The sequence below is a fragment of the Physcomitrium patens genome, chromosome 2, assembly GCF_059467195.1.
Source record: "Physcomitrium patens ecotype Gransden chromosome 2, ASM5946719v1, whole genome shotgun sequence".
Lineage (NCBI taxonomy): Eukaryota > Viridiplantae > Streptophyta > Bryopsida > Funariales > Funariaceae > Physcomitrium > Physcomitrium patens.
Genome location: NC_143411.1, coordinates 7338023 through 7408269, shown reverse-complemented (window position 1 = coordinate 7408269; position 70247 = coordinate 7338023). Strand labels below are relative to the sequence as shown.

Below are 70247 nucleotides of genomic sequence, written 5' to 3'. Positions count from 1 at the left end.
AGTATGCAACCATTTGATCAAACCGGAGTACCTGCTTCGATAGTCTCCTGCTTTACCGTCGTCGATTGCAAATGGACACTCCTCAGGGTCCTCATGATTGTGGATAGAAACCTTGCTGGAGGTTCTAAAGCCACCTTGTAAGAACTCTGAAGGACGGTACACAAAGCGCTTAATGCCTGACTGAGATAGCTCAGCAACCTGTTTTTCTAAGAAGATCTGGAACCCGAACATGAAATGCCTTATCAGTTCTTCGTCCATGAGGACACAGTGCTGAACTGAAAAGAGGTAAGATTCTTGGGAAAAACCTTATGCAGAGAAGATGAAGGGGGATGGGTGTGGTGAAAAAGAAGGGAAAGGCAGAGAGTGTGTATAGGAATAAATTGCGAGTCGTAGGGAAGATAATGAGATGAAGATAGATGCATAAATCCCTTTGTGACGAAGAGTTTCAAAGTGAGAACTTAGAGCACGTGTGTCGGATGAGGAGGAAGAGTAGTGGAAGAAATGAGGGGGTTCTGGGTGAGGAGTTTTAAAAACCAAGTAAATAACTAGAAGGGAAAGAGAAACATCATACATAGGAAGGCAAAAATAGTAAATGGTGCAGGCGGTGACTGCACCTTGCGTATGCCCCCACTCCAACTGTAGAGTCGTCCAAGTACCGAGGTTGGAGAATTTGGCGCTGAACCTGAAATGAATTACACCTTATATAAGCACAAAAATGAACTCCAAAATCCCTCATAATTGTTTTTGTACCAACCGAAAATGAGACTCAGAGACAAGGTAGTTCTAAACAATCGTTAGAACCAGACTAGCGACAGAGTTGAACTTTACATAATGGGTTAATTCATGAAAAACACCGACCTGACACCCATTATCAGCATGCATAGTAGGCAACAAGACACTAAATGAGATTCCTCTCCGAAGTAATCTGGAAACACAAAAGTAGCACACATTGTGCTAGCTCTGTCAGATTGTGACAGCACTTGAAGGGGGTATGAAAGGTTGAGAGGTATTCAGCAAGTAGTTGAATCTTGTTGCCTACCATAACTAACGCATCTATATATACACAACGCGCTCGATTTGATTCGGCAATATGAAAGATCATAGGCGGGAATACCTGAAGACGTATTCCAAGTCTCAGAAGACCCCAAAATAGCCGAAGGAAAACAAGATGGGAGAGACCAACTGCTTAATGTTTCATAAATCGTCAAGAGAGGTCAAGAGTATTGCGTTCACCTGATGAAGGAGCAACACATGTCCCCCGTCCATCAGAACGTCCCCTAGATTCTGGAAACGATCCTACTCTGTCAATTCTTCGCAAGGGTTGAGTTGTCGGGCTGTCGAGATAATTGGGGATTATCTCCGGTACAAATTGAGGGGTAACTTGCAGGGCTGAAACAGCAATTACATTCTTGTACATGGCGGCGATGCACAATCTGCCCCACTGCGTCTCAATTGGGGTTAAATTGCAATTTGTCATCCCGCTTCTATCCTGTTCCGAGAGCGCTGGAGGTGCATGAGAGACCATGTATGAGAGGGAGAACCGCGGGCTGTGTGACACAGAATTTGGGGGATTGAACAGCCTGAAGGCGGGCAAAGTGCGCGCCAAACAATATAAAGAGCGTAACATAATCACTACCCTCTTATACACAACAGGGAACTCCAGAACATTATGCGCCGGAGCAGCAGAGGGTGATAATCCTCGTTTTTGACCTAAGCTTGAAAAATCCTCATCCACGGGAGAATCCCCTTCAGCAAACGGCTGCTTCGTCTGATCATAGCTCACAACCCACCTTTCAAGCAAGGTCAGCGACACCTCCCTCGCGGGCGAAAAGATGGCGCCATCACTACCATCACTCCACGATTCCCCCCTCAAATTAGGCACCCGCTGCGGCGATTCACTCCACTCATCAGACCTGCGCCGTCGGTTTGAACTCTCGTTACCACAAGATGACGACGACGGCACCTCCATAGCCTCCGTCGGCTCGTGAAAAAAGATGTCCACCACCATGGGCTCGTGACACACACCCCGAATGCACGCATCCACACTCTTCTGCACATGGTCGGAGCTCTCTACCTCCAAGTTGAACAGCTTAGCGGTCTCCTTCCGTGTGCTTCCTCCACCCCATCCCTCTCCGACCATGTACATACAGTCATACCCATCTCTGCCGGTTCCGCGCCTCACGCCCTGTTTCTGCCGATGAGGTATCCTCGCCCCGAGAATTACACGCAACGCCTTGGCACAACATTCCGACACCATGGAATCCATCTCTGCCTTCTCCGTCTGCGAGGAACCGAGCGAAGCCATTGCGAAGGCTCCACCAAACACTGATCCCCACCAATCCTCTCTACAACCAACCCATTCCCGTGACCTTCCTCCTACAATTCCACCGCAAGCACCGCCTTCGAATTCCGCCTGTCGATCACTCGCAGCAGCACCACCAGTCCCACCACCACCACCTTGTGGGCAAGCGACAAGGAGACTGTGGCCTGATCCGGCGCGTGAAGAAGCAACAAGAGTGCCCGTGAAATTGGGTTGCATGCTCATGGGCATGATTCAATACTGCTCCTGGCTATCATCTGGACCCACGCTCAACACGAGCTCAGCGGAGTGTAATCGGCAAGCGCCGCAACTCCAATTCACGCAGCAAAACTGCGCTTCCTCGCTTCCTCGCTCCCTCGCTCTCTCTCGCTCTGTGTCTGTCTTCAAACGTCGACGAGTTGTGCTCTCTAAGCCCCGCTTCGTCTCACGGGCGGCGTCCTTCAGACGGAGAGACGCCCCCCAGAAAGCCCCAAGTGGGAATTATCCCTTCTTGAGTTGTGTGGGACCCCAAAGCATTACTTCGTTTCAACTCTATTTAACATAACACACAATCGAAGAGTTACCTTGATTCATATATATATATATATATATATATATATATACATAGAACCATTTATGTTTATCTTCAATTTTATTGGCAAAGAAAATTCTTGTTTACTTCAATAGCTTAATAGATAATAATCAAAGAAATGCATTGTAAAAAAAACATTAGATAATGATAAATGGTAACAAATGTGAAAAGATAAAAATAAATTTTTACATTGTGAGAGGGTATATTTTTTTAGTGATTCTGACATAATTTTTATTTATTTTATCAAACAAAAATTCTATTCTATTATAAAAAAAAACCTCAAATCCATAAGTTTATTATGTATGTATGTATGTGTGCATATATGAAAAAAAAATATATAATCTATAAGTTTACCATATATCTATCTATAAATATATATATATTTAAATATATATATATATATATATATATATTTAAATATATATATATATATATTTAAATATATATATATATATATTCTAAAAATAATAGTATATACGTAAAACACTAAAAGCCATTCATTTTTATGTTTGTCCATGTATTTACAAACTTATTAAAAATAAAGATTAAAATTTATAGCTAATTTTTGTCTTATTTATGGGTCTCATTAAACTAAATAAATAAAAAGAGACCCAACATTTAAATCTAATATCAAGAGTAAGAAACAATGAACTATACCTATATTTTATGTTATCCACTTTGCAAAAAGCAAATGATTTTTATTTTTATTTTTATTCATATTTGTGTAGTAATATTTTTGAAAACAAATCATTTAACTTCTTTAATTCCACATTTCCAAGAATATTCAAAATCCTATTACTCAACATGTTACCTTTTAACTTTATTAATGTTGATCTCAATTATTATTTTTTGTTATTTTTTCTTTTCTTTTCTCTTATTTTTTGTGCAATTTTTTTGCAATTTAAGAAAAATGATGTACAAGCTGAGGTTTTTAGTTAAAATTCTACATTTTAAAAAAAATTACTTTAATTTTACACTTAACATTTTGATTGAAACAATTTTATAATGGGTTTTGATTGACTGCCATGTATTCATGGAAATTTGCATTGCATGGATGTAGAAATAATGAATTAGCAAAGGTATAAATTTATAGATGAATGAATTTTTCAAAATAAATCTCTACTAAAGTGCACATGAATGTATTAAAGTTGAAGTTTTCAATCTGAAATTGTTAAACATATTACAAAGATGCAAGCATTTCATACTGTTTATTGAATGTTATTTATTCAATTAGTTTTTACAACCCATTATAATGTTGTGAAAAAATTTAATCAGCTTAAAGCTATTGAAATTATATTTTTTAAACACATTGAATTGTAAAACTGAATAACAAATTACAGTGTCAGAAACCGCATCAACATAAGTGTATCACAATAATAATATCAGTGTAATGAATATTAGATAATCTATAAAATCAGGATTCACAATATAATCTAATATTAAATTGCAACACTTGATAATCAAGAACTAGAATAGAAAGTAATCAAACCATTTAAGTTAATAATTTGGATTTATTTTATTTTATTTTGAATGTTACAATTAAAATTTATACATTTACATTTCATAGGGAATAGATTCCTTATACACTTCCAGTGATTACCATCAAACGGTACAGTGGTGTCTGCAAATTTCGGTTTAAATACAAGTCAACATGTGGCATAGTTTACAAGTCTAAATAATCAAAATTTAAAATTTTGAATCTTAAACTGTACTTTTAATTTTAAAATATCATTGAAGTATAATTGAGAAATTTTTTTAACGTGTTTAATTTATTTTTTGTAATAAGATTGTACTTAATACTAAACAAAAACCCATTTACAATAAATATTAAAAACATGCCATAATATAAGTTAACTATCAACTTGAAATGTGTAAAAATTATTGCTCCAAGTGTGACCTCAATGAAACACTTGTATAGTATAATAGTAAGTAGTGGATGAAAATGAGCACCAAGCATTATGTTAACAAGCTTTTTTATTCAATAGATGTCATGGAATGTGATCCAAAGAGATACTTTGATGAAGGAAAATAAAGAAATGTAAATATATTCTATAAGATTCTTGTTAAAAATGACTTCTATCTTGTTGAAAGATGAGACATAATTTGGTCAAAGGACTCTGATAAAAATAGAAATATCAATAAATTGTGACCAAATCTTATTAGATATTTATTTAACAATCTTATCTTAATGAGAGACGGGATAAGACTTGAGATAAGATTACTTTGATGATAAAAGGGTTTGTTGGGACCAAATCTTATCAAGTTTTTAAAAAATTATTGTTAAGCTTACTATAGTTAATGAAATAATATTTTATTAGAGAAGAGCTTCAAAAAAAATAAAAAATAAAAATTGATGACAAATTCTTCATGATATTCTTATGATTGAAAACTAAACTTTGCTCAAAAGATGTAACAAAATTTAACAATTGTTTGGATAATTGCTAAAAATATTCCCAAAAATTGACAAACAAACAAGGAGTGATGGTGTGGAATGTCTTTTAAAATGTAAATGAAGTTTATTTAGAAAATATCGTGGTGATATTTACATCACAATGAAAAAAAAAAGTTACTTTTGTTTTGAATAAAATTACTTTTTTAAAATTATTACCATTTGGCTTTTTTCTTTTTTCTTTTACAATGTGCACATTTATGTTTTGACATTATCAACACATGATTAGAAGTCAAATTAATAAACATAATATGAAATGAATCTTCCTAAAATAATTTTAACGCAATGTTAAGTTTATATTGAGGTAGCAAATTACACCCAAAAATTTACAAAGTTGTTACAAATTATTATGTTTTAATCTTATTTTGATTTAAAAAAAAAAATGAAAGATAGTATTATAATTTCAACTCAATTACTTAGAACATTATTAGAACATTTGATAATGAAAAATGATTTTTAATGTGGATCTAAAATACTTGTCAAAATGAAAGATGAACAAATTGAAAAAAAGAAAGAAAGATTAACAAGATCATTCAATACCAACCACAATAGGGTTAAGTGATCAAGATGTTAAATGAAATTGTGAAAGAGAGTAATAGCTGTTCAAGAGCATGTCTAACAGATTTGTTAAATTATCAAGAAATAAAATGTTGTCTTAAGGCATACCTTGCAAATTAATTATCTAGAAAGAAAGAAAAAATCTTCTCTTCACAAGCTTATATATATATATATATATATATGCATGTTTATAACAGACTTTCTTATATCTTAATTTAAATTTTTATGTTCTCATATATATATATATATATATATATATATATATAGGTATTTTTTAATGTTTCTAGTACCATTTCTTAATATCAAGTCATAAAAAGACTTATTCTTATTATTAACATTTACAAAGATTGTGGATGGCAAGTGGTAAATGGTGAGTTGTGGTGATAATAGCAAAAATTGTGGTGACATTAGCAATACCTTAAAACCATATATGTTTTAACTATCTTCAACTTATATTATTTAAAGAATACCTTATTAAATTAGCAATATGAGCATTTTGAAATTATATATGAAAATTTTGGTTTTTAATTGTGTATAATATTAATTTTTAATTAACTATTTTTATCTTTATATATCAGTTGATTATATATATATATATATATATATATAGATTATACCTCTGTATATCTTAATTAAAAATAAAAAAGAGACTTCACAATCATTTGGAAAAAAAACATTTATGTAGTCAAGGTTAGTTTATCAAGACAAATGCCTTTGGTTGCTATGTAAGATTCTCGTTGTAACATAAAAAATTGATACGAATTCTTTTTAAATTTATTGTATATAGATACTGCTGTTCTTATTAAAAGATATGGAGCATCATGCCGAATTAACAATCCAGCTAACCATTTAATGAAAAATTGATTCTACAGTTTAAAACCTGCTTACTACAACAAGTTTGACAGCCGTCATCCATTGTTCTTCTTTTCCTTTGTTTTTCGTGTAATACATCATTTCGTGGTTCCTATGTTTTAAAATTTAAACTAATGGTCGCACTCATTATAAAATCGAAACGGAAAAACATGTAAAACGCTTGTAACATTGCTGAGATTGTTGGACTCATGTGAGCATCTTACAACTTGTACAACTGTTGAAGCTACACTGATCATCAACAGAAGACATTTTATTGAATTCCGATTATGATAAAATAACTAATTGAACACTTGAATCGCTTGCCAGACATCGTCGTCGGAGGAAAAAAGGTTTTGAAGAAACCAATAGCATTCGAGCGATTTTAAGTCTGCAAAACATTTCATAAGCGGATAATGGCCCATGGAATATAGAGCAAAGAAAAGTCTCCCACACTAACATTTTGTTAAGGTTGACAAAATCTTCATGTAAATTCCTGAATTCACAGGATCGTGTACCTTGAACAGGTTACTAAGAAAACCATTCTTTAGGCCCATTCGGCACCAATCCATACTACTCAAAATGCAGCATTGGATCAAAACACTCGGTTCTAAGCATAGAATCTTTGTGAAAAACAAAGGAAAAGAAGAACAATGGATGACGGCTGTCTCTCAAGGCACAGGCCTTTCCTCAGTGCCATTCTAAATTACAAAACATTCGTGATCGTATATCTCTGCAAGCTGATATAAAAAAAGGAAATCCTAAATCGAGACAAATTCATTTCGATGACAGAATTTCCAGCTGTGATAGTCCCTAAATTCCAGCACAAAGGTATGGAATTTGACTAAGGAGGTTCGATGACCCACTGAAACATATGCTTCTAATTTCTTTGACAACAACTCATAAAGACGTGTTTCATTGTTTGCATCAAGAGCACTACTTGCTTCATCCAAAAATGCAACCTTCGGGGAGTGCAAAAACAACCTTGCAAATGCTAACCGTTGCTGTTCCCCAGCGCTGAGAGTGTCAGACCAATCTTTCACTGCTCCTAGTCCTCCAACTCGTGCCGGTAATTCCTGCAGTTTCACCTCTTCCAGTGCCTCGTACAGATCACCGTCGCTATGCATGCTGGATGCATTTGAGTTACTTGATAGTACTGGGAAGAGAAGCTGGTCACGTAGAGTTCCCAACGGCATGTATGGTTTTTGAGGCAAAAAGAATGTTTCAGACCTGAGGGGACTCTGCAAAATACCACTTCCTCGACTCCACAAACCTGCAATTGCTCGAAGCAATGAGGATTTTCCGCATCCAGAGGGACCCATAACAAGAAGTGACTCTCCAGGGGCTAGCTGAAAATTTAGATCTGTAAAAAGAACAGTCTTTAAATTGGGAGTTAAAATTGAGACGTCCTTCAGAACCAGGCCTGGACCGACTTCCCTTGATATGTACCCTGCGCCACAAACAGAGAGCACATTGCGACAGCGATCGCCACCAAAAACTCATCAAAATTATCCCAATGATTAGGGACAATGAAGACGTGTAAAGGCATGCTCTAAGGGTAGACTCTAGTTAACAGCATATCAACTCCCTGCATCTAATAGATCCATCCGAGTAAATGGAAAAATAAAAATAAAAATAGCATAAATTAATGAGGATAGCTTAAAAAAGCAGAAAAGCCTTCTTTTCCACAGTTTCAAATGTGAAGGGACGGACCAGAAGGTACAGCTTCAGGGACGATATTCACAACATTGGTTTCACGTTTCATGGTGTGAGAGGACAGACCAGACGAAATATGTTCTGGTCTCATGTTCAACAAAGGCGTGTCATCGCCATCATTGTCAATGTTCAGACCAATAGCAGATGAAGTCTTCCCCAAATGGCGTTTCATTAAACGCACGTCTCCACTGTGATCGTCAAGAGCTGAAAGAAGGCTTTCCAGTCTTTCGGTCTGAGCTGCGAGTCCACTGAGAACCATTTTTTCGATCAGTACTTTGATGCTAACATTTCCAAACCAACATGGCTAGCACTACTGATTATCTAATTAAGGTTTTACAATATTCTTATTGACCTTCTGTATGGTATATCATAAAAACTCTGGAAGCAACAGGCTATCCAAAAAGTAGGAGGATGGCGTTTTAATTGCAACACGGAGATATAATAAATTGTGACACAATACTGATACATCATACGCAGGGGATAGAAAATTATGCAATGGTAATTCAAAAAGTACCAAGATGAATTCGCAGAACAGACCTAAGACTGTCAAACTTGAACACGATGATAGAAAGAGCGTTCAAAATTCTGTGAAATGCAAAACCGGTTTGCGAAATCACACCAAATTGTACCTGTTATGACATTGCCAACTCATCAGCTGTTTACATACTTCACAGGGAAGCATTGTCGCTCCACAATCTATGACTGACTATCGGCAATGATGTAGGAAATAATTGGTATCTCTACCCACGATTAATTTACAGTTTGTCCTGGTTAAATCTTTCAACACTAGAATGACATTCCAACGTCTACATGCTTGCTCTCAGAAAAGTACACTTAGTAGAGCTGCTACTGGTATATGACGTACCTCCCCAGAGAAATATCGAGGAGCAATTACAATGGATGGAACAATGATCATGGCATATTCGTATACATTGTTGAAGAGAGAAAAGTGCCGGTTCCACAGAATAATTTCTCTAAAATTTGCCACCATAGATGCTAAAAATTTCTGGAAATAGAGCAATGAAAAGAAAATTAATATGCTGATGAAGCAGCACCATTCGATACACTTAAAGTCTCCTAATACCGACCTGAACAGCTTGATAATCTAAAACGCAGTTTGAAAAATCTTATCATATTTTCCCGAGTTAAATATAGTGTATAAGAGTGTGAACAACCTTAATCGTGGCAGCTTCGTGATTTTCACCACCGTAAAAAGCTATGGACTCGACGTTGTCACGCACTCGTACAAGAGAATACCTGAAATCAGCCTCTCTTTGAAGAGCCTGTATATACAAGTTAAATTCATCACCAGTCTAATCAACCCTGCTTATTCAAGCAATTAGAATTTTAAATCCATCATAGACATGTTGCAGTTCATACAAGCAGTACATTGCTGTATCAATAAAGAAATACCTGAAACTTCAGTCTCATCAGTCGACTTCCGAACCCTTTGACAGTAACAACAGTCCCTAATACCGAGTACCCAATCAAGATGTAAACCAACTCTGGAGCTATGGACCTGCAATATCCAGCAAGAAATGAGGCTTGTCAAAAGAGAGAAACTTGTCTATGTCTTGACCTCATGTCGTCATGTTTTCATGATATCCAATGCATAAACAAAAGAATTTTCATGGTAAATTGCTAAAATACTCTGGACTAAAAGAAGTTGGAACGCAATAAGAACCTGTTCAGTAAGTTGTCTGCGTATTGCAGTTAAAAATATTATCAAACGAGATGAACGATAACCACGACAACCAAGGATGATACCAGAAAAGAAGCCCTCATAGATTATAGCAAGGTCTTACCAAAGAACTCCGGTGAAGCCGATGATGTTCAGAAACTGGCTTGAAATCAAGATTATAATATCCAGAGTGTTCCGGACAAAGCTGGATACATCCTCACAGATTCGTTGATCTGGATTGTCAAGCTTTCCATCCATTTTTAAATCAAAATATGCCCTGTTGGCTTGAAGTACAACCATCCCCCAAGATCCAGAAATTAGTTCCACGCAATCTAGTCCTATACACCGACCATGCAGAGCAATGTAAGTCTCCAAGTTTTACGCTATCGCCTAAACCAACAAATTTACACGCAGAATGCATATACTATTTGATAATCTCGGTTCATCATTGACAATAACGTAGAAAGATCTTATCTAAGAAATGGACAATAAACAGATGAATAGCTGAAAATATGACCATCACAATCTTGAATAACACATAAGAATCACAAGGCTTGGAAAAAACTGTTATACAGAAATAACTGGAGAGAAGGTATTCAGTTAGCCACACCCGCCACTCAAGACTAAGCAGATCCTGTCACCAAATACCAGTACAATACCGTGTTAGAGATGCACAAATGGAGTTGATTGAACATCTCAAAAAATCAAGATAGTGAGTTGCATAATATTATTTCCAACAAGATCTGAGTAAAGTATAATCAAACCATGTAAGAAATTGAAAATCAGCAATGAGAGCATGAAGATATAGATCACCTGCATGTAGTGGTAATATGCGTACAACGGAGCTGCGATCACAATAATCCCCACAAATTTCCAAATGGCTCTATAAAATCCGGGAATATCCTTGCCGGAAAGGGCGGATGAAAAGTCCCTCTGTACATATGACATCACTACAAACAAGCCTGTCCAAACCACAGTAATTGTTGTGTTCACACACATGACATCGACAGCAGGCACAATGTGAGGCTATATTCAGACAATAATCGACGATGAGATCGTGCCTTTCAAAAATAAGTCGTTGTAAAATTCTATACGATGAAAACCATGAAGCCCTAAAAGCATTGCAGGAGACGACAGGATATTTTAATGTTGGTCCAAATGCAACTCATTTATGTCTAATCTACGCGTTCAAGACCAGTGATATTCCGTGTAGTCATGAGGAAATAAACCGGCAGCAGTTTGGTTACTGGAAGTCGATTTCTTGTTCAGGGCACCAAGGTCCAATTGATCTAAAACCATTCAAATCCGTAGATATAGGCGTACTGCCATTCTAAACTCTTCGTGTTTGAGCCACACAATTAACGAAAAAAAGGCTGGCAAGATGTTTGAGACAGGATATCCTCATAGACATACACAATGGCCCTCTCAAAACACCCTGAAACTTGGATTTTGTTACGATATAAGCTGCATAACCGATGTCAGTAGGGATTCATTAGTCGTGATTAGGATTGGCGCCTGCTCAAATTCAGCTCACTTTTGTTGATACGTAAACTATCAGATTCCTTAAAGCAAGAATCGATCCCGATTGACCTAGCGTAGATTGAAGCTCATCACATTGTTATCGTGCACGAGGGCAAAAGTAAGGAAAAACTCGGGGAGGAGGGAAACCTGCGCAGACGGCGCACAAAATAAGAACGATGACGAGAAGGAATCTGGCTTTCGACTTGCGGTCACCATAGAAGTACATTCTGCTGATTCTCCATAGCTTCCTCATCAGACTAAATGATGGCTCCAAGTAATGCTGTTGCCTCGTTCCATCTTCCGACGCCATGGTCATCCTCAACTAGGTCACCGAGTGACCCCTTGATAAGCTACGCAATTACCTACAATAGTAGTCTTTCTGCAAACTTGTGCTCCAAGATGTTCTGTAGCCCGATGACATCTACAGTATGACTTCTACAATCAATTCAACTCTACCAGTCAAAGCAACCCACTCTTCTCAAAACTCATCCTGGCTGCAACTTACCCATCTCCCTGAAACCAAACCCCGCTACAAATCAAAATGCCGCCCCTTCTCCTTCCAATCGCCTAGCCCCAAAAAACCTCCCACTCTTCTTCCTCACTCCCCTAGATGTGAGACCAATCACCTACAGTATTTCAAACCAGAGAAGCAATCAAACTAATGGCAGTGACGAAACAAGTTCTGCAACTACTACACCACACCTTGATCACAGTGTGCAACCTCCTCCCTGCCACTGCGATGTGAATCGCAATAGCAAGAACACGTTCAGTCCCACACACCACATCTTACTTAGCACCCGGTGGCCTCGCCCTAGTACAGAGAAAAAAGCTTACAAGACGTGGCCATCGCTGGCGGCACGTTCATAACACTCGTCCTATGTTTTCACGACTGCAAATACTTCCACGCCTTCTACAAAATTCACCTACTCTCCTCTGAATGTTACTATTTCCACCACGTAACGACAAATCGCCCGTGGCACCTGCGAAGTAGCTCCGAAATAGGAACTAAAATGGTTTCTGTGAGGTGAGAGGGAGGGGAAAGCTGCTAGGCAGTTGCACAGCGGCAGAGCAGCATGATGGTTTATGATGTAATGGTTATTTGTTGAGGCTCGAAATGCACGTTCAAGCATTCTACAAAATAGGAAGTCCTAGAATCTAGTGAGCTACCATTCACTTTGAATTGTCTTCTAGAGTTGATCCTGCTGCATGCGACAGGTTATGTTGCGAACAGTCATTGGCTCATAAATATTGGTGAGAAATGCTTCATTAGCGCTCAAGCGTGCATGGTGTGTGCTGCGCCACTACCTAAGCTTCGAAGTATCAGTATTCTTGTATCCTTTGCAATTGCTGGTCGCTGTCTAAAGCAATTAATACGCTAATTCAACTAAAATAAGGATAAGAAGATTACGAGAAAGAGTAGAAGCAGAATCACGGAGATTCCCCAATTGGTACATTCAGATGGTGAACTGTTTGATGGGTCCTGATTAGGAAAATATCTCCTTCGAATTGGAATTGTGATGACTTGTGCGTAACAATATGGTATCCTCGTGACATGATTGCACTCACCCTGCTTTTATTTCTGCAATGCTACATCTCCTTTAGTACACTTTCGAAGGGGTGGCACAAAATCAGATCTTTCCGCCAAAAATTGGCAGCCTCGAGACTCGCTAAAATTCCAACTCTGCTCTAAATTGGTGAAAGGGAAAGCCGAGCAAGGCTACTCCATCTTCTTCTAAACGCAGTAATTTGGCTTCACCGCTTACCTGGTATCAATTTGAGTCTTTGTTTCACCTAAACCTCATGTTTACACATACACTCTAAACACCTCGGATGCCTGTAAACGCTTCGAGAAATGGGGCGAGCAGCAATCCTTTTAGTCTCCGCCACCATTTTACGAATTCTATTCTCAAAATGGCTCCATTCAATGGTGGCGTTGTGCTCGAATATAGCAGCAAGTCGTTTCTTGTTAGGGCGTATTGTGGGGCGATGGCCTGAACCGTGGTAAATTCGGTGGCCAGAAACTAGAGAGGATAGCTGGCTCCCCGAATCAGTCATAGCAAATGCGTCTGCCATTGCACAACCCAAGTAGTCCAGCACTGCCAACTGCGAATTACACAAAATGTTAATCATTACAACGCAAGCTAAGCTCGATCGAAAATCAGCAGGCACGTAAACTACTCAAGAGATTGGCCAAAAGAAGAATTGTAAGACATGGAGTACCTACCTGGGATGAGTGGTTGCGAAGGGGCTCAAGCTCCTCCGGGGTTAGGAGTTCCTCTTTGGTGACTATATTGGGGTACAGATTCTTAAGAATGGTCATCTTCTTTTCCCCACCATACATGTGTGCTCCTGCGAGTAAAATTCGTGTTCCTCTTCTGAAGCCCAGTGCAGCTAACATCAGAAAGCTCTCTTCTGGCATGAGAGGGCAATGACCAAGCTCTCTCTGGACATCAGCTGTCCCCAACCTGGAGGGACCATGATTTCGTCAATACTCACTCTCAAGCATTGTTCCTAGAGGAGAAGTAAAATCGTGTAGCTTCTTAGCTTCCTAAGTAGATCTAGGTACAGAATCTGGTTGGAAACAGAACCCTTACCTCCCATCCTGTTCAAGCTTCGCAAGGATTGGGAAATGCAGAGCACGATAAGCTTGAAGCTCCTTCTTTTCTGTCTCACCTCCTCCAAATTCACACAAGGAATAGGCTACCATGTCCATCTCAAAGCGCATGTGCACAGCCAGATACTTGGGAACAGGCTTCGCCGATCGTATGGGAATTCTTTCGGTTCCTGAGGCACATGCACTTGACGTCTTAGAGTGTTTCAGCTTGGACACCAGAACTGATGAGGAAGATATTCGATTCTAGGGAAATACTTTTAGATACATCTCTTAAATTTTGCAAGCCCAACAATTGCAGGCCTCTGAATCTGTGATCGCATATAATAAGAAAACGACAGGCAACTGAGTTTTGAGGCTTAACAATTCACTTAAATTCGCGAAAAGACATTAAACGAGGATAATCAGTCCGATCAATTCGCCTTGGAGTTACCTGATAGATGCGGGTTTTCTTCAGCATCAAAGTCATCATCATTGGGACCCCAGCGAGGATGTTTGTCTCGCATTCTCTCCACAATCAAACCTCCCAGTTCTAGTAACTTCGGCACAAACTTAAGCGCATGGAAGTTGCAGCGGCATCTCAATCTCTGCAAAATCAATGTATTTATCAATTTGAGGCAGTTGAGCAAACTGGGAGAATACTTATTTTGAACTAAAGAAGGTAAACAATGAGGCTTTGCAAAAGAGTACCTGAATATCAAAGGGCACGGGGTCAAAGGCCAAACGATTACCAAAACCTTCAAAAAGTACCACCTGCTTCTCCATCAACAAAGGAAGAATGTGCTTGAGGTAAAAGCTGGGCTTCGCTTCCTTCGGGACATCGATTTCTGTCACCTATATTATCCACGTCAGTAATGGTGAAACAGCCAAAGCTTAAAACCCTACAAGCCACTTCAACATCATGGAAATGGTATATTGATATAAGATGAGGATTAGGAGGCGAAAGCGTTGGGAAACACTGAAACACTTGTAGGAAAGGCGACTAGTAGGCCCGAGAATCTGAACTAAACCAGCTGATTTCAGATGTCAGACAAAATGGGTCAACAAGACTTGTTTTTAGGTGTTATTTTGCTTCATCAGGATTCTCAAAAAGACAATGTTGTCCAACTATGATCCGATTCAAGCCATACAGAACAGAGAAGAGACCGAAAAACACAAAGTTAAATTAACAGGAAGGAATTACAGTATTGAAATTCCTGCAAAGCTCACCACGGCTTCAATTGCCTCAAGATCCAAGGATTGCAGCTCAAGAGGCAGCTCTTTAACTATTCGCACATCCTCTTTTAAGTGGTTCATAAAGTAAGCTTCGTCGTATATATCCCCGAACTGACTGCACCACATCTCAAAAAGACTCGGCGTTACAAGTGAAAGATGTCAAAACTAAAATTGCGAGTAACGCCACAACTTGCACAACAAAAACTTCATGTTCATCCGGAGATCCTTGTTTTTGCTTTTGCATCAACTATGAAATATCCTCATCTCTCGCACCACCCAATAACCCACACCATGATGAATGTTCAGAATAGAACCTTGAGTCTCTCCATACACTGTTGAATAAAAATCTAGGTAAAACCAAAGAGGCATTCAACAAACGTGTCACCGCCACACCATTACAGATCTGCAAAACCGACGCCGTAGACATTATCAATACATGCGTTCGAAGATCCGAAGGGAAAGGTATTGCAAGGCAATTGTTTTCGAAAACTTTTAAGTTTGCATCAGGTATCACGACTTATAAAAGCAATGAATCAATAATCAAATAAGCCTACCGCAACACGCTGCTGGTTGAGGCCGCCATTAGCATTGATCATGATATAGCCGGTCATATGCTCGAGTGGCGGAGGAGCTACAATCACAAAACGAAGCATGAAATGAATAATACTGCTATGATGAATCCTGTTCACGCACAGAATGGCACACTCTGGTGCTGCGCATTTGGACCTTGTAGAAGGTACTTGGTGGATCATGAAGTGAAAGAGAAGATATTACCACAATTTATCTGATCTCTGATTTCCAGATAGACTAGTTTCATCACCATTGCCCAAGATGAGAACGTTTGGTCGGCTTAAACATCTACCGATTGTATGATTGGCTAAAATATCGTCAGATAAATGTCAATCACCTCCTGTAGTTCAAAAGTTTAAATTACATCCGATTTACAAGCAACAAGATTTTACAAGAATGAAAGGAAGGAAGGAAGGAAAGCAGGAACTGACGAATGTGATCCTCAGCTCTTTGATTTGCACAAGGAAGCCATGTAATGGCATTCTGAGTTGGCTCCTCCCACAAAACATCCGGCTCGGGCTTGAACTCATTCTGTAACCAAATACAACTATGATGAGCAACAAGCTAAAGACGTTACCAATAATCCCCACTAATTTCAATAAGACTCCGCACAGCATCAACGACGGGAATGCCAAAGGAATTGGTTGTTTATTTACATCTACATACACCATACAAATACAACCAATAAATCTTAACACTCCTCATTCAGGTGCTATGATTTCATATAAGATATCGGAAGGTTGGATAGCAATGCTAAACCTATAAGAACTCTTAAATGTAATGTCAGATAAGCCCAGGGTAGAAACATCATCACCTCAGCAAGTTCATGTGCTGCCAATGCAAGCATGCGTTCATATAAGACTGCGGAGGATCGATTGACAACACCGACTTGGCGTACCTGCAATCACGTAGAATAGAAAATCTTTGAGGCCAACAAACACAACCATCCAAGTTCCATTGAAATGAATTACACGTCCTTCACATAGTGATCTACACAGGAGAACAATTCATGACCTCAAACATTGTTTGGTGGATCCAATGCATACCACAAAAGGACATTTAAGCGTTGCAATTGACAAAGTAGTATGCTTGTTGCAGTAGGTAAATATATATGTTTCTGGTAGTGCACATGAGCTGTTCCAAATGAGGATTGTCAAACTCACAGAATCTGCTTGTGGAGTCTCCAAGTTCTCGAGCGATTGCAAAGCGGACTGTTGAAAGCTGGATAAGTACCACCAGTTAAGTGCAAACCACAAAAACAAAGTCACAAAGAACACGGTGCCACCTCTCTTCAGTATGCGTCCTCGCCCTTTCATTGAAAAGGTATTACCTCCAGTAAACTGTTGGAATGCCGACTGACTGGATAATGATATAAATCTTGGACTTCCTCTTCCAGATTCCGGAAGCGACGTTTCAGGAGGTAAAGCCCGAGGAGATCGAGGAACTGGAGAATGGGGCCTGGAGAGGAGATCGCTTCTTGGACTAGGAGGTGGACCAGCCTGAGTCCTAAATGCTGCATTCTGTCGGCTGCGTGTAGTTGGGGAAGAGAGTCCTGATTGTTGTGAGTTCGACCACAACTTATCCGCACTCATAGAATTTGAGCGTTGTAGAAGAGTGGGTGTCGTTCGACCTGAGCTAGAAAATCCACCTTGAACAACAGAATCTGTCCTTCGCAGTGCTGAAAGTCTGCTTTCACGAACTGGTGAGACCTGTTTCTCTCCATCTCCAGCTCTGCCATGCGAACCGGGATCCCCAAATGCTTCGTCCATTAGAGGAATTGGTTGCACCTCTCACACATATATTAAGAAATACACATACTCTTGCACACAGGATTCACCTGATAAACTTGTTTGAACACGTGCTCCCGCTTACTTTCAGCTCTTGTCGAGTCAAACTCAGAATAAACTAGCAAGCGTAATCGATTTGGTTGATCATTAAACTAAAAGAGAACCGATTGCTGAGGATGGATCCTACAGGACTGAATCATCTTCTAAAACAATCACTTAAGTAGTGTGAAGCCAATATCGCCAACCTCTTCTAAATCCCATCGAATCTCTCCGCTTCAAAATCCAACCGCAAGATACTTTGATCCATAAAATAAGCTACGCCTCCTAAACAAAGCCACAAAGTAGAAATGATCGGCATTTTGAGGCAGTAAACACGAGTATCAGAAATCAATATGTACGAAAAAAAATTGATGTCATGAAATGCCCATAGATTCTCAAACACTACTTAATAACCTAGCAATGGTGAACATCCCCACAACAATGTATATACTCTGACATGCAATACAGCTTCTAAACCTGTTTTTAATGTTTAAATCAGTACTACAGGTTTCCATCTTCGTCAGCTATTCTAAAAACATATCATCCATGGTCATCGGATGGAAAAACCCTAAACTGTTATCCAAAGCATCGAGACACAGAACACTGCAACTTTGTGTAACATTGTATTCCTACTCGAGTCTGATGGTGCTCGACTCTTTTCCTTTCAAGTATAAAATTTGATGGTCGTTTACTTGAAATGTTTCCTGCCAGCATTTTCTCTACAGAAACATTTAATCGTTAACTCAGGCAACCATTGTGAATCTAATTCGGACGTTTCAGGGGCGATTTCTCTGCAAAGTAGGAATATTGTCTAGTATATTACGCAAGAGCTTTAACCAAGTGGAACAAAGCTACTGTTGAAGTCTTCCTGGGCATATTTTCCAGCTACATCGATGTGACTCCACATGTTCTCCGTTCTGAGCCAAATATCTGACACGATGGAATCGACTACCTACATTTAATGAAACTCACTAGAACGACTTAATTTGCTCATGTTCCCGGTTGTTAGCCATTCCAGTCAAAGTCAATGAAAACACTGTTTTGCAAGCAAAAGAAGTGTTGTAAACTACCCGACCTATAATTGCAAGATTGTACCTTGTAAGAGCTGAAGAGAGCTGTCCTAAAATGAAATCATAACCCTTAAAATTGAATTTAGCACAATCTGCACACCATGACAGAGTGTTCACTCGGGTCGCTGTCTGCAGAGGCGGAAATGAGCTGGCGAAAAGTGGAAACTCCATATCATGTAGATTCATTAAAAAAATCGATGGATCACGGAAGCTAGAGGAACACAATGCGCCGCACTGAGGTAGAAACTACACCTTCAAGCTCAGAGTGAGTCGTCCCACATGTGGGGTGAAAGATCGTATGCCCAATTTCGACAAAGCAATTTCTGAGTGGCTTGATACAGCAATTCATTTCTTCCTTGACAGTGACTGTATAAAATTTCCAAAATCTAAAGTCCACAAGCACCTCAATGAATATGTGCCACGGCAAGAAGCTTCATTGTAACAGAGCGAAGAAAACCATTGTCAAGTACTGGATGAAGACACCGCAAACCGAAAGAAGTAAACAAAAACGGAGGATGGGCAATTTCAGACAGTGGTTTGGGAGGCGGGGCTAGGAGCAGGGTTTCAAGCCCCCGCGCTGTGAATTCTCATGAGATCCTGGGACACCACTGTATATTTCACCGCAAACCCATAAAATAAACAACCGGGACGATTCGAGAAACTGGCAATCAAGAACAGCTACCGAAAGTGGGTCCGTCTTTACCGTGCATCTCCACAGAATCTTCCCCAACGTAGTCCATCACTAACTAAAATCCAGCAAAAAGATACGCAAACTCACGCAGTGGGTCCGAGTAAGAAGTGAGATACAGAACAGAAATATTGAGGTGCGTACCAATAACGACCGACAACGCACTAGCACTACGATTCTCCGGGACGCAAAAATTCCCCTTCGTGAAATACTCCAGAATTATCGCAACAGCGGAAAATTTCCACTACCCACGAAGAGATCTGCACCAAAAAGATTCAGCTCGATCAGAAATATATGTATTAAAAAAACTAAAATATGAAGTCCCCAGATCCGCTTCCACTCCCAGTCCTGTGTGACACATCACCAGCCCAAGTGCAAGAATAGCACTGAAGTTCGAAAAAAGACTGGGAAGGCACTGCACCGCGTCCGCACAATGTCAAGTAAAGATTGCCGAACATCTCGTCAGAGAGACAATTCATTCCTTCTGCCCCCGCCAATATTCAGAAAGATGCTATGCCCATGTGTAGAGCGAAGTATCGTCATTTACGAGCAATTCCGAAGAGAAGGGGATGAGGTCCCCTCGCGTCCTTGGCCGCGTCCCTGTCTGGATTGACACTTTCGCTGTGATCCGTGGTCAATCCCGTTTTTCTCAGGTTTACATTACCACAACTTGCACAGGAAGTCTACTGCAAAGAAAATTAACAAATGTACGATCTGCTGATGGTACTTATGGCTGCGGAGGACTGCTGCAGAGCTGGTGTGTGGGAAGGTGAAGGATCGTTCGTGGGCTGGCTGCCTTGCTGCCATGCCATGGAAGAAGCGTTAGTTGGATTTGAGCAGCAAGAAAATGATGGCAAGCACGAAACTCTGGATTCTGCAACCTTTCTTCCGAGCTCCCACGTCTCTCTCTCTCTCTCTCTCTCTCTCAGGTTAACCCAGTTTTCATGGGAATTCTGTCAGAGTCGCTTTCATTCCCTGCCACCGATTCCGACTCTTTCTTGCGAAACAAGGACATGTTTGTTCTATTTCTTCACGGATTTTATATTGCATCGTCATCTCAAAATTCAATCTACCAGTTCTAACAAAATCGTTTGAAATTTAAACAATATTGTTATAGAAACTGAAACGGCAGCTTCAAAAAAACATAAGCTGGTCTCTAGGTCTATTCCAATACAGATCCATTCCAAAAGACTGTGCATCATGGACAAAAACAAATTCTGTAAAAAAAAAAAAAATCTCACATGCCCTACACAAAACCATATTTTTTTAACTTACTGTTCAAATTGGAGATCCTCAATGTCTGAGCCCATTTTTACATTGTTCCATTGAAACTTATTCTTTTAACCCGTGGAAGGGCCTGCTGTATGAATGTCGTCGTGGCTTTTTTGATCCCAGGTTACGTTCATTGCTCCAAATCTCTAGTGTGAACAATGCAGGAAGGACCTCACGATGCGCTTCGGCTTTTAATGGACCTCACAGAACTTGGCGATGATGAGAGTTGACTCTCGGTTTGGAAGAAGAAGCCGAGCCCAATCGAGTCCACCGGTGGGTTTTTATCCTTTCTGCTACTAATAGCCATTGCAGGAAGATGAGACTGCTTTGGTAAATGCCAGCTCTGTTCCGACTCCACCCTGAACCTGGCCTTCGAGTTTAGAGTTTGTCAGATTGGCGAGAAGCGGAAGAATATGTTGGAATGAGTTATTCAATTAAGCGGTGGAAGATGAAGCGGGATTTTTTTTGTTTCAAGCTCCTACGAAGAAGTACACGAAGGTACAGTATGTATTACTCCAAGAACAAGTGGAGCTTTGTGAGTAAAGCCATGTTTTGAAAGAACAATATAATAATCAACCTCGTGAGCATTGAATTCTGTTCGGGTCTTTGCCGTTTCTTAGCTTAGGGCAACTCTGCAACGTGCGTTAAGGAGACTCAGTGCCTACCAGCGATACAAACGTGTTCACGTAACATTAGATGGGGTCTCCGTGTTAGTTCATTTGGCTAATTGCAGATGCTTTTGGACTCCTATCATGCCTGTCATCCAACATGATGGGTTGAGCATCTTCTGTCGTTAGGGTTTGCTGTAAATTCGCTGTTTCATTGTTTGTCAGCATGGCGACGAATGCGTTTACAATCCCTATCGACCTCGCATGTGTTGGCTTTTGAGGCGAGCTGGGCAGACTTTAGTAACAAGCATGTCGTGAATTTTCTGTGGAGGTTTTTCCTTACGAAGAGCATTAGTTTGGGAATTAGTGAAACCTTTGTGGGACTCTCGACACCGGATTGACTAGTTCATGCAATCTGTGGTGAGATGGTATCAATTGACTCGTCAATTACACCACAGACAATGCGAAACAGTAAGTGACGATCCTAATTAAATGCGTCGGAATGTTTAACTTCTCGTTCTTTCAAACCTCTCCAAGAACAAATTCGTGAAGAGTGAAAGTGAACTAATGACCTTCAAATTGCGGTAGGTAGCCATCCGTAATGATGCGGTTGTCTTACAAAGTAATGTAATCATTTTCCTCAATACACCATCCATGGCCAGTTCCACTTCCTGACTCGCTCCAGATCGAGGCTCACTGGAAATCTGGAAGAAACTGACAGTTCCTCCACAGATTACATTCCCCGATTTTGGACCCCACATTTCCAGCATGGAGAATGATAAAGAATGAGCACCCTCATTGCTGTCGCTGAAGCAGCTGGACGAAACGCTGAAAGGATGCCATTGGCAGCGTGAGAGACCAAAGAGGTTGAGAAACACAAAACTCAATCCGAGGTGTCGGAATCCTGCGAATTTAATCCCCACACATATCTTTCATTATGTTAACGCGAAGAACAGGATAAACTCTATCCCAGCCATTAACTTACGTTTTGTGTAGACCTGTAAGGACCAATTATGAGCATAATTCATGGCCATTAAAATCAACTGACAAAAAGACCAACAAACCGCAAAACAAGAGAAGAGTGTCGGAAGTAGAAAACACACAAGTACAGCAATACACAATATCACCACTGAAAGCGGCCACCTTAACAAATGAGGAATAAAAGGATACTTAAACTTGCCTGAAGTAAGAGACATCCGATGACAAAAAAATGGGAACATAAGATGGGGAGCTAGAGCCCACTAATCCCACCTGCAACACAACTTGTTCTCCAGCGGAACGTGACACTTGTGCTCGTTGTGTCTTCGCATAATGAATTCTATAAAGTTGAGGATAGTGGAGCTTGTTCATTTGATTAGAATCGGCTCTCTTAGTTTTTGCAATAGTGCAAGTTATAGGAAAGTTTGGTGATAGAAAAGACTTATCTTCTTTGATGTCTGCTGTAAGAGATTGGTGAGATACAAGGCGCTTGTTCTTCCGAGACCCTACTTGACCATCGGCTTGGGTGGTCTTGACAGACATCTATTCATCAATTAAACCCTAATTCTTGAAATCTGATTAAGTGGGTTGAGAGCTGCAGATGAATTCCACATCGGCGAATTAACATTCTCAAGTCTTAGTCTTCGGGTTCTTCAATAAAAATGAATGCGGGTTGCAACGGTATTGATTAGTATTCTATTGGCAAGTCTTTACTTTGGGAAGATTTTGGTGGTTTGTCCAAACCACCAAATTTAGCTTTTTTTAAAATCAAAATATAATTTTATTTTTATATTTTGATTCAAAAATAATCTAATTTTGGAAATTATAAAATGAGAGAAATTACTCTATATTCAAATAGTGGGAAGCTTTTCCAATGCTTCAAATTGTTTTGCATGCATAATGTCTTTTTAGAAAGAAATTTGTGAAATGAGTTTAAACTATATTTTTTTTATTCTCAAAAATGTAGAAATTTCTTTTGACTATGTGGTGTTTAAAAAGGCACAAGTCAATTCACCAGACAATTGCATCAAAAGAAGAAACCGATTGCAAGCTATTCTCAAGCTTCTTCAAAATTTAAAGTTACAATGTTTGAAAACTATCAATAACTATGCAAAGTAGTGATTTGTTGTAGTAAGCAAAAAAAAAATCCACAAATTGTTAGTTGAGTAATTTAAGATTGGCATTCGTGAAGATATCTTGAAGTTGATATGAGTATGACTTGAAGTTTTTAATAAATTGGTGCATATTGAACTTGACAAGTTGTACTAAGATAATAGCAGTTAGTTTGTTTCTAAGTATATTTGATGAATCTTACTCTGTAACAATTTTTATTATGTCTTACATTAAATAAGTAAATATCAATGTAGAATTTTTCAACAACAGTATTTTGTTATATAAAAATTAGCATATAAATTTACTTGATATTTGATTGTAGAATGATTTGATCTTATCTTGAAGTTTGATTTACAAGCCAAAAATAATAATACATAAGTTGTTTATAAACATCTTAGCAATCTTCAACACTAAATAATCTTATTACAATATATTCAACTTGAAATAAACCTTAAAAAATCCTACAATAAAATTAGAATTAAATCTTAAAGAAATCACAAAGAAATTCTAGACATATTCTAATTAAATCCTAATCAAATCTTAATAGAATCTTAATCCAATCTTAATTGAATTCTAATAGGATTCTAATATAAAGATAAAATCCTAACCAAATCTAAAGAAAATTCTAACAAATCATAGTTGAATCCTAAGTAAACACCATAACAAATTTCAAACCTTAATAAGTATTAAATTAATTCTAGAGATTGATTTTAACTTTTTATACAATTCAAATTACTAATTGACTACAAATATACAAAGTTTAAAGAAGCTCAAACTTATAGATTGAGAGGAATTACTCCTAATCTGCTTGGATGTTGGCCATTCTTATACTTCAACCTCATTGCAAAACTTTCAGCTTCAATATGTCAAACTTGAATTTCTAACTTGATCTTGAAAATCTAATTTTTATGATCCTAACTTACTTGAATCTTAATTATATTTGATATAACCATCCAATTGAGTTCAAGTTCATAACACACATCTAATACAACTACTTTCACAAACCTATAAAATTTCACCTGTAGATCTATTATAGAATTTATAATTTGCCAAAATAAAATCTCTTTTTTATTTAATACAAATCAAAGTCATCCAAAATAATTGACTTGTTTAGTCTAATTCAAAATACCTAAATTTTTAAAATAATCCATAATAGAATCTACAATAAAATGATTGAAGAAAAAAATTGGATATAATTTGAAGCAATCATGTTATTGACACCTTTTTAAATAATTGAGACCACGATTCTCCAATGTAGTTTAAATCAAAGAAGCTCCTATTTAAAATATAGCACCATAGAAGATATCCTTGAGATATAATGAAAAGAAACAAAATGTATTCATGGTAACTTTATAATCAAAGATTTTACTTTTGTTTTCGACATGCCATTGGAAGATACTAAAATCATGTTTATATGTTACATTTTTAACATCATTGAGGTGGAATAGAACTTCTCTAACAAAGACTTTAAGAATAGATTTATTTAAAAGAAATACAACAAACTTATTCTTATTAAAGTAAGAATTTAAGATATAGATAAAAGGAGTGTCAAGGACACAAATTAGAAGAAGATGCATAAAGTCATGGAATCTGTGTCAAAAAGAAAGTGACAAAATAGAAGAAAGTATGTATATTCAAGGAAGAACTGGAAATGGCTATTGTCAAAGACTAGAAAACATAAGACTCTTGAAACTAGACTAAAAACCAAAAAAATAAGTATGAAGAAGGCTTCACTCTTGCATCTATATATACTACTTAACTAAGGAATACATGGCGACATGCTATAGGACTTTTAATATATGTCCAACTTGCAGGACACGTCTAATTTGCAAAGGAAGTTTCCTAGGTGTACACCATATGTCCAACTTGTACTATAAGTGGTCAACATGTCGACACATGGCCTCTTTGTTGGCCAAGTTTTCAACCTACCAATCACCTATAAACATGTATAAAGACAAAGTAGTGTCTATGAAGCATCTAAGAAGCTTTCTACAAGATTTTATCATATTTATCTATTTTGAGTTACTTCTACCTATTCTTATTATCTAAATAATTATCAAGACAAAAATATGTATGTCCGTGACATTACTCCTCTTTTTAGGGACGAATTCCACAAAGAGCGGTGATTACATGTAGATGAAGTCCAAGATGCACCGAATTGTATTTACTACATACTCCTACCTTTGTTCCCTTTAAAAGTAGTTGATAGATCCCTTCAACCATCGATAATATTTAATACCAAGGCAAGAAGACCACCTTGATATTTGATCATTATTGAGGCCTTCATAACTTCCTTCAAATAAAACATTAGTAATATCATAAAGACTGGTTCTCATTTCCAAAAGTATCACTAAACAACGGGAGTCCCTTCTAAGGTTGTAGTACCAAATGTGTTGTATCTTGCCATCTATTTGAAGAAGAAAATGTCATTCTTGAAGATCTTCATCTCGATTTTGTCCTCTTGAAGGTTATGATAGTCGCAATGTCTCATCTCGTAGCTCAACAAATGATAGGTCTTAAATTGAATTTGTTAGTTGTTGATTCTCTATCTTCTAAGCACTAAAAAATCCAAAGAAAGAATGATACAAGATAGAATGAATTCTCTATTGGACTTGCTTTGCTTTATAGCAAAGAATTTATTGACTCTTTATCTTGGTTTTGATCGATGTCATTGATGAAAAGCTTTAACTTTAGTTGATGTATTTACTAGATTCTTGGATGGCTACCATATGTGTTTATTAATGTCATATCTATGCCAATGTACTAGATATTCTATAGTATTTCGGTGTCGCCTTGAATCTTAGACTTCTTCTACTTCAAATTCTTTATTATTATCCACTTCTATAGGAGGTGGTGGCATTTGTCTCTTTCCTTGTATATCCATTGTCTTGTATGGCTCAAGTAAAGACATATGAAATACAAGTTGGATTTTCATAGACTCCAATAGGTGTAATCAATAAGCAACTGGATTGATCTGTTCACAAATAAGAAATAGTCCAAGCCTATAATAATCCAGCTTGTTACAAGGACGAGTAGTTTTAATATTACGATGAAGTAACCATACCTTATCCTCCACGTGGAATTAAGGTTGTTCCTTGCGATAAACATCCATGTTGGCTTTTTGTCATTCTTGAACATCTTTTAATTGTACCTTCATTATTGCATTAGCTTTGATAATCGATTTGCTATATCTTCCGCCACATGATTATCAACTTTTGGAAAGTCAAAAGTATCAAATCATACATGACAACCATAATTGACAAAAAAAAGGTGTTTGTTGAGTAGAAGAATGTACAAAATCATTGTAAGCAAACTCTACCAATGGCAAAAGATTTGTCCAATCATCTTGTTGATAGTTGATGGTATATCTCAAATATTACTCTAAAACTTGATTTACCCATTCTGTTTGTCCATGATTTTGAGGGTGAAAAGCTAAAGATAGTTTTATAACCACCTTCAATATCTTGAAAAGAATTCTCTAAAATCTCGATAAAAATTATATTTCTTTGTCTAATATAATATCCTTTGGTAATCCATGACAGCGATAGATCTTGACAAAGAAGAGTTTAGCTATTCCTTCACCTGTAATAGTTTTTGTACATAGTACAAAATGTACCATCTTGGTGAAACGATCTACAATCACAAATATAAAATCATATGAATTTGAAATTAGAAGATCTATGATAAAATCCATAGAGACAGAAGTTCATAGTTGTTTTGATATAAGTAATGGTTGGAAGAGTCCATAAGGTTGATGACGAGGAGTTTTTGATCTTGAACAAACATTATATGTCTGTATAAATTCTTTAATAGCCTTTTACATTTGAGGCCTCAAAAAATCTCTAGATATAAGCTCCAAAGTCTTATTATATCCAAAATATCCTACTGCAGGGAAATTGTAACGAGCTTCAAGAGCATGTAATCATGCTTCTCCTTTTGGAATATATAAACGTCCTTCAAAATAGAATAGATTCTCTTTAAACTCAAATTTGGAAGTATTTTGAGATTTAGAGGAGTTATTTTTAATATCATAAAAAAAAAAGGTCTCAGGACACACTTGCTTAGATCTGCTTGAGAAAAGTCAAATCAATAATCAATGTTGATTTCATTGCTCAAAGATGAAATTATTTTGGCTTTAGTAAAATTATCTTTTGTTGGTCAAAAGCTGCTTCTCCTTCTTTTGGTATAAAGCAGAACATTTAGAAAGGGCATCAGACAAACCTTCTTGTTTTATTGGCCAATAAGTGATATTAAATTTGAATCTTAATAAAGACATACTCCAATGAACTTGGCAATGATTCAAAACACGTGCTGATATGAAATACTAGAAATTCTTGTCATCTATATATACAATGATAGGACTTGAAGTGCCTTCTAAATAATGATGCTATTCTTGAAAAAAAATCCATGATTGCAAGAAATTCCTTATTGTGGATCTTATAATTAATCTTGACTGCTGAAAATTTTCTTGAATGAAAAGCTATTGGATGAAGTTTGACATCTGCTCCTATTTATGATAAGACTACACCCTAGGCAAAGTTAGATGCATCTGTTTCTATAAAAAATGCTTTGAAAAAGTCGATGCAATGCAAGATTGGTGCATAAATAAAAGCTTTCTTCAAAACTTCAAATGATACTTCTACTTTTGTATTCCAGTCGATCTTATCTTTACAAGTTAAGCATGTAAATGGTGCTGCAACTTGAGAAAAGTTCTTAATAAAGATTTGATAGTAATTAGCAAATCCTAAAAAATATTGTACATCTCTTATTGTTTTTGGAATCTTCCATTCTATAGTTGTTTGAATTTTTTAAAGATCCATCATTAGACCATTGTTTAAAATGATGTATCCTAAGAAGTCAACTGGATAATGTAGAATACACACTTTTTGATCTTGGCATATAATCCCGCATCTCTGAGTTTTTATAATACACGACGAACATGAACTTTATATTCTTTTGCATCGTTTGAGTAGATTAAAATATCATTTAAGTAACATCAACAAAATCATCTAGAAATTCATGAAAAACATCACTCATAAGATATTAGAAAGCAGTTGGTGCATTCGTGAGTCCAAAAGACATGATGTTATATTCAAAGTGTCCATACCTTGTTCAAAATGCAGTCTTCCATTCATCTCATTCTTTAATGCAAATCAGATTGTACGCTCCTCATAGATCTATTTTTGTATAGATCTTAGCTTGATTTAATTGATCAAGAAGTTTAGACATCAAAGGCAAAGGATATTTATTCTTGATGGTAATCTTGTTGAGTCCTCAATAATCCATGCACATTCACAATGATGCATCTTTTTTCTTCACAAATAAGATAAGAGCTCCTGCAGGAGATTTTGAATAGCATATGAAATTCTTGGCCAAATTCTCATCAATGTACTTCTTGAGTTTAGACAACTCATTTTGTGATAAACTATGGATTGGACCAAATGGTGGCTAAGTTCCTTCTTTAAGATTGATTGAGCAATCATATGGATGATGCTCCGAGAAAATATTTACATTCTTCTTTTTAGAAATATCTTAAAAATCTTCATATTGATTTAGAATTTCACTTGAAATCCCTCCAACATTTAAAATGGATGTGGTATAAATAACAAAAGACAATATTTCTTCTGCAGCATGTAAAAAAGCTTTTGTACCTACAAGTACAAGTTTGATTATATTAGACTCATGGCTTTCTACTGGATTAGAAAAACTCTTAATAATGTTTGAAGAAAAGTCAAGTTTATGAGAAATCCAATCTATCACAAGATTTTACTTTTTTAGCCATAATAAACCTTAAATGATTAGATTAGAGAGAGATCTAATTATATTAAAAAATACACGACTATTATGACCATTTATTATTACATCTATAAGAAGTGTTTCATGAGTAACATCTCTAAAAGATAACAGACAACCGTCAACGACTTCTACGTGTACGGATTTAGTTTTTCGTGTTAATTATATATTATGACTTTTAACAAATTCTTTATCTAAAAAACAAGCAGAGGCTCCTAAATCTATTAAGGCAGAGGCTTTATAGTTATTAGTTCCTAAATGCACATCTATTATAAAACAAGGAGAAGGTTCTGAGGAGAGAATAAGACCTTAATTAGGAATTATACAAGATTCTAGCCGCACTGTCCCTATTGTAGCTAGACAAATTCATTTTCTGATGTGTTTTCATCTTTGAAAGTAGTACTCCTCATATTGTATTTGCATTGTTTTTTTTGACAATATTGATCAGTGTGCTTAGCTTCTCCACAATATAATCATAGTCTTTTTTGATGACGATGAATCTTTTCTTGTTTGATAAGAGGTTTAAAACATATTGCATCAATTTACATGTCTTCTACTTCCAAATGTTTAGATTGAGAAGTCGTTGGTGTCATTACTGAATTGTAATAACGTTGAGGTTCTTCTATACATAGATCAAAATTTTGTTAAGAATGCTTCCAAATTATCCAATATTGGATCACGTCATTCAAGGAATGATGAAAACCATGATGAAGCAGAATATAAAAGTAGTGTTCCAATAAACCTGACTTATAATCCTTGAGTTGGATAACTTTGAGGTTGTAGTTTAATCACTAGTTGTATCTGGTTGATGAATCCTCGAAACTTAGATCTTATGCCATCAAACTTCTCAGGCAATTCAATTTTTGGTTCCTTGAAACTTGAACAATGCTTCGTTGTAGGAGCAGTAGTATGGCTTGGTGTAGATGTTGATGCAACTTCAATCATCTCTATATCTTTATTACCTGATAATCTTGTTGCTCCTTGTGGTGGTAGAATGAGTTGATGCATTGCAAGCATTAATTCTCTTATTTGCTCTTGCATTTGAGCCATTGTACTCTTCATTTCAGCAAGCTCTACCATGCTAGCACAATAAGAAGAAAGGTATGTATTCTCACAAAATACAATACTCAAGAATCAAAAAAAAAAATTCTAAAAACAATATTAGTTTAGAAGAGGGTAATCCGCAACTTCTAATATGCTTATGTCTTCTCAAGAAAAAGAGATAATCCACTCTTAATCAAAAAAAGACAAAGATTTAATATTGTATGTGCACTCTTGTCAATCTATCAAAGACACAAACTAGAAGAAGTTACATAAAGTCATGGACTCTTTGTCAAAAGGAAAGTGACAACATAGAAGAAAGTATGTATATTCAATGAAGAATTGGAATGACTATTGTCAAAGAGTAGAAAACATAAGTCTCTTGAAACTAGACTAAAAACCAAGAAAAGAGTTGACAAGAGTGAAGAAGGCCTCACTCTTGCCTCTATATATACTACTTAATGAAAGAATACATCGCAACATGCTATAGGACCTCAATTACGTGTCCAACTTGTAGGACATATGTCTAATTTGCAAGGCAAGTTTCTTAGGTGTGCACCATATGTCCAACTTGTACTACAAGTGGTCAACATGTCAACACGTGGCTTCTTTGTTGGTCAAGTTTTCAACCTACCAATCACCTATAGACATGTATAAAGACAAAGCAATGTCTATGAAGCTTTTATGAAGCTTTCTACAAAATATTAACATATTTATCTACTTTGACTTACTTCTATCTATTCTTATTATCTAGATAATTATCAAAATAAATATTTATGTTCGTGACATAGTTTCAACTATCTTAAAGAAGGATTTCTTATCTTTGTTGAATGTCAATTGTTTATACTTTGTCCATTTCTTTGGATGATGCCTTAATAAATAAAATCTATAATGATCAATTTTAAAAGAGTCAAAATATTTGATTTGGGATGTTATGTTGACAATAAGAAGATTGCAGGTGAGGTTGGGTTGTCGACCTTGGAAACCCTCCATCATCTTTGTTGTGAATCTATCTCAACTTCTGATAAGGTTCATTTCTTGTTTTTCCATCAAGTATTCTCTCATTGAATATGCACACTCTTCCAACAACATTCTCACGTCACATGCATTTCTAGCTTCACAACGGCTGAGCTTGTCAAATGCAAAGACACACTTCCACACTGACAAGACACGAGTTGCATTAGCAAATGAGAGAATTGTTTCTCGCCGTTGCAATATCTGCTCATGCTTTAGTGACGGTTGTGAAAGGTTCGTAGTTTAAAGCAGTGAAATTGAGCTTCTGTATGCTTGCACAGCACTGGTGGTTGTGCAGTGACAGCGTTTTTCGACCTGCTTAAAACATACCAACTGATAATGTGACAGGCGTAGTTTCACTAATTTAAAAATAAAAGTATACATATACATAAGGACAACACTGGTGGAGCGCCCATCGGAATGACGAAAAAGGGAATAGTTTCAAACTGATTATGTTAGCGGTTTAATTTAAGCAGTTGAATTTAAAGTCTAAGCGTTCATTGAGAAAAGCTACTCGTAGACCTCCAAGCTTCACTGCCGAGAACAACCTGCGGTCTCTGTGGCAGCAACGAATCCGTTCGGTGATGGTCAGCCAGTTTTGCTCTACGAATCTGGAGCGCCATCGACAAGGTAAGCATGGCGGAACCTAGCCATGTGGAATCGAATAAGATGCCTTAAATATTTTGTACATATATGGTTGGGCCATTGTCTAAGTTAATCCTGAATGTACAAAGCAATTGTTACCAACGTTGCGAGCTTGTCACGGTAATGATCTCCCGTGAGTACAATTCAATACTTCAGATGTTCCAGCTTCATGATGTTTGACGTATCATGCTCCAACTTCCGTGTTGTGTAACACCAAGTGTTATAACAATTTTGGAGGTTAGGCCAGTCAGATTGAGACATAGCATACTCTTGCAGCCAGGTAGACAGAATCTGCTCCTGGTCTGTCTCTGGAAGAGATGCAACAAGCAGCTCCAATTGCCTCTCAGCCTCTCCCTTTTCTGCAGAGTTGAAGATGGGACCATCTCCACCATGTGTCGCATTGCAGAGCAGAGGTAACCACAACAGCATCAACTTGAAACAAACCTCTTGTGGGATGCTCATGTTCCCCACCAAGCCTTTACATAGTAGAGCTGCAACGTGAGATTAAACAAACATTAATGATGCATTTTGAGTACCAATGAGAATAATATGTCAAATGCCAGAGTCACCAGCAAAATCCATGAGTAATTATTTCCCAGATGAGTAAGTAGTGTGGATAAGCTCTGCCTGTATTTGAAGGATAACAAGAAAGAAAATGGAGAGGCGTACTTGAAAGCCGGACAAGGGACTTCTGGACCTTCGGAGAAGCACGTAGAGAAAGCTCTGCGAGGTACGACACTGAGCTCCATTGTTGAACCGCAACCTCCATCCCACCACAGTCGAGCAGCTTTTCAGCAATCCACAAAAGTTCGATGGCAAATTTCTCGGCCACGTCTGCATCGACCAAGTTCGCGACTTGCAACGCTGATTCATTGAGATTCGACCTTGAACTGAAAAACCCCAGTGGAGACAGGAGTTGTCCAAAAAATGACCAAAGTTTAGCGAATGGGCCCGAGAAGATCACACTTGGAACTGCAGCGCCACCAGGAAGATTCTTTGCAAGTCGACTGCACGCTCGGAGACAGGAACAAACATGAGGTGGACATTCCACTGCTAAATTAAACAAAGTGTTTGAAGCATTCTTCACTATCGAAATTTCATGCATCACCTACTTTAAGAAGCATTCAAATTCAAGTCTCTAATACACTCCAAGACCGACAAGATTCACCGTGATTTGTAATTTCATAATTTTGTGAATGAAGGGCTAAGAATTAGCATGAAAGAACTTACCCTAGAAACGAATCACTCTGACGGCGACTCTCTAAGGATAGCCCAAGTAGGTAGATCGTTCGGGTGAAGCTACTCTTCAATGCTGCTTGGTTGATGGAATTATATCTGGCACCTTCCATTCTGTTCTCTTGAATCACTCTGTCAGCTAAGCCTTGAAGAAATACATACTTGTTGGAGGAGGCCGGAACATCGTTCACTAAAGCCAGCACCTAGCATGCAAATCCAAATCACCCAAGTCTTGAGAGAAACTTTCGCATATAAAAGCAGCACTCTAGTCTGGGCCTAAAATCCATGAAAATCACGTCATCCTCAGAACCTCAATTGGCTCAACTACTTTACAGCGCACGCCTAGAAACAGTAATAGATGTGCCAATAAAGTTTCAAAACAAATTAGCTCCAAACCTGAGTGAGGGCACGGCCAATGGGAGTCGCAGAGACCGCCAAGTTACTGCGGCTGCCCAGATGGGACTTCGTCTGCCTACCAAAACTGCTGGAAAGTGCAGAAGTATATTCATCTCCTGCCGTGCTTAGCTTCTGCAAAACTGTGGACAACACAGGCACGGGCACGAGCGTCGGCAAAAGAGCCAGACACATCTTGGCCCAGGCGGCCAGCAACCACAGGAGGATGGTAGATATGGTGTTGAACTGCTGGAGTATAACATGACGGGCGTCAAGCTCGACTGATCCATACACGCTGTAGAGGTCCCCAAGGAGACCACCCTTGGGGTTGGGCCAAGAGAACTCGCCTAACTCCGCCATTGCTATACCGCGTAACAACCTCTCCTCAAACACTCCTCGAAAAGCTCTCGAAGCGCCAACCCACTTGTGCTGCGGTGCAGCGGACTGCAGGAGCTATGAGAGGGGCCAGAAAACGGTGGCCAGCAGTGGTTGAATGCGGGATTCGTCTGAGGTCGGTTGCCTTGGTTTCATCTACCGCCGCCCTCTTTGGAAATCACACACAAGAGAATATTCCATTCGGTTTGTGTGATTCCTACACTTCGGCATGCGGCACTTCGGCATGCGGCCGCTGATCCCCAACACGCAGCATCTCCTCTACCGCGCGGTTCCGAAATTCTAGGGGTCTCCAGGAGCAACCTGGAATCGATATTCAGTCCCTGTTATTCTTTTCTTCGCTTGTCAAGTTCTCCAATCCACGCAGACACATTTCAACCCGCCATCGTCACAAATAGAATTTAATGAGGGACAGAAACCCATTTAGTCATCCTCTAAGGGCGGTCCCACAATCACGGTGCCAGTGACGGCGAACGACAAAACTTCCTCAGACCAAGTGGTCCTGCATAACCGAGCTGTCGCGAGCTTCACTGTTGTTGCAGGCTTGCAGGTCCATCCCATCAAGCAACGACATGCTAAGTGGGTCTGCTGCAGGAAATGAATCTTGTAAAACTCAATGCCTTCGAATTCTCAGAAATGGCGTGGATTTCATCTAGACAGTGAAGACCCCACCAAGAGCTGTGTAGCCTGAGCTCTAGCACTCCATCGTCGATCAAATTGTCGATGCTCTGTGAGTACCTCGGCACCGACTGCAAATCCGGCTCGACGCCCAGGACCGATTGTTCACTTTGTGAAAAACACACATGGATTGAAAAATATTGTTTCAATACAAAGGGATTTAGCCTCCCTTCATAACTAGATGGAAAGGCGTTGATACTTACCATGTTGGTAATTATACTACTGTTTCGAGATATTATCGTGTAAGTTTGACACTTATATAACCTAATCGAAACTAATTCAAAAAAATTTTAAAATTTATTTGTGTTTACTTTATTTAGTGTTTATTGTAATAAAATGTTGATTGGATTGTTGATATACTTATATTCCTAAGTAGTTGGAAGGAGCTTAATGTTGATTGAATTGTTGATATATTTATATTGTCAAGTAGTTGATAGGAGCTTGACTGTGATGTCAACTTTTATATCGATGGAAACCTATTTTAATTCAACTTTATTATTTGTTAACTTTTATTTATGGAAAATGATATTTGGATAGATGATGATAAGAACTTGTGATTGAATAGCTAAACAATGTAACATTAATTTTTATTACAATAAACACTAAATAAAGTAATTTTGTATCAAATTTTTGTTGAAGTAATAATAATGTATAAATTATATGTTGGATCATTTTAATTATTACTAACATTGATGTTGTTAAGGATTGAAAAGAGATGAAAGCAAAGAAGATTCAATTAGAAGAGAAAGCAATAGTAAAATAATAATTGTCAAAAACATGGTTCACTTTAGATATTTTAAATTTCACACAGAAGTAGTTATTGTAGCAATAAAATTTACATATATTATTTTTTGTATTTTTTAAAAACTAATATAAAAAGTTAGAAAAAATTATTGATTATACACTTTGTATGTGTAAAATAAATAAAAATATAATTAGTGATAGTCAATTAGATGAAATTTTATTTTATTTTATTTTTTAACAAAGTTGTGTATAAAAAAGAAAATGTATGAAGTTTGTATCAGAAGAGTTTGCCACGTCATTGTAGAGTATAGTACAAATTTACAAAATCATGTACAATTCATGGCATAGGCTTAAAATATAGATTATATGGTATTAAGCCATTCATATCTATAGCATATATAAAAATAGTCTACATAAGACATTTTGCAATCATAAAATAAACATATATTTATATAAGCTATCTATTTAAATGTCATAGGATGAATAAGTCTATGTATAATTTTTTTTTTTTTTTCACATATTATATAAAAGATAATTTTATAAATTTGAAAAAATTATATCTTCTAAATTATTTTCTTGCTAAAAATTTTGAACATATTATTAAGATTAAAAGTATTACAAGTAAGGCGATAGATCAAAATTTCGAAAAAGACAAAGCAAAAAAAATGTCAACAAAAAAAAAGAACTGAGTCAAAGGCCCCATATTTAAATATTGAAAAATTTATAGGATATTCTAAATCCACGACTATATTTATAAACCTCTAAAACATAGACAAAGATTAAAATAAAACTTACAAAATTCTACCCATTTATAAAGTTAACTCAAAATTCAAAATGATTAAATTTTAAATATCTACAAATCTATATACTTTTAAAACAATTCAATGATATATTTAGAATAGAAAATCTATATATAGATCCAATATTATTTTCAAAACTCTCAAAGACCTTTCTATAATAAAGATGAAAATCTTAAAATCCAAGTCAAAGTTATTTTATCTTGCAAACTAAGAAATTTGATTAGGTTATATTATTACGAGAACAAACCTTATTCTTTATTCTTTTGAGTGTATTTTTTTTATAATATTTTCTTTTTTTAGATTTCTTTAATATAATCTAAATCTAATCATCTTTAACATACTTTATTTTTGTACTATTTTATTTTATACATATCTTATTTATTTTTGGTTTGACGTTTTTTAGTAACTTGTGAATATATTATCTATTGATTTTTAATTTATCTTAAAAGATATCTTTTTAAGAATGTGCTGACCATTACTCTTAATAATGATATAAAGCTTGAGCATCCTTTGATATCATATAAAGTCAAAGATATAAGATTTTGCAATTAATTTGGCAATGATGTCAAGCTTGATCACTTGCTTATATTAAAACTACTTAAAAATGTGAGGTTCGTCAATTTATTTGGTAATAATGTCAAGCTTAAGTACCCTCTTATACCAAAGATAATTAAAGATGTGAGGTTTTTCAATTCATTTGGTAATGATAAACTTGAGCAATTACATATTTATAAGGTAGTAAAAAATATAAGGTTGTTTAATTCATTTTACAATATTGTTAAGCTTTTATACTTATTTATATCTAAAGAAGTTAAAGATGTATTATTGCATGATTAATTTGGCAATGATTTCAACATTGATCACTTATATATTCTTAAAATAGTCAAAGATGTAAAGTTGTAAAATTAATTTGATAACAATGCCAAGCTTTGGTACTCACTTATATCAAAAGTAGTTAAAGATATGAGATTGTCTAATTAATTTTCCAACAATGTCAACCATTTGAATCTATTTAAATCAAAAGTAGACAAAGATGTGGAATTCTCTAATTTATTTGGCAATAATGTCAAGCTTTTATACTCACTCATATCAAAAATAGATAAAGAATTAAAATTACATAATTCATTTGACAATGGTATCAAGCTAAAGCACATCCTTATATCAAAGGTAGTCAAAGATATGAGATTGCTCAATTCATTTAACAATAATGTTAAGCTTGAGTACCAACTTATATAGAAGGTAGTAAAAAATGTGAAGTTGCCTAATTCATCTAGTAGTAATATTAAGCTTGAATACCTATGAATATTTAAGGTAGTTAAAAACGTAAGGATGCCAAATTCATATGGCAATGATGTTAAGCTTGAGCAATTATTTATATTAAAACTAGTCTGAGATGTAAGATTATCAAATTTATTTGGCAATAATATTAAGCTTGAATACTTTCTTATATTTTAGATAGTCAAAGATATGAGAGTGTCCAATTCATTTGGCATCAATATCAAGCTTGAACACCTATCAATCTTAAAAGTAGTAAAAAATGTTAGATTGTATAATTCATTTGGCAATAATATCAAACTTTTGCATCTCTCTATATGAAAAGTAGTCAAAGATGTGAGGTAGCCCAATTTATTTGGTAATGATGTAAAGCTTAAGTAGTGATTTGTATATAAGTATTTTTTTAAAGAGAACAGACTTCCTTATATTTTAATAAAGTAACAGATTTAAAGAATAAATTAATTTTTTTTTCTATAAAAGAATAATCTCTCTATTGCATAAAATTTAAAATCTCAAACTTTTTCTAAACATCTTTATTATGTAGAATTTGTAATACTTTATTTTTTAATTCTTTTTTAAATTTATAATCCTATAGCATATCTAGTAAAAAATGTTTTAAACTAAAAAAATTCTTTATCAACACAAAATATATGCTTGGTATCCTTACTAAAATTTTGGAAGCAAGAATACCAATATTACAACTTATAAATTGATGTGATAAAAAAAAAGAAAAAATCAATAAAAAAAATCTTATTTCATTGATAATGTTGTAAAACAATCCCTTGAATTATAAACCAATACAATTAAATGCTCATAAAGATTAGAATTTCCACATTAGTGATATACTTAATGTACATACAATTCTAAATTTGATATAAGATTAGTTTTCTTACACAATACCTGTATAGATACCTCAACGCATACTTAGATAGATACCCCAATGGATACCTATATAGATACACAAACGTATACCTGGATAGATACCTCACCGGATACCTCGACGTATAACTCGATGCTGGGACGGGAGCGCGATCCCTGCTGGTGAAGGCAATCGTAATGTGCTGCCTGTGGCGATGATGGCGTGATGCTCGACCCTCACCAAGTTCTGTCATGGAGCCCACGACATCATGGTTTGCTTCATCTGAGCTTCTCAGAGGATTTGTGGGTGAACAGTTTCTATGGAGAATTTGGGTTCGTGTGATTGCGCAGCATCGCAGTTGATCGTCACCGCGTTCTTCGTAGCTCTATGGAAATTACAGCAGCTGTGTTGCAGTTTGGAGTGATGCAAAGTTGTTTTATAGTGTAGATTACTTCATGAAGCTTTAGGTTAGCTGAGGAATAGTGAATTGGCATCGTTGGTCTCATAATGGTTTACATCCGTTTTAGGGTTTGAAATTTCTGTGTTTTCTGTGCCAATTGAGCAGGTGATTGATTCAGATAGGGATGCGTGTGGCCTATTGTGGTCCGATGAGGAACTCTTGCGGCAACATTGCTACCCTGCTATTGTGGACGTTGGCAATATTGTGTCGGGTTGTGGATCAAGGTAGAATTGCTGAGTGAGGGGATTAGAGTTGATATGGCGTCCTTTTCGAGGGTCAAGAATGATATCTTTGAGCGGGAGCAGCGGCGGCAGCAGCACCATGACCGGGTGTTGGGATTGAACGCGTACGAGCGCCACAAGCAATTCATGCGTGATTATCAAGCGCACTACGGGTTTAGCGCTGGTGTTTCCGCAGGACAGCAGCATCAGGTTTTGCCTGCCAAGACGGACCGTGATACTCTAAGGGAAACTTATCGATTCATTCGCAGCGAGGAAGACGACTTAGAGAGGTCGTGGGAGCAGCGCCTTGCGAAGCGCTACCATGACAAGCTTTTCAAGGAGTATTGCATTGCAGATATGTCTAGGTTTGGACTCTTTGAAACCCTGTTTATTTCTGATTGAGTAATTAGAAACCATGTTTCTATGTTTGAGGTTGTGTTGAGCATACTGTTTGCTTGTTAGGTATAAAGAAAATCGCATTGGATTGAGATGGAGAACTGAAAAGGAGGTCATCAGTGGGAAGGGGCAATTTGAATGTGGCAATAAGAAGTGCACTGCCCGCGAAGGTCTTCGAAGCTACGAGGTTAATTTTGCGTATAGTGAAGCAGGGGAGAACAAACAAGCACTTGTGAAGTTACGAGTTTGTCCAAAGTGTTCATACAAGCTGAATTATAGAAAAGAGAAGGAGTTTGAGAGGAAATTGAGGAAGGATGCCAGACGGAAGAAGCGAAAACTTCTCAGAGAGATAAAGAAAGGGAAGAGAGGATCTCGAGAAAGGAGCAAGAACAGTGAGAATAGTGGAGAAGAGTTTGATGACAAACTTAGAGAATCACCAAGTAGTTCTGAGGAAGAAGGTAGTGATAGGTCTGAATCCGAGACTGACGTGGAAGATGAACCAAGATTCAAACGAACCAAGACGAAAGAAGTTCCCAAAGCTTTTGGAAGAACGAGTGACAACAACGATGGAGAATTTGAGCCCTATTTCAAAGACATGTTTCTGTAAGCTAACATGGTTGGTGCAGCAATGGCGTACACTTTCACGTTCACCAGACAACTATGCAGTGCTTTGGGATATCTTTTTTTAAAGATGGTGGGCTACAGTACAGTAAGCAGATCCGTATATTGTCGATCAGTTAATCTATCTACTCGCAGATGTTGAATTGCAGCATGGCTATGGACTGGGACTACTGCTGTCGACTGATTACATTCATCAAGCTTGGGGCAATCAAGGGGTGTTTTGAGCGTTTTTACTGCGTCGCCAGATGTGGTGAACTTCTATCAGTTAAGAGAATTCGGAAGTTCAGGATCCTCTTGTTCAAATCTGATTCAGGTTATGTAATTCATGTACATGGTTGAGTATAAACGTTTATTTAATGTAGAAATTCTTCACGGGGTCAGCATGGTTGGGTTGATTAATATTTCTGTTGCTACGGATATGCGCAACATGGGACGTGTTAAGCTCCTCCACGTTTTCAGAAATCTGGTGAGTTGCAAGAATTGCTACCACGTTTGTTGTTAAGTGTCTGCTCGCCTCTACACAAAATCCGCGGAAGACGGTCGTCATCAATTTTCTCAAATTCTTGAGCTTAACCTCATATCGTCCCTAAATGACGTCCAGTGTTTGCTTCGATGAGCTTTTGAGAGGAAGCAGAAGATCTGGATGGTGTGTTGAGCTCCTCTTGATTTGTGATATTGGCTGCGACTGTGGTCAAACTGAGGAAACAAAGTGTTGCCGAGTATTGGAGTACAGAATGTGCTGTTTCCTGGAGTGTAGCCTTAACCTCTACCCGCAGGATTGTGGTGTTTGAACTGCTTATGATCAAACAATGTGGAAGTTACATAGTCCAACTGTGTTGAGGATGGTGGGGACTGTGATGGAGTTGATATGAAGAGTCATTCCTCGGAGGAGATTGATCGAAGCAGATATGGTAATAGGTAGAAAACAACTATTAATTGAGTTCTTCTTTTAGAACAATTGATTAACCTAACCAGATTTCTCTGCACTTTGAGAGTAAAAGTTAATGTTTTTGTCTCCCAATACTACCAGATCTCTCTAACAACCAAGGAAGGTTGGGCTTCACTGATACCCTATTTTATCATATTCTGCTGTAAAGACATTGAAATTAGAGTTTTAAATTCGAACTGGTAACAGTTCTATATATTTTGAAATCTATTTGCCTCGCCTCAACGGGCTTCTGTTCCCAGAAAATCATGAACCAGGCACTAGTAGATTGTCTTTGTGAATTAGTGGATATGAAGATTGAGGTGCCTTTTGAGGACGAAGCGGGAAGATGAGCATGGATAGAGACGTTGGATTCTATATTTATCTGAAACGCTCTGAAAGTTATGCTGATTTAGTGTCAAAAGTGTTTGGATAATGGTACAGGCCCACATACTCCAAGTTCTCGGTTGGGTAGCGAATATGTGTGCTACGGTGTTTTTGAGCAGAACGGTTGGCTAGATCAGTGCTTCCACGATTTATTTAACATGTCAGCACACTGTTTAGAACACATCCTCTTCTCAGGGAGCCAGTGGAAACAACTGTTACTCGCTTCACTTGTTTGGTAATATCATCTATGCATTACCACTAGTAATCTGGTGTAGTAAATCAACTTCAGGAATGAGCGTAACACACCATATATATCTACTATTGGATTAGATATATATTCCAAGTACTAAAAAAACCTGTTACGTGTGCTAGTGCATAGAAAGATCACACACGAATCAATCTATTGTAGAGTCAGCAATCGATTTTTGTGAAAACATCATCTCGGGATCTCAAATCACTCTGGCTTCAAGGAGTTCTCAATGTCAATGACAAAGCGATACCGAACATCATTCTGCACAAGTCGATTCATTGCCTCGTTAACATAATCGATGTTGATAGTCTCGATCAATGGAAACACCCTCTTTTCTGCAGCAAAATCCAGCATCTCTTGAACATTTTTGGCTCCACCGCCTCCTGCGCTTCCCGTGATGAACTTCCCTGCGATGATCCAATTTACCATCAGGAATCAGAACAATGTGCTTATCTTTGAGTTCTAGATCTTCAATCATACCATTGGGTCGATGTTTCGACTCTAAAATTTAATCAGGAATGGACATACTCATGAAAACATTATGTGGGGAGAATTTCGCCTCCGCTCCAGCTCCAACGAGCACAAGAACACCTTCCTGCTTCAAAGCAAGGAGATATGGATCAAGTGGAATGGATCCTGATGCTGCGTTGATAATGAAATCCAAGGTGTTATGTTGAGCCTTCATGGCTTCCTCATCTTTGCTAAGTACAAATGCATCAGCTCCGAGTACACCAAGAGCCTCGTCCTTCTTCGAGGATGAAGTGCTGAAGACGGTAACATGCAGACCAAATGCTTTTCCAAACAGGACTCCCATATGGCCCACTCCCCCAAGCCCAACCACTCCGAGCTTCATTCCTGGTTTGTTCATGCCAAGGCGTTTCATTGGACCGTAAACTGTAGCGCCTGCACAGAGGAGAGGAGCCGCAACGTCGGAAGGCAGCGCATCTGGGATCTTCACAACGAACCTGAATTTTCGAAGTGATAAGATGAGGTTTGCATTTCATTTGGTAAAAAATTATAACAAACACATCGAACTCGCATTTAGATCATCCATTAGAGGTGTACACCACACAAGAAAACTTCGTCTCTTTACCGCTGATGCGCTTGCATGATGTTAGAAAATCCTCCTCGAGTGATTGTGCCATCCACATCCACTGCGTTGAAGACTCTGGTTGCCAAATTGACACACATGCTGTCCATGCCTTCTTTGCAAGAATCGCAATGCAGGCATGACATGGCGCAGTATCCCACTCCCACACGTTCTCCAACTTTAAAGTTCGAGACGTTAGAGCCCACCTTCGTGACAACTCCAACAATCTCGTGTCTGCAACACGGCTCGATCCTTAGAACTTATAGTAAATGTGTTCATGAACTACATCGGAGTCACAAGAGGCTCGAGCGTTTAGAAATTTTCAAACAGTGCAGCATGAAAATTTTGATCTACAAGGAGGATTAAATGGTAGCAGAGAAGAACGGATACGCACCCCGGAACGACGGGATACTGGACATCACTAAGAAAATTCCTGGTCCATATCACCTCCGCGTAGCAAATTCCACAGTGAGTGACTCGAAAAACAACGTCATCTGGTCCAGAGTTCCTGCGTTTGGAAGCAATATTCTCGTTAGGAAACCGCCACGACGCATCAATCGCTAAGGATCTCTCTGACTCAACTATCTCTAATCAATCACCTAACTCTAACCCTGAACAAACCCCTGAAGCTCCGAGGAATACATGACTCTGCCCGCAAACATGTGTATGGCGCTGTTGCCATTTTCTGATTCTAGCAAACGTACCTGCGCTTGAATTTGAAGGGCTTCAAAAATCCGCTCTCGTCGTGCGCTGCATATCCTATGCAATCGAACCCTTCTTTCGGCTCCATTCCTCGCCTGATGAATTCAAAAGATTTTGGATCAAAAACTTAGCAGTTCCAGAAAAGAATGCCCTCAGTTCCTGACTAATTCTGCAATGGCACAACAATTCTTCTCAAGAAGTGTGCGACCAATTCGACTTCAGAGAAGAGCAGACAGCCCACAAATGAGATCGATAAATACAGTTCGGTGCTCTCTATATATGCTGATTCGTTGTTGCGCGAAAAGATGGTACGAAAGACACGCAGCACCTACGCAATGCCCTGAAGGATACTTTAAGACAGAATCACTTTCTGACAGACTATTCTTCAAGGCAATAACTAGACCCTCCCAAAAATAGTTGACTCGGCACCCAGCATGCGATATGCAATACTATTCCATGCCGCAGTGGTTGCTTCACACACTCACAGAAACTGCAGTAAGTTAACTCATGACATTAGGAACTAGGGTTTCTGTCAAAGTCACCACACTGATGCATGAGGATAAGCAAACCAACGGAGAGTGGCCAGATGTTTTAGTGTCAGTGCGAGATAAGAAAGTAGATGTAAAGCACTCACAAACGAAAGAAGTTCTTTAATAAATTTCGTCGTTTCCTGATACAATCAAGGCGATGTCCAGAAGTTTCTTCTGAGTGCATCTATTTCAGATATTAGATATCACCTTTTCAAGCAGATCCTAAGGCAGTGAAATTTCCTCGCTGCTCATCAACTCACCACCCTAGTCGCCTAATAAAAGTTAACCGACAGCTCTTTGACGTCGCAATTTTACAACCGAAGACATTCGCACATTCACGATACTGATCTAGACTAATTGCCTGAGATCGTCGCCCCTCTCCTCTTTACAGAATTATGTCACTGTCACATGAAGTTACGAGTACAATTTCTCGAGATTTTGGCACATCCATATCTAGCACATCTATTGAATATGGTTTTCAATGTCTTAATATCATTCAAATTATTCAATTTCATCATTCATATTTACTACTTATAAGTAAGCAGTTGTGCAATCTTTCAAACTTTTATAACAACGTGAAGAGTGAAGTTAGACATTACAAATTAAATTACTCTTGGATGCAATGAATTACTAGTGTATATCTATTGTTACAAATGTATTATTTTTTGTCAATTAAACAAAAATCTAGTTTCATTTTAAAAAAAAAATTAATGGCATAAGTTTTTTAATGATTGATTAACATTATATATTCTAACAAAAGTAAAAAAATAACTTTTTAATCAATCTATTTGTTCATAATTTTATAATTTTTGTAGATATTGCCTCGGTTACTTTGAAAGACTTTGATATTGTCTATCTTAACCATGACCTTAGTGAAGGCTACAAAGAACGCCACTTGGTTTTGGTTCTTTTGAATTAAAAGATGCATTAATGCATCAATAAATAATACTTGGTCCAAAACTAGTACATCCATCTTAACTACTAGATTGATATAGTATTTAGAGTTGAATCTTCTATCAATGTTGGTGTCTAGGAAAAATGTGTGCTTTTGAAGTTTAAGAGAGTGACATTTCTTCTTCATCTTTTTGATGAAATTGATAAGGATATTGAGATCTATTCTAGACTTGCTTAGATAATTATTAATCTTACTATTGATGTGATAGCATATAGTTTGAAACAGGACTAGACTATCTCAAAAAATCCAAGATTCTTCCAATCCACATCAACACAAGGCCTCCTCACAAAATAGGACAAAACAAACTAGAACAAAATTAAACGGAATTAAACAAAATAGGACATGAAAGACAAAATTGAGTAAACAAAAATAGAACAGAACAGATCTAAATAGAAAGATGCAGAACCAAACTTTATTAAGAAAAAGGATCCAAAGCCATATCTGACTAGATGCCCCAAAAGGCCCCAAAAGGCCCTGACTAGTCTTATTTATATCTTATCTTATTATCCTAGACTTTCTATAATGTTCCTAGATAGTGGATCCTACTTAGATAACCATCCTAAGCTTTCTTCTAGAAGGTTCTATGGTGGGTCCTAACAAAATAACCACCCTAAATCCTTTTTAGAATGTTCTACGATGGATCCTACCTGGTCCACTAACATAACCTCAATTCTAAAAACTTCCATGGTTCTAATTATTTATATAATTATCTTATCTATACCCTGTTATAATTAATCTCCCTCCACTAATGTAAAACGTCTTCGTTTTGCTCTTGATGATATCTTTGAATTGTTTCTTGGCAATGGATGAGATTTTGTGCACGTTCCTATATTGCATCGCAAATAGGATAACCTTTTTAAAGAAATTTGTACTGAAGTTGTGGACGTCCACTATTATAACAAAGGTAGCATTGCTCCAAAACATTGTCCACTTTATATTCTTTATACTTTGCTTAGATCTAAAATGATATTACTAATAGTAGCGACTTCTACCTTATCTTTTGATTTGTCCTTCAAGCGTGGTCTTCCTGATAAATATAGTGGCACAATATGTTCTCGCCTTTGTTTGTATTCAAGCTGGATATTAAAAATTTATAATTATTCTTTTCAACGATGATGTCAAGATTTTATATTTTTGAGATACAAATCATATAACAAGGGTCAATGGTCAGTTCAAACAACCACTAGCTTCCGCAATAGATAGTGTGTCCACACCTTTGTGGCTTGTATAATTGCTAATTGCTTTCAATCACATAGAGAGTAATTACACTTTGTTCTTTTGAACTTGCATGATTCATATGCCAGAGATTGAAGGCTCCTACCAAAATATTGTTGAAAGACCGTTCTAATAGCAAAGTTGGAAGCGTCAATGTCAAGTATACAAGAGAGATTATAATCATACGATTGCAATATTGGAGCAATAATGAGTGCCTCTTTCAACTTATCAAGGCATTTTGTTGCTCCAATTTCCATTCAAATGGAGCATCCTTTTTCAATAGGTTTATCAATGAGAAATTAATGTAAGCAAATTGTTAAACAAAATCATGATAGTATCTAGCAAGGCCTAAAAATAAGCAAAATTTAGAAGCATTCTTAGAGGTTGGCCAATCTTTCACTTCTTCTACCTTATCTTAATCCATACACATGCCTTCAAAAGACACCACATGCTCCAAAAATATAACTTTTGACTTCCAAAGTTCATATTTTGATTGCTTGCAATAAAAGTGACTATCTTCTAGTTGACGCAGTACCTTTCGTAGGTGTTGCTCATACTTTTCAGGAGTTTTACTATATACAAGGATATCATCAATGAAGACAACTATATACTTATCCAAAAGGTCTAGAATCAATCTCTTCATGTGACCCATGAAAGAGGTTGGAGCATTGGTGAAGCCACAAGATAAAACCAGCCATTCAAAATATCCATAGCGCATATGAAATGCCATCTTTTTCACATTCTCTTTTGAAATAGGTGTTTTCCAATAGCTGCTCCAAAGATCCAACTTTCTAAAGATGGTCATACCTCAAAGTTGGTCAAGAAGATCATCCCTGTGTAGAAGTGGATATACATTTTAATAGTTTGCTTATTCAGACCTTGATAGTCAATGCAAAAGTAAAGTCCACCATCTTTCTTAGGTACAAAGAATATAGGTGTTTTCCATCGTAATGTGCTTTCTTGAATAAAGCTTTTTTTCAAGAATTTTTCCAATGTCTTCCATAGCTCTTCAAGTTCTTTTGGTGCTAGGCAATAAATTGGTAGGCTTACTGATTTTGCTCTAGGCAATAGTTGTATTTGAAAAGAGACTATGAATCATCAAATTTACTCACTTATTATTTTAGGATAAAAATATGCATTTAGAATGCTTTAAATCACAATATATATTGAGTAGTGTAGAAATCCCTAGAAAAATAGAAAATTAAAATGTTAGTGGTGGAAATAAAGTCTTAGTAAGTCTTAGAAGTAATTATCCTTATTGGTTTCATATTTTTATTTTATTGTTGAATATTAAGGATTACTTATTAAGATCAATATTTAAATTGGTCTTCTATCTATATGTACTACTTATAAAAACTATAAATATTAGTAGTTAGAAGAAGCATGAGAGAGAACATCATGTCATTTTAGTTATTGATATAAAAAATATGATTTATAGTGGATTTAAATTGATTTATATTATTATAAAAATTTTAAAGATAGAAAAATGTAGCTTTAAATGGATATTAGATTTATAGAAAAATTATAAAACTTTTTAAAATTTATTTAGAATTTATTTAGAATTTATTTAGGAATTTTTAGAGCAATTTTTAAGAACTTGGTAAAAATGAGTTTTATCACTTTGGGAGCCTTTATGAAGAAATAGTGCAAGATTTGAAGGCCGCACTAGCCTCCTAGGCTAATTAGGTGTTTTTAAATACCATGGTGAGATCAAAATTATAAAAATATTGGTCCTTCTAGTAGAAAATAGGAGGACCAGCATCTAGTGCAATCCTTGTAGGAAGGGAAGTGCTTAAGTCCCATATAGATTGTAGCACCTTGAAGGTAGTTAGGAGGATAAGACTAAGGTCTTGTGGCCTCTCTTAGACACCTTTATATACTACATGTGAGCCTTGGTGAGGCCCGAATCCTTGATCTATAAATAAGTTATCTTTGAAGTATAATATTTTTACTTCACTATTCAATTATTTATTTCATATCTTTAAAACTTCATAACTTATTCATAGTAATTCGGATTTATATGTTTCTTATGTCATTTAAAAGATAATAAAATTAAATATTTAATAATTTACTTTTTATTTTTTATTTTTACTTTTATTGGATGAAAATATAATGAACAAATTATAACTTAGTTTTAGGTGTTGTAATTACTTCATGTCATTTATTTCAATTGCTTTGCGGTTGTTTTTCTTTTTTTTTCTTGTTATTTACTTACTTCAATTCATGTAATCAATTATAAATAATTCTTAATTGAAGCCACCTTATAACTTAGGTTGAAGAGTGAAAATTTACACTCACAAAGGCACCTCGATCAAGAAGTATGCCACTAGGTAGGTCGGTTGAAAATACATCTTGATATTCTTGTATGAGGTACTCTACCTATTCTATCTCTTTGGCTATCTTTCCTACTACTAATGCAAGATTTGATACCACCATATATATAAGTTATTCTTTGTAGTGTCAATGATCCTTCTAAGGCATCAATCTTCATTGGCGTTAGTTGTTGTTCTATAATATTAGATAGCGGCTGTGATTCTTCTTTTACTTATTCTTCAATTCCTTTCAGAATAAACCTATATGGGAGAATTCGAACACAGGGAAAGACTAAATGTATGAGTTTTACTTGTTAGAGTTACACAATTAACCATATTCCAAACCACTAAAACACCAAAAAATATTACAATGCTTTCTCCCAATAATAATACTCCTTCATCAACTGATAATAATAGTGTGCAACCCTGCACTCTCAAAAGACCACTCAAAATACATAATTACTATCTAACACAAGAATTAATAGACTTCACTCCAATTAATCTGAATTCACATAATTTTTGTAATCACAGACTTCCTCTGTCGAAACACACACAGCTTTCAATAAACAATAATCATAATCTTCTAATAACTCTTCATATAATTCAATCACTCAATGCTCCAATTATATAATCAATAACTCATAAATCAATCTTTGATTTATTCCAAAGACTCACTTTTTAGTATTTAGAAACTATCTATTACACTTCAACAACAAAGAAAAACCAAGAGGTGATACCAAGCTTAATCTCGGTTCATGACTATCACAGTCTGGCACTCAGACTAACTTCTACAACTCCTATATACTTACTCCCTATTCCCAGATTCTAACCGTTGTCGTGTTGTAACACGACTATATGGTGAAAGATGATAATATGGATCTTATTGTAGAAGAGCCAAGTTAAATGAAAAGGTAGAAAAATATGGATAAAAGATAGGAAGGTAGTAAAACTTTTAGTAGTAGTGCTGCCTTTTTAGAAAAAATAGCTTCTACTTATTATGTAGGGCCAAAAATAAGGCAAAATAAGGTAGTTTTGAAAAATAAATGATATAGACATCTTTAGGAGGAAGTTAAGAGTAAATTCTAATAAAAACTACTTAAAAAAAAAAAAAACTAGATGTTGATACTCGGAGAGGGCCAATTATGAACTAGGGTCGAAATCAGACCTTGAGGCACAAAACTGAGTCTCGACGACAACTCCGGGACTCCTTGGCAGATCGAAGAGTAAGGTTTAATAGAATATTGGATATGGTTTCCATGGGCATTGATTTTGAGTGATTTAGAGTTGTTCTGACTTTTTAAGAGCTTTGCAAAATTAAGGTTTGTTTTGGATGACTTGAGTTTTATAAAATAAAATAGGTTTTATGTTTTGGATGATTTAAAGAGTTTTGTAATAGATCTACAAGTGAAATTCATTGGATTTATGTTTATAGTTGTGTTGAATGTGTGTTGTAAATTTGAGCTTGATCTAACAGTTGAATTGAGGGATATTGAGGTTTAAGTGGATCAAGGTCTCAGAAAGTAGAATTTTAGGTCTAGTGAGGATTTTGAAGATTTCTTGCAATTTATTAGTTGGATTGGAATAAAACTTATGCGAGAGGATATTTGACTTATTTTTCTATATAAATGAGAATTTTGAGATCAATCGAATGGTGAAAAGGAGAGATATTGGCTTTGGAAGATTGGCATCAAGATTGAAGAAGGAGGCTAGTCAATACCCGAGCACATTTTTGAGGTTATCGTCAATTTGGTAACTCCGATCCTTTTAAATTTTTTTGTAATTTTTTTTAACTTATTTTTTTAAAAGTGTGAAAAATTTGAGTTAAGATCAACGGTTTATTTATTAGTTATTGAAATTTAAATTTGTTATAGGAATTACTAGGATTTGGTTAGGATTTGGTTTAGAGTTTAGGATTTGGATTAGGGTTTGATTTAGGATTTAGGATTTGGTTTAGGATTTGGTTAGGTTTTAGGATTTGATTTAGGATTTAGGGTTTGGATTAGGATTTGGATTAGGGTTTGGTTTAAGATTTGGTTAGGATTTTATTTAGGGTTTAGGGTTTGGTTAGGGTTTGATTTAGAATTTAGGATTTAATTAGGATTTGATTTAGGATTTAGGATTTGGTTTAGGATTTTGGATTTGGATTAGGAGTTGATTTAGGGTTTAGGATTTGGTTAGGGTTTGATTTAAGATTTAGGATTTGATTTAGGATTTGCTTGGAGTTTGGTGTAAGGTTTGTTTAGGGTTTGATTTGCGGTTTAAGATTTTATTAGGACTTAAGATTCAATTATTTTTGGCGTAAAGTTTGAATGAAGTTCAATAGGATTTTAACTAGAATTAAATTAAGATTGAATTGAGATGTATTTGAGTGATATTTGTGATCTTTCTAATATTTCTTTAAGAATTCTTATTGTTTGTTTGAAATTTCTTTGAGATTTTTTTAAAATTTTTTTAAGCTTGCTTAGCATTATTATGGTCTAATTAAAGTATTTTAGTATTCCATTAGAATTAGGATTTTGTTATTACAATTTCCATTCTTCTTTCCACGGCGAGGTACTCGGAGCATTCTCAAGCAAGACTTCACGTATTATGATATATTTGGTGAACCCAATGTGAAACGCTTGAGGTGGAAGGAATTTAGTTTTCTTGGATTATTTGAATTTTGGAGAGGAAAGACAAGAAAGTTGAAAGAAGTGCTTTGGGTGATATGTAAATTCGAACTTTTGGATTCTTGGAGCTTTGGAGACTATTTTAAAATACAATGGCAATATTTAGAATATCATGGAGTATTATAAGGCTTTATAGATATGTTAGAGCATTTTGAAGTAACATAAGGTATTTATTGGAGTATTTCAAAGAACATTTTTGATCATTGTAGAATAAAATGAAAGATATATCATTAAGGTTTTTGGATATGTCGAATATTATGGATGGATCAAATATTAGTGAGTTTTTTAAGGCTTTCTATATATTCATGGAGGAGTAACAAAGAATGCAAGCAATTGAAAGAGATATCACAAGGGCATTGCAAGGAGTCATCAACAAATTTGGGAGGTTTGAAGGATGCAACATCACTAAGTTTTTACAAGTTTATACATGTGAGATGGAGACATGCCAAATCCCTGAGGCAGAGATGATTTCAAGCTTATATTTGGCTATTGAACCTAGATTTCAGATAAAGGTGAAGGGATTGCGTGAAGGGGGTATAGAAATATGGTCAAAATTTTAAGAACTTTTGAAGAAAGAATTTATTGATGGATATGAAGATAGGATTATCAAGCAAAAGTTTTTGAATTGGATAGAGTTTCAATCAGGCAAGCATATGGATCTTTATGAATTCTTGGAAGAATTTGATAGGAGATTTTATCAACTCTCATCCTTGGAGAGACGATCATTGGGTGCTTTAAAGGTAGATTTGTTTTTAAATGGTCTTGATGCCTTGGGAGATGAGATTTTCATGCTTCTTAAAGATGAGTCTACATAGAGTGATTATACTAATAATTGGAAGAAGTTGAAGGAAGTAGTGGTTGTTTTAGCAAGGCAACAAGAAGCAAAAGCTAAAGAAGTTTCATTATGGTCTAAGAAATCTCCTACTTTGGCTTCTATGTCATCTTTATCAATTCGAGGGACTAATCTTAAAAAAAAGAGAAATGGAAGAGCAAGTAGGAGATTTTAATGGAGAAGCCAATTCTTTACAGATGAAAGAAATTAGATCTTATACCAAGGGTGGTGAAGGAAAGAAAAAAGATTCTTTTCAAATTATTACTATGGAAGGCCAAGGTATCGAAAAATTTGAAGGTAATGCAAAGATTAAGGATTTGGAAACTAATGATAATGCGGTTGGAAGCTATGGCTATTCTATATTGAATAAGTTTGTACAAGTTGGTGATGGTAATTTGGATAAAAAATCTCTTGGTGATAAAAAGGCATTTTCTACATTTGAAAGAAATGAGGATGTTTTGCCTAATACTTTGAATTATGTTGAAGAATTTAAGGCTACATCTTTACAAAAAAATGGATTATGGATCCATTGAAGGTTATAATCATGAAGATTGTATGAATTCACAACATTATGATGTGAGAAGTGATGGGATTATACATGGATGTGATGATGAAAGTCAAATTGCATATGGCTATGAGACCACATATGAATTGGGTGAAAGAAGTTATGAGTTTTCATATGATTATTATAAAGAGGGTTATGAAATTGCACAAGGTTATGATACTAAATGTGGTTGTGAAACCACAAAGGATTATTGTAAAAGTTATGAGACTTTTTAAGAGCATGAGATTTCAAAGGAACATGAGAATTTTCAATATTATGAGGTTATACAATGCTTTGAGACAATAAAAGATTATGATGCTTCACAAGGATGCATTCAAGAAGATATGAAGGATGTTATAGAAGATTATGTAGCAAATGAAGATTATGGGACAAAAGATTAGGATGCTAAGTCATTGACTATGATTAAGTTAATTGTAAGTACTTCTCTTTTGGACCAAGATCAAAGTTACATAGATAATGCACATGTAATGGGAACACAATTGGATTTTGATAAGCATAAGATTCATCATGAAGTATGGAATTCAAGGGTTGGAAATCTAAAAATCTTCAAAAATAATGACATGGAAAATGGATTTAAAGATTACATGGACATCTTAAATGGGACTTAGAATCAAAGAAATAAGAAAAAAGATACAAAGAAGATGTATGTAGCTATGAGGAAGAGGTTTCAATTCAATCTTTTTATTTCAAATTTTGGACCTCGACAATGGTTTGGCCATGTGCAAAGGAGTATATTTGCAAACTACTTGCACATGTGGAGTAAATGGAAACATTGGCATTGAACTATATATATATATATTGGAGAAGTATCATTGTAAAGCAAGACTATGGAGGTAAAAAAAAGGAGGTACATTTATAAGATATAGATGCCTTTGATTTAAGTTTTATTAAAAAGAAAAAAAAAAAAAAAGATTTTGGAGAAGTATCATTGTAAAGTAAGACTATGGAGGTATAAAAAGGAAGGTACATTTACAAGATATAAATGCCTTTGATTTAAGTTTCTTTTAAAAAAAAAAAAAAAAAGATTTTAGAGAACTATCATTGTAAAGCAAGACTATGGAGGTATAAAAAAGGGGGTACATTTACAAGATATAGATGCCTTTGATTTAAGTTTTATTGAAAAAAAAAAAAAAAAAAAAAAAAAAAAAAAAAAAAAAAAAAAAAAACAAAACAAAATAGAGAAGTATCATTGTAAAGCAAGAATATGGAGGTATAAAAAGGGAGGTACTCTTACAAGATATAGGTGCCTTTGATTTAAGTTTTATTGGCAAAAAAAAAAAAAAAAAAAAAAATTGATTGAGAAAGAATTATGTGAGTTGGGAACATTAGAAGATGATGAAAGATTTTTGATATTTATCAAGAAAATGGATTGGAAGATTCTTGGAGAAAATTGCATATATTGGATTAAAGAATGATGACAATGGAAATAAGTGAAGATACTTAAACAAAAGCAAACATAAATAAATATAGAAGACTTTGACAAAGACATAAATCTTTTAAGACAACAAGATGATTTTGATTTGAATAGCAAATATGAAGAAGAAGAATTGGATGAGGACATTTAAATATTGTATCAATCAAACAAATTTGGATTATTTGGTGCATACTGGAGGATGCACAAATTCAGAGGGGGTAGATGTCGTGTTGTAACACGACTATATGATGAAAGATGATAATATGGATCTTATTATAGAAGAGCCAAGTTAAATGAAAAGGTAGAAAAATATGAATAAAAGATAGGAAGGTAGTAAAACTTTTAGTAGTAATGCTGCCTTTTTAGAAAAAATAGCTTCTACTTACATTGTAGGACCAAAAATAAGGCAAAATAAGGTAGATTGGAAAAATAAATGATATAGACATCTTTAGGAGGAAGTTAAGAATAAATTCTAGTAAAAACTACTTAAAAAAGAAAAAAAAATAGATGTTGATACCCGAAGAGGGCCGATTATGAACCAGTGTCGAAATCAGACCTTGAGGTGCAAAACCGAGTCTCGACGACGACTCTGGGACTCTTTGGCAGATTGGAGAGTAGGTTTTGATAGAAAATTGGATATGGTTTCTATGAACATTAATTTTGAGTGATTTGGAGTTGTTCTGACTTTGTAAGAGCTTTGCAAAGTCAAGGTTTGTTTTGGATGACTTGAGTTTTATGAAATAAAATAGGGTTTATGTTTTAGATGATTTAAAGAGTTTTGTAATAGATCTATGGGTGAAATTTATTGGATTTATGATTATAATTGTGTTTAATGTGTGTTGTAAATTTGAGCTTGATCTAACGGTTGAATTGAGGGATATTGAGGTTTAAGTGGATCAAGGTCTCAGAAAGTAGAATTTTAGGTCTAGTGAGGATTTTGAAGATTTCTTGAAATCTACTTGTTGGATTAGAGTGAAACTTATGTGAAAGGATATTAGACTTGTTTTTCTATGTGAATGAGAATTTTGAGATCAATCGAACGGTGAAAAAGAGAGATATTGGCTCTAGAAGATTGGCATCAAGATTGGAGAAGGAGGCTAGCCAATACCCAAGTACATTTTTGAGGTTATCGTCAATTTGGTAACTCCGATCCTTTTAAATTTTTTTGTGCTTTTTTTTAACTTATTTGTTTAGAAGTGTGTAAAATTTGAATTAAGATTACGGTTTATTCATTAGTTATTGAGGTTTAAATTTGTTATAGGAATTACTAAGATTTAATTAGGATTTAGTTTAGGATTTAGGGTTTGGATTAGGGTTTGATTTAGGGTTTAGGGTTTGGTTTAAGATTTGGTTAGGATTTAAGGTTTATTTTAGGATTTAGGATTTGGATTAAGATTTGAATTAGAATTTAGTTTAGGATTTGGTTAGGGTTTGATTTAGGATTTAAGATTTAGTTAGGATTTGATTTAGGATTTTGGATTTGGATTAGGAGTTGGTTTGGGGTTTAGGATTTGATTAGGATTTGATTTAAGATTTAGGATTTGATTTAGGATTTGCTTAGAGTTTGGTTTAAGGTTTGTTTAGGATTTGATTTACGGTTTAAGATTTTATTAGGACTTAAGATTCAATTAGTTTTGGCGTAAAGTTTGAATGAAGTTCAATAGGATTTTAACTAGAATTAAATTAAGATTGAATTGAGATGTATTTGAGTGATATTTGTGATCTTTCTAATATTTCTTTAAGAATTCTTATTGTTTGTTTGAAATTTCTTTGAGGTTTTTTTTAAATTTTTTTAAGCTTGCTTAGCATTATTATGGTCTAATTAAAGTATTTTTAATATTCTATTAGAATTAGGATTTTGTTATTACAATTTCCATTCTTCTTTCCACAGCGAGGTACTCGGAGCATTCTCAAGTAAGACTTCACATATTACGACACGGTAATCCTGTAATTAACCGCTTTTAATAACTAAATTAACCATCCATTCTCTTGAATTGACTATTCTATGGACTATTAGTCTATTTTACCAATATCTTACAGAAACAAACTAATATCTATTTTACATAGCCGTACTCATATCTGTGCAACATCCTCGCAAATATATAATTATTTCCTATCTAAAAACTACTTAACAAAACTCTACAAAGTTACTATTTCTTCTAGCCCACCCAATTGATCATTTGCTGCATTATCTAATGTGGATTCTACCGATTCTGGTTCTAAATTCAAATCTTCTTCTTCTTCCTCCAATCTGTCCATTGACTCCTTCTTCAACTGGTTTGAGAGATCTTCATTATACTCTTCCAATTCACGAACTTGAGCCTCTAATTTCAAGATCTGGGCATCACAGCGTTTCAACTGATATTGTTGCTGACTTATCTATTTTGAAATATCTTCAATTGGTATTTGTAATCGGCTCCTTACTATTAATTCTTTCATCAATTTTGCTACCTTAGCTTGTAAAACTTCGGTTTCAGACCTCAACTTCTCCGTTTCATATTTGGATTAGTCACTCAATGCTGCTTTCTCTTTCGTTAATAACTTTACCTTGTCTCCTTTTGCTTGCAAGTGATATTTGAGTTTCTCCCATTTCAAATCCCATGACTTGCGATTCTGGATCAATTCGTCTCATTTTGCTTCTATAATCCGTAAGATGTGTTCTTTTTCTTTCATCCACGACTCATATTGATGAATCAATTTTTGTTCCAATACCACCTTGGATTTCCCAATTTCTTTTATAGTCCATTCTTGTTCTTCAATTCTTCGATTTTTCTCTGATATCACCTTCTTCCTGTCCTCTAAATCCCATTTGCTATTGCCCTCTACATGTAATGATCACTTTGCACTTTTAATTGCCATGATGTTTCCTCACTCAAACTCTTAACTGAAACTACTACTCTTGAATACACAAGAAATACAAGAAATGGCAATCTCACAAAAAAAAAAAAAAAAAAAAAAAAAATCTAAAACGACACCACCAAATGACCTCTAATTGGTGCCCCACTCTTATTCTCTTCCTACTTAGTGATAATGACAACTTGTTATCCATACTGTTTGTTTCTCACCTCCATCCCATTTGACACATTAGTAATTACTAACTATCCTTTCAACTGCCTGTATATCCTAACGTACTTATACCATACCTAGGTCTATCCTAAGTCCATTCAAAATCACCTCCCTCCAAAAAATAAAAACCCATCCCATGTGTTATGTATTAAATAATCATAATTGGTTCTTGTTGATTTAGGTAATGAATCGATGGCCCATGAAATCCTCTAATTGAATAAACTCATTGGAAAAACCTTCAATCACCTGATATGGCTCATGGCAGTGAACTTAAAATTTATTCAAAAAATGATTAAGCCGGCTATCATATAGTAATACCAAATCATTTGGCATAAAAATCTTTAGACGGAGTTTACTATCATAGTAACTTTTCCTCCGTTTTTGAGTTACTTCCATGTTGAAAAGAGATGTAGCTCATATTTCATCCAATTCCTCCAATTTTATCAATTAAGAGTGTAATGACTCGTTGTCATTGAGACGTTCATCTAAGACAATCCGTAAACTTTGAACCTCCAATTCGATAGGTAAAATTACCTCTTGTCCATAAACTAGTTGGAACGGAGTAGTGTTGGTAGTTACTTTATATGATGTACGATATATCCACAAAGCTACAAAGAGTTTGGTCTCCCAATCGGTACTCGCCTCCAAAATTGTCTTAGTCAAGACCTTGCACAAAATTTTGTTGGTCTTTTCCATTTGCCCATTTGCACGAGGATGATATGGAGTAGTTTTTTGATACTTAATCTCATATATGTTTGTCAAGGAAGCTATGGTAGCATTTATGAAATGGGTGCCACGATCACTACTCAATTCTTTTGGACACCCAAATCAAGTTATAATATTCTCATAAAGAAAAGTGGCCACCATTGTCGTAATACGTGAAATCTTACTTGAGAATGCTCCGGGCACGTGGCTGTTGAAGAAAGAATGGAAATTATAATAATAAAATCATAATTCTAATAGAATACTAACAATGCTCTAATTAGAATATAATAATAGTAAGCAAGCTTAATCAAATTCAAAAAAACTTCAAAGAAATTTCAAACAAACAATAAGAATTCTTAAAGAAATATTAGAAGGATCACAAATATCACTCAAATACATCTCAATTCAATCTTAATTTAATTCTAGTTAAAATCCTATTGAACTTCATTCAAACTTAAGGCCAAAACTAATTAAATCTTAAATCCTAATAAAATCCTAAACTCTAAATCAAACCTTAATTCAAACCCTAATCAAACCCTAAATCCTAAACTAAAGCCTAATCCAAATCCTAAATCCTAAATAAAACCCTAACCAAATCCTAAATCCTAAAACAACTCCTAATTCAAATCTAAAATCCTAAACCAAATCCTAAACCCTAAATCAAACCCTAATCCAAATCCTAACCAAGCCCTAAATCAAACCCTAGTAATTCCTATAACAAATTTAAACCTCAATAACTAATGAATAAATCGTAATCTTAACTCAAATTTTATACACTTCTAAACAAATAAGTTAAAAAAAAGTACAAAAAAATTTAAAAGGATCGGAGTTGCCAAATTGACGATAACCTCAAAAATGTACTCGGATATTGGCTAGCCTCCTTCTCCAATCTTGATGCCAATCTTCCAGAGCCAATATCTCTCTTTTTCACCGTTCGATTGATCTCAAAATTCTCATTCACATAGAAAAATAAGTCTAATATCCTTTCACATAAGTTTCACTCTAATCCAACAAGTAGATTTCAAGAAATCTTCAAAATCCTCACTAGACCTAAAATTCTACTTTCTAAGACCTTGACCAACTTAAACCTCAATATTCCTCAATTCAATCGTTAGATCGAGTTCAAATTCACAATACATAATAAATACAACTATAACCATAAATCCACAAAATTTTATCCATAGATCTATTACAAAACAATTGAAATCACCCAAAACATAAATCCTATTTTATTTCATAAAACCCAAGTCATCCGAAACAAATCTTGACTTTACAAAGCTCTTTCAAAATCATAACAACTCCAAATCATCCAAAATCAATGCCTATAGAAACCACATCCAATTTTCTATCAAATCCTACTCTATGATTTACCAAGGAGTCCCAGAGTCATCGTCGAGACTCGGTTTTGTGCCTTGGGGTCTGATTTTGATCCTAGTTCATAACCGGCCCTCTCCGGGTATCAACATCTAGTTTTTTTTTTTTTTTTTTTTTTTTTTTTTTTTTTAAGTAGTTTTTATTAGAATTTACTCTTAATTTCCTCCTAAAAATTTCTATATCATTTATTTTTCCAATCTACCTTATTTTTCCTTATTTTTGGTCCTACAAAGTAAGTAGAAGCTATTTTTTCTAAAAGTGCAGCATTACTACTAAAAGTTTTACTACCTTCTTATCTTTTATCTATATTTTTTTACCTTTTCATTTGACTTGGCTCTTCTATAAAAAGATCCATATTATCATCTTTCACCATATAGTCATGTTACAACACGACACTATACTGGCATTATCCTGACGGGTAGCAATAGCCTCTGCTTATTTGGTTACATAGTTCGTGGCGACTAAAATTTACCGCTTTTGGCTAGATTTTGAAGTTGGTGCGATTGGACTGACAAAATCAATATCCCATTTTTTAAACGGTGCCTGTGCCAAGATTGGTACAAATGACATGGCGGAAGTACCTATGGGTCGATCCATTCATTGACAAGGATTACGATGACAAACAAATTGGTGTGCATCAGAAAATATTGTAGGTCACCAACATCCTGCCATTAAAGCCTTGCGAGTAGTGCTTTCCTCTACAAAATGACGACCACAACTATCCAAATGGCAACCCTCTAGTATCGACTGTACCTCTCTTTGAAAGATACAATGTCTTAAAATACCATTTTTACCTTGTTTATACAAAGCATTACGAATCATCATGTACGGGGCACTTTTTAGAATGAGTCGCTTCTTAAGCTTTTCGGTGAAAGTTGACGGAAAAGTGTAGAAGGTCAACAATTGAATGATTTCACTATACTTGGGAGAAATCACATCCACCTCAAATAATTCGACGTCGAGAAGAGCATCAAGGATATGCTTGTTACCAAGAATATTAGACAAATGGGATAAATGATCAATATTTGCATGTTTTTTTTCAAGTCGTATAACAATCGTAAAATTGAATTTTTATAGAAGTAATTTCCATCGGATAATGCACCCACTCAATTGAAGCTTATTAATCATATATTTGAGGGCATTATAATTCATATAAAATACAAATGGATATCCAAGCAAATAGTACCAAAACTTTTGAACCAAGTATATCATATCCAACGCTTCGCGTTCAATAGTAGTATAATTACATTCGACAGCCACCAATTACCGAATGGCATAATAGATAGGATGATCTAGACCCTGATCATTCTTCTGACTTAACATCAATCCAATAGCCACATTAGATTCATCAACATACACATGAAAATGCTCCGTCCAACAAGGTGCCACTAGTATTGGAGCAGAGACCAATTTTGACTTTAATGCCTCAAAGGCCATGGTACACTCCATGGTCCAGAGAGTACCAGTTCCATCTGATGGAGATTTCTTCAATAAATTCATTGAAGGTTGACAAATAACTGCAAACAAACAAATAAAGTGGCGATAATAACTAATATGGCTGACAAATCCTCGAACATTGGAGATCGTCTTTGGTCTGGGCAAGTTCATTATATACTATACTTTGTTAGGATCCGTAGTAATACCACGGTTGGAGACGATATGTCACAATAATTTTTTGGATAAAATACCAAATTGACACTTCTCTAAGTTCAACGATATTCCAAACTTAGCGTACTGAATCAAACATTTGCCTAGACAAGTAAGATGATCTTGTTTTGTATTGAATGTACAAAAGTCATCTAAAAAGATCTTTATAAATATTCGGAGATAGTCTTGGAAGGCCAAAGTCATCACTCTCTGAAACGTGGCTAAGGCGTTGTCGTATTACGTGCTTTCCTACTCGAGAACACACCGGGCATCTGGCTGTAGAAGGTAGTATGGAGATTCACCAATATTCAAGTAATCTATTGGTTTTTGACTGTTGGAATATAAATGACTACAAGAATACACCGTAAATCTAATCGGATGCCCTTCGATTGCTTGCCAAAGTCCTTTTTGTCCCAGCCGGTAGGTCTCTAGACGTTACAGAGAACCTCGAACAATCCAAACTGCTAATCTTCGATACCGCTTTATACTCACGATCTTGTATCCACTGACTGTCTTGTTAGATTAACCCGATAAATTTCATTCACTCCGCATACTCAATCCTATAGACACCCTTTTAATTCTTCATCACAGATGTAAATCGATTTTACAAAACAGTCAAGAGTAATCAAATCCACTTCATTAAAAATCCGGATTCACCATTACAACACTGACTTCAACAACGATTGCCTCAGTCTTCCCAAAACCCTATGAAGAAAAAAAACCCAATTCTCTATCTTTTTTCTCCTTCCCGAAGCATGAAGCTAGCTCTCTGATCCTTCAAAAAAAAAAAAAACCCCTCCAAAACTTTTCTCCCCTCATTTCTTAACCTTAATTCTGAATTTCTTCAATCTTTCGTCTTGGATCCGAAATTGGCTCCCGCCGTCAGAGCTTGGATCTGAAATTGGCTCTTGCTGTCAAAGCTTTCTCTTCCATTTTTACCTTTAAGAGATCTTTTTACCGAAAACAACGTTCCCTCAAACGACACAGAGAACAAGACAGCCTGAAACAGAATCAAAATCCCGTAATCGGGACCACATTGAGTCGTCCGACCAATTCAGGTCTCACAATTCAGGTCTCATATTGGATAAGAGGCCCGTAGTAACCTGGATGTTCCTGAAATTGGTCCGCATTGGGTTGTCTAACAAAGTCAGGTCTCATATTAGGTAAGAGGACCCGGATTGGATGTCTTGAAATTGGATCCAATTGGCTCTTCGAACCAGGTTCACCTGTCATTGAATTGGTTCTTTTTCGTTCTGCTGACTCCCGTTATTGGAATCGAATGGAGCATTTCAGTATGCCCTGGCTGACTGTAACGGGGTGACTGAACCTGGCCTCTCAGTATTTGCACTGAAATTGGTCGTTGCTCCCAATATTCGAGATAACTGAATATTAATAAAAGTCCCCTTACTTTATATTTTCACGGTATACTCGTATTACAACACGACATCCACTCCCGCTGAACCTGTGCATCCTCCGATATGCACCAATTTACCCAACTGCTGTTTGATTTAGAATATATCTTCTACGTCTTTGTCCAGTTCGTCTTCGTCACCTTCATTATCCTAATCACTTTCATCTTCTCACTGCGGAATCTCTATACCTTCATTAAGGTCTTCCATATTCATCTCCGCATGTCTTCGTTTAAATATTTTTACTTGCTTCCCTGCAATTGGTATTTTCAATTTTGTACCATCTAACTCTCGTAATGAGTAAGTCGCATTATTATGAACAGTTGTTACTACATATGGTCCAAACCAACGTTTTGAAAATTTCCGCAAAGTACTATGTTGATTATCTAGACTATTGTCATAAACAAGTACCTAGTCACCTTCCTCGATTGCTTTAGGTCTCAATCGATGTTGCTTATCGAGTCGCGCCTTGTTTTGTAACCTTGCTCTTTTTAACCTTTCCAATGCCATCTGCTCATCTTCCGATCTTTGCTCCAATTGTCGAATCTTAATAGCTAGAAGTTCTTCTCTTGTCAATCCATCTTCCCATGGTAGCATACTCCAAGTAAGTACCTTTTCTTCAATCGACATAATTGGTTTTTGACCTGTCATAAGTTCTACTGGCATATATCTTGTCACCGAACTATGTGTTGTTCGATCAGCCCATAATGCAAATGACAAAAGCCGTGGCCACTCTCTAACTTTCCCATTACAAGCTTTAACTAATGCTTTCACAATCGGTGGGTGACCGCGTTCGCTTTTTGCATTCCCTTCCGGATTATAAGCAGTAGTCAGTGATAGTTTAACTCCACATCTTTCAAAGAACTTACGAGCTTCTTGTGCATTTAATTCTCTACGATCTGCAGTGATTTTTCCTATGCATCCGTAGCGGCAAATGACATCTTCAAGCAAAAATCTACAAATCCCCTCTGTAGATTTTGTCCTCAATGCTCTTCCTTCTACTTGATTTGATAAATCTTCACGAGCTAAAATCAAATATCTCATCTGCCATAACCCAACTGGCATAATAACCAAATCAACAACCCATTTAAAATGAATAGCCAGAGGATACGTAGGATGAAGACCATCTCGATGTCGGATATTAGAATACGATTGACAGATTTCACATGACTCTACAAATGAGAGCACATCTCGATACATATTTTTCCACCAATATCGTTCCTTGAGTTTAATAAAAATAGCCCAGATTCCTCTATGCCCTGCCCATAAACTATCATGAAACTCCTTTAATAATTTTAGTTTTTCTTCTTTTTTGCCTATCACTCGTTGTGGCATCCCAATTCCTTTCTTCGGTCTCTTCCATAAGAATCTATCTCGAAGTAAAAATCCATATGCTTTTTTTCTTATTTATTTGAATTTTTCTGTAGACCAATTCCCCAGCTTAGTCAAGGTATTCAAATAATGACCAATATTCAATAATTCTCCTTCATAAGATTCTTCAAAAAATAGCTTGTCTTCTCTATTGAGATTTGATATTGAATAGAATTTCAATCCGACGTCATCAATGTCTTCAACCATTTCGTCCTCCCTCTCGTATCTTGCTCGAGATAGCATGTCTGCTACTAAATTGTCCTTCCCAGTAACATGCTTAAATTCCGGATTTAGTGACTTAATATAAGCAATCCATCTCAACATTGCAATATCTGGCGTTGAACAGTTAATAATCATTCCAAGCAATGGCAAGCAATCTGTTTCAATTACTACTACTGCCCCAATCAAATAGTCTTTTTCAGCTTTCATAGCCGAAATAACTTCCCAAAGTTCTCTTTTGACTTGCGAATATGCAGGCTGACGAATACTTAAAATTTTAGCTCCAAATCAAACTGCAAATCTATTCCCATTGGAATCATCTTGACCCACAGCCCATCCAATGGCAATTCGACTAGCGTCCACAGTAAGAATCACTGGTCTATTGCACTTATAATCAACCTTCTTTAATATTGGAGGTGACATCAATAATTTCTTCAATCTTTGCATTGCCTAAATATGCCTTTTTTCCCATTTAAATCGGTAATCCTTCCGTAACAGTTCATATAATGGATCCGCTATGTAAGCATAATGAGGGATCCAGATTTGATAAAATACACATGCATCCAAAAACCTGTGAACCTCTGTTAAAGAATCACAATCCTCTTTCATCCTTCAAATTGCATCAACTTTAACCGGATCTGGTTTTCTTCCGTAAGATCTACATAAATGTCCAACAATCACAACCTCTCGTACTCCAAATACGGACTTTATATCCGATAATGTAAGATGAACTTCTCCAAGTTGAGTTAAAAACTTTTCACAATCTTGTATATGATCAACAACATATTTGCGACATCCTTTCTTATCTAAAGTTTCATCCTTGTCTCCTTCTCTGCACCCTTTTATAGGAACATCATCCAGAAAAGGCATAGTCTTTTCCGGAATAAAATCTCTCAATACCTTATTCATCCCATTCATCATATGGGCAACTGAGTTGGTCGCGCCTTGAGAAAGAGTGCACATTCTAACCAATCCAAGTCGTGTCCTCATTGTTGTCATATCTCTACTTCCTTCGGCAAGTTGAAATTGATCATAATCTGAATACAAGTCACCCATTGAATAGATCGCCCTTCCAGCAAACGCCTCAGCAAATTCATCCATAATAGGTCCAATTCTTGCATTCCTGACAGTTATTGCATTCACCAGTTGCATATCTTGAATGAACCGTTGTGATCCATTCTTCTTAGGTACCGTAAACCATCGACTAGAATACGGCGCAAACGAGGGTTCCAATATTTTCATCTTTATCTTTTCTTTTAATAGTTCCACCAATTTAGGTAAATGTACCCTCGGTACTGGAATCTATCTTAGATTCCAAGGTACATGCGGTACAGTGAAGATAACCATAGGTGTTATAATATTTGGATCCACACACCCAATTTCATGAGATTCGAAAGCAAACGATCTACCTTGTTTAGCCAACATCTTTTTGAAGCAAGTAATTTTCTCCGGCAATAAAGAACCATCAGAACCAATCTTCAATTCTTCAAAAGTCTCTTTAGTAAACTGATGTCCAATACTCATTGGATCTCTTAAACTTCCTTCTTTTCATGCTTCTCCCATTTGTTCTTTAGAATCTTCTGGCAATAGTCCGGCAACAGGCTTTACCTTCTTATCTGTCGTTTTATATCTCGTCTCTACAGTGACTTCTGGTGCTTGAAAAGATTCAAGTATGGTATAAACCTCTCTTGAATGAATCTCAATAATCTTATCATTATCCCCTAATCCAATAGATGTAATCAATTCCAATGAATCTTTCAGTCCATTTTCTTCATAAACAACTAAAATCCTCTCATCATCTTGCAATGTACCTAATTTGCGTAATTTTCTTTCAATATTATATAATCTTTTTCTTTCTTTTCTTTTAAAATCATCAATTTTCTTATACATAATATTTCTATTTTTCAATATACCAATAAAACTCGTATCAAAGGCACCTTCATCTTACGAGAGTACCTCCTCTTTTATACCTCCATAATCTCGCTTTACAGTGGTACCTCTCCAAAATCCTTAAATCTTTTAACAATCTTTGGCAATGGTTTTTCCCTCAACCCATCTCGATTCCGTTCATGGTTAGGAGGTACTGTTAGAAATTATACAGCTTTCCTCCCATCTTCGCTACGTATCCTTGCATAAGCAAAACCATCGTCAAGTACTTTTGTTTCCATCCGTGTTGCCATAATATAAGGTTGTCCTAAAATCAACAGATAAGACATATCTTGAACAAAGAAATGTTGCTCCGTCGCAACATCCCCAATCCGAATTTTGACATCTGGACAAGCTCCATATAATTCGCCCCGTGTGTTATTAGCTGCTCGAATTGCCTATCCATGTTCCATATCAATTGGCCATTTTTGCTTCTTATAAAGATCTTTAGACATGAGATTTATTTCAGAACCATGGTCGACTAAAGCAACTATTGGTTCTTCTATATCTCTTACTTTCAACAATACCTCAGTAGTTGCCCTTGCCCAATGCTTTCGAGTATAATGGCTCAAAGCTTCCATTTCCTTATCACTATAATCTTCGAAGCGTACTCGTTGGTTATACCCATTCTTTTCATTTGTTGGTTGCTTGTAACCAATATCAACCTCTTCTTCATCTTTATATATTCTTGCATCAATAGCATGACTCATTCTAGTTTTGCCCATTAATTGCCTCTTTTGCTTAATGCTGTCAATAATAACATCATGAAACTCCTTCTTTATAATTTCCAAAACTTCTTTCAATGTGAATTCCACCTTAGCATTTAATATACGTTCTTCCAACACCCCTTTCAAATTTGTTGCCGCTTCAATGTCAGAAAGTAGCTTATAAGCAATTGATTTGCCCTTATCTTTTGTCTCCTTTATTTTTTCTTCCAATGATGCTCAAGTATCCTTTACAGGCAATTCTTGTGAAGCTACCTCCCGAGCCTTGTCTCCTCGAGTTTGCCTCTTAGAAGAATTTCCTTCTCTCGTATCATCAAAATTTCCTCGTCTCTTTTCTTCCATCAAAGCTTTATGTTGGCTCTTAGCAATATATGCATGAACTGAAAGAGACTCAACAAGATCCTTCCAACCTGTTGCACCTCATATTGTAGCTGCAGTCCTCAATAACGCTTCTCAAGGTAATTTCCCTTCTTGCATTGTAGAAACGGCAGAAGCCCAAAACTCACTAGTTTCCATTCTTCCACCAAGGTCATCATCTACTCTAGCACCATAACTTGCACTTTCTCGTGTTGCTGTTTCATGCTCTTTTAAGTAATCTTGAACCAATGCTCTCATTCCTCCCTTGCCAAAATTGGTTTGAAGAAGATCCTCCCTATCTTTTAATGCTATCTTCCCATCTTTCCAATAAATAATTCCTTGTCGTATCATATTATTAAATTCATTGCAATCTTTCCTAGTGTGTGAAGCGTCATCACACCAAATGCATCTTTGTACATATCCTTGTTTTGAAACATTCTTCAAATTGTTTGTAGAAGTATTCTGTTCAAGTCTTGTCAATTCGATTTGAAGATCTCGCATTCTTCGTATAATTTCTTTCATCCTCATATCTGCTTTCTTTGAGAAGGATGTCGAAGATTGAACTGTAGGCATTGTTGGTGGTGTTGTACGTACTGGAGCTTTGGGTGCTTGTATTGTTTTTGGAATATTGCTCCTATCCTTCCTCCTTTCTCTTTTTGCAAGCAACCCCACCGCATCTTCAACGTTCTTCCACTTTGTTGTCAATCCTTCATCTTCTTCTTTGTCTTCAAGAAGGAGTTCCAATTTCCCTTGCAATTCTCCATCAACAGCTTGAAGAAATAGATCAACTTTGTTCGGCTCCAATGTCAATTTTTCTACCTTCGACAATTAAGAGTATTGCCTCTCAAATTCCCTTAGTAGCTTTGTTGCTTCCAAATTCTTATTAGGCCGTTCAATCCATTCCAGAAACAACTTCTTAGTAACGCGATCAGCATCTTCCAAGAAATATTCGTCTTTCAATGCATGTAAAAAAATCTCCCATGAATTCCCATAACGATCCGTAATCGATGTAATATGGTCCCTTATCTCCGGTATCATGGCAAGTCCAAATAATTCAACCATTTTCTTCTCAGAAACCCGATTTAATTCCATTTCACGAACATAACATCTTAAATACCTTGAAATATTTCTTCCATCAAATTGATCAATTTTATTGACCACTGCTTACAGTGCTTTAGTTGCCAAAGCTTCCTTTTCGATCATTGCTTTGCTGTTGCTGCATTGATAATGAGAAGGCTTGAAACATACTAGCAATAGACGGATCCATGTGCATACCTTGCCCTTTAGGAGAACCCCCACCAGAAGCTCCTCCAAAAAATCCTTCAAAATTTTTATTTTCGTTTTTCATAAAATAAAAATAAAATCAAACGAAATCCAATACCTTCCACCTCAAGCTTTCATGTCGGATTCACCACTTTTGTCGTATTACGTGCTTTTCTGCTTGAGAACGCACCGGACGTCTGGCTGTAGAAGGTAGTATGGAGATTCGCCAATATTCAAGCAGTCTATCGGTTTTTGACTGTTGGAATATAAACGACTACAAGAATATACCGTAAATCTATACGGATGCCCTTCGACTACTTGCCAAAGTCCTTTTTGTCCCAGCCGGTAGGTCTCTAGACGTTACAGAGAACCCCGAACAACCCAAACTGCTAATCTTCGATACCGCTTTATACTCATGATCTTGTATCCACTGACTGTCTTGTTAGATTAACCCGATAAATTTCATTCACTCCGCATACTCAATCCTATAGACACCCTTTTAATTCTTCATCACAGATGTAAATCGATTTTACAAAACAGTCAAGAGTAATCAAACCCACTTCATTAAAAATCCGGATTCACCATTACAACACTGACTTCAACAACGATTGCCTCAGTCTTCCCAAAACCCTATGAAGAAAAAAAACCCAATTCTCTATCTTTTTTCTCCTTCCCGAAGCATGAAGCTAGCTCTCTGATCCTTCAAAAAAAAAAAAATCCCTCCAAAACTTTTCTCCCCTCATTTCTTAACCTTAATTCTGAATTTCTTCAATCTTTCATCTTGGATCCGAAATTGGCTCCCGCCGTCAGAGCTTGGATCTGAAATTAGCTCTCGCTGTCAAAGCTTTCTTCTCCATTTTTACCTTTAAGAGATCTTTTTACCAAAAATAACGTTCCCTGAAACGACACAGAGAACAAAACAGCCTGAAACAGAATCAAAACCCCGTAATCGGGACCACATTGAGTCGTCCGACCAATTCAGGTCTCACAATTCAGGTCTCATATTGGATAAGAGGCCCGTAGTAACCTGGAAGTTCCCGAAATTGGTCTACATTGGATTGTCTGACCAAGTCAGGTCTCATATTGGGTAAGAAGACCCGGATTGGATGTCTTGAAATTGGATCCAATTGGCTCTTCGAACCAGGTTCACCCGTCGTTGAATTGGTTCTTTTCCTTTCTGCTGACTCCCATTATTGGAATCAAATGTAGCATTTCAGTATGCCCCGGCTGACTGTAACGGGGTGACTGAACCTGGCCTCTCAGTATTTGCACTCGAGTTGGTTGTTGCTCCCAATATTTGAGGTAACTGAATATTAATAAAAGTCCCCTTACTTTATATTTTCATGGTATACTCGTGTTACAATACGACAGCGTTGCATAACCTAAAAGCCATCATACGATAAGCAAATGTGCCCTAATCGATAGTAAAGGTTGTCTTGAGCTAGTCTTTTGATACAATTTAAACTTGATTATATTCAAAAAATCCATTGAAGAACAAATAATATTTGTGATCTGGTATGGCATCTAATATATTATTCGTAAAAGATAATGGAAAGTAATCTTTTTTGGTGGCCGCATTAAGTTTTCAGAAATCTAGATAAATTTGGATTTTTCCATTCTTTTTTGGCACCACCTCGATTGGAGAAATCCACTCACTATTCGATACTGGGTAAATAAAACCAACTGGTCGCCAAGTTGATAGTTTGACATAAAGGTGCAGCAGTTCTTTTTTGTTTCAACTCTTGCGCTAGTTTAAAATCAGTCGAGAAGTCCGACATGTGTAAAGTACTGAATCTTCTATCTAAGGGACTTATATAGTGCACATCATACTTGGTCATCCAATCAATGTTAACTTTAGCAGAGATTTCTGAATCTGGCATGTATATCAAGTACTCCCACAAACTTCTACATTGGTACACCACTCTAGGGTGTTGTACTGCTTCCGTGGACACCTCCGTAATCGGTGCTACTGTATCATTATTGGAACTAAGTTCATCATCCAATGTAAATTCAGTTGCTGGCAATTGAGACTCTTCGTGATAGTGTACTGGGTACATTTGTAATACTATTTTATCTCTGTCCTTGCCAATTATCAAAGTACATCGACTCCAATCATTCTTGGCCTTTGTTTGATAAAGCCACAGTTGTCCCAAT

The 70247-nt window shown here is 36.2% G+C and overlaps 7 protein-coding genes across 18 annotated transcripts in view; 1 reads left to right on the top strand and 6 right to left on the bottom strand.

Moving 5' to 3' along the window:
* LOC112294368 (autophagy-related protein 13b) overlaps positions 1–2690 on the bottom strand; it is a 3765-nt gene extending 1075 nt beyond the window's left edge. The window contains exons 1-3 of one of the 2 annotated variants that reach the window (XM_024544702.3): positions 1234–2690; positions 615–682; positions 32–216 (exon numbers count right to left, since the gene is read on the bottom strand). In XM_024544702.3, the coding sequence (XP_024400470.1) occupies positions 32–216; positions 615–682; positions 1234–2551 (1571 nt within the window). In that variant the 5' untranslated portion in view covers positions 2552–2690. The remainder of the gene's footprint in view (positions 1–31; positions 217–614; positions 683–1233) is intronic. The other variant, XM_090245049.1, reaches the window with a different exon arrangement.
* A 4647-nt stretch (positions 2691–7337) lies between these two features.
* Positions 7338–12546, bottom strand: LOC112278787 (uncharacterized). 2 transcript variants are annotated; one of them, XM_024512553.3, is made up of 10 exons: positions 11813–12546; positions 10958–11106; positions 10718–10778; positions 10269–10428; positions 9877–9982; positions 9639–9746; positions 9329–9469; positions 9001–9092; positions 8461–8711; positions 7338–8197 (listed from the first exon to the last, which is right to left on the bottom strand). In XM_024512553.3, the coding sequence occupies exons 1-10, from the start codon at positions 11979–11981 to the stop codon at positions 7509–7511; spliced, it is 1926 nt and encodes a 641-aa protein (XP_024368321.1). In that variant the 5' UTR covers positions 11982–12546; the 3' UTR covers positions 7338–7508. The 2 variants fall into 2 exon arrangements, with proteins under 2 accessions (XP_024368321.1, XP_024368322.1); XM_024512554.3 differs by having other exon boundaries at positions 8530–8711; positions 11813–12493.
* Positions 12547–13149: 603 nt separating this feature from the next.
* Positions 13150–20547, bottom strand: LOC112278785 (O-fucosyltransferase 15). Of its 6 annotated transcripts, XM_090245027.1 has the most exons (15): positions 20078–20535; positions 19790–19905; positions 19210–19343; positions 18094–18172; positions 17225–17792; positions 16876–16959; positions 16493–16592; positions 16046–16122; positions 15806–15894; positions 15486–15606; positions 14967–15110; positions 14710–14863; positions 14260–14449; positions 13890–14130; positions 13150–13768 (listed from the first exon to the last, which is right to left on the bottom strand). In XM_090245027.1, the coding sequence occupies exons 5-15, from the start codon at positions 17651–17653 to the stop codon at positions 13457–13459; spliced, it is 1941 nt and encodes a 646-aa protein (XP_090101153.1). In that variant the 5' UTR covers positions 17654–17792; positions 18094–18172; positions 19210–19343; positions 19790–19905; positions 20078–20535; the 3' UTR covers positions 13150–13456. The 6 variants fall into 6 exon arrangements, with proteins under 6 accessions (XP_090101153.1, XP_090101143.1, XP_090101149.1 ...); XM_090245017.1 differs by lacking the exon at positions 19210–19343 and having other exon boundaries at positions 17225–18172; positions 20078–20547; XM_090245023.1 differs by lacking the exons at positions 18094–18172; positions 19210–19343 and having other exon boundaries at positions 20078–20547.
* A 1297-nt stretch (positions 20548–21844) lies between these two features.
* On the bottom strand, positions 21845–22892 carry LOC112278788 (uncharacterized). Its single transcript, XM_024512555.3, has 2 exons — positions 22706–22892; positions 21845–22429 (listed from the first exon to the last, which is right to left on the bottom strand). Exons 1-2 carry the CDS (start codon positions 22743–22745, stop codon positions 22032–22034), a joined length of 438 nt encoding a protein of 145 aa, XP_024368323.2. The 5' UTR covers positions 22746–22892; the 3' UTR covers positions 21845–22031.
* Positions 22893–31900: 9008 nt separating this feature from the next.
* LOC112296034 (uncharacterized) lies at positions 31901–34494 on the bottom strand. Its single transcript, XM_024548115.3, has 4 exons — positions 33742–34494; positions 33340–33548; positions 32779–33116; positions 31901–32600 (listed from the first exon to the last, which is right to left on the bottom strand). The coding sequence occupies exons 1-4, from the start codon at positions 34096–34098 to the stop codon at positions 32254–32256; spliced, it is 1251 nt and encodes a 416-aa protein (XP_024403883.1). The 5' UTR covers positions 34099–34494; the 3' UTR covers positions 31901–32253.
* A 4136-nt stretch (positions 34495–38630) lies between these two features.
* Positions 38631–41208, top strand: LOC112275492 (uncharacterized). Of its 4 annotated transcripts, none has more exons than XM_024505883.3 (3): positions 38631–38758; positions 39053–39533; positions 39631–41208. In XM_024505883.3, the coding sequence occupies exons 2-3, from the start codon at positions 39205–39207 to the stop codon at positions 40169–40171; spliced, it is 870 nt and encodes a 289-aa protein (XP_024361651.1). In that variant the 5' UTR covers positions 38631–38758; positions 39053–39204; the 3' UTR covers positions 40172–41208. The 4 variants fall into 4 exon arrangements, with proteins under 4 accessions (XP_024361651.1, XP_090101140.1, XP_090101141.1 ...); XM_090245014.1 differs by having other exon boundaries at positions 38680–38819; XM_090245015.1 differs by having other exon boundaries at positions 38686–38789.
* Positions 41209–41621: 413 nt separating this feature from the next.
* Positions 41622–44042, bottom strand: LOC112275486 (putative cinnamyl alcohol dehydrogenase 1). 2 transcript variants are annotated; one of them, XM_073532347.2, is made up of 6 exons: positions 43800–44042; positions 43542–43634; positions 43232–43345; positions 42841–43071; positions 42276–42712; positions 41622–42154 (listed from the first exon to the last, which is right to left on the bottom strand). In XM_073532347.2, the coding sequence occupies exons 2-6, from the start codon at positions 43625–43627 to the stop codon at positions 41952–41954; spliced, it is 1071 nt and encodes a 356-aa protein (XP_073388448.1). In that variant the 5' UTR covers positions 43628–43634; positions 43800–44042; the 3' UTR covers positions 41622–41951. The 2 variants fall into 2 exon arrangements, with proteins under 2 accessions (XP_073388448.1, XP_090101128.1); XM_090245002.1 differs by lacking the exon at positions 43800–44042 and having other exon boundaries at positions 43542–43778.
* Between the last annotated feature and the right edge of the window lie 26205 nt (positions 44043–70247).

Excerpts from the sequence above, each read along its gene's own strand:
- LOC112278787 (XM_024512553.3), bottom strand. The coding sequence starts at position 11,981 with ATGACCATGGCGTCGGAAGATGGAACGAGGCAACAGCATTACTTGGAG. Across the intron at positions 11,107-11,812 it reads TTTGTGCGCCGTCTGCGCAG|GCTTGTTTGTAGTGATGTCA; the intron begins GTTTCCCTCCTC and ends TGGTTTGGACAG. Across the intron at positions 9,747-9,876 it reads TGATGAGACTGAAGTTTCAG|GCTCTTCAAAGAGAGGCTGA; the intron begins GTATTTCTTTAT and ends TTGTATATACAG.
- LOC112278785 (XM_090245017.1), bottom strand. The coding sequence starts at position 17,830 with ATGGACGAAGCATTTGGGGATCCCGGTTCGCATGGCAGAGCTGGAGAT. Across the intron at positions 15,111-15,485 it reads TTGAGGCAATTGAAGCCGTG|GTGACAGAAATCGATGTCCC; the intron begins GTGAGCTTTGCA and ends TGGATAATATAG. Across the intron at positions 14,450-14,709 it reads AGAAAACCCGCATCTATCAG|GAACCGAAAGAATTCCCATA; the intron begins GTAACTCCAAGG and ends CATGTGCCTCAG.
- LOC112278788 (XM_024512555.3), bottom strand. The coding sequence starts at position 22,745 with ATGTTCCCATTTTTTTGTCATCGGATGTCTCTTACTTCAG. Across the intron at positions 22,430-22,705 it reads TCGGATGTCTCTTACTTCAG|GATTCCGACACCTCGGATTG; the intron begins GCAAGTTTAAGT and ends TTAAATTCGCAG.
- LOC112296034 (XM_024548115.3), bottom strand. The coding sequence starts at position 34,098 with ATGGCGGAGTTAGGCGAGTTCTCTTGGCCCAACCCCAAGGGTGGTCTC. Across the intron at positions 33,549-33,741 it reads TTGGCCGTGCCCTCACTCAG|GTGCTGGCTTTAGTGAACGA; the intron begins GTTTGGAGCTAA and ends TTTGCATGCTAG. Across the intron at positions 33,117-33,339 it reads CAGAGTGATTCGTTTCTAGG|TCGACTTGCAAAGAATCTTC; the intron begins GTAAGTTCTTTC and ends CCGAGCGTGCAG.
- LOC112275492 (XM_024505883.3), top strand. The coding sequence starts at position 39,205 with ATGGCGTCCTTTTCGAGGGTCAAGAATGATATCTTTGAGCGGGAGCAG. Across the intron at positions 39,534-39,630 it reads TGCATTGCAGATATGTCTAG|GTATAAAGAAAATCGCATTG; the intron begins GTTTGGACTCTT and ends TTTGCTTGTTAG.
- LOC112275486 (XM_073532347.2), bottom strand. The coding sequence starts at position 43,627 with ATGGAGCCGAAAGAAGGGTTCGATTGCATAGGATATGCAGCGCACGAC. Across the intron at positions 43,346-43,541 it reads CCCTTCAAATTCAAGCGCAG|GAACTCTGGACCAGATGACG; the intron begins GTACGTTTGCTA and ends TTCCAAACGCAG. Across the intron at positions 43,072-43,231 it reads CAGTATCCCGTCGTTCCGGG|ACACGAGATTGTTGGAGTTG; the intron begins GTGCGTATCCGT and ends GCCGTGTTGCAG.